The following is a 72,089-nucleotide window of genomic DNA, read 5'->3' on the forward strand; positions in this document are numbered from 1 at the left end:
TCTGACTGTATCTCTTTGGATGTTCCCTATACTAATTCCTTATAAGGATAAAGGAAACTTTCTTCTTAAAAGATTGGTTAAATTAAATTATGGTGGTGATTCAACATCGAAACCCGGCTGCTAGTATTTTTAATTCTAGCATTTATGTTTATTCACCTTTATTAATTTGATTAATATCCTACCTTTCTGTGTCTGTGGGTCGTCCTCCCAATGGTGTTCCTCTGGGAACTCATAAGGTCCCTAATTAATGGGTCACCATTGGCCATGGGATTGTCAATGCTCCAAAGACACTTGGCAGAATCCCAGTCTGAATGAGATAGGAAAGTTTAATATTTCTCTCTAATTCACTTAGTTTCCAAAATTAAGTCCCTGGGTGTCTACTTTTTTTTAAAAAAGGAGGAAAATCAAATCCAGGAGTAGCCATGAGAAGTAAAAAAAAAATCAAGACAGCATTGTATGACTCAAGTCCAACCACTTTTTTATATGCAATATAAAGGGATCAAGGCTTCAGCTGCCCAGTTGCAATTACCATCCTCATTTTTTTTTATTGAAAAGTTTTAAAATACATTTTTATATCCTCATTTTTTATATCCTATTCTCACTCCCCCAGCCAGATGATCTTGGGCACACCAGAAAAGAAAATTTCATGGATGTGACCTTGTAGTCATCAGAAGTCAGTTCACCTTTGGAATGTCTTTCTTTATCTTGTTTTATGAGGAAGAAAAGATGTAAACTTCTCCTAATCTGTGGCATACTTTATGTTCCCCCAAATAAAGGGACATTTGTAAAGCTTATACTATAAGTATTATGTTACTTATTAATATAAACCTTTTTCATGTATACTCTGAGCAGAAATGTGTGCAATGTTATGACAGGGTAAACAGACAAAGTTGAAGAAGTATCACCTAATTCTTAAAATATGAAAATATACTTGCCGAATGTATTGTAAGATGAGTTTAGTCTTAATAACTACAAATTTTTAATTTTGTTCATTACTTGTTTTGAAGCATACATGCATAGCACAAATTTGCCCTTGTTAACAATTTGGCCTTAGTTGGTGATGTAGCTAAGGATGAGTCTCTCCTCTGAAGATACTGTTTGCAAAGGCAGGCACAACCACACACCTCTGTGTATTAATGATTCTCCAGTGGAGGTGGTTAGCAGCATCAAGTTTCTGGGTATGCAGCTAACAAGTAGATTAGCTTGGTCTCTCAACAGTGAGACACTGGTGAAGCAGGAACAGCAGCACCTGCATTTTCTGTGTCGTATGAGAAAAGCACATCATCCTTCCCTTGTCCTTACCACTTTCTACAGAGGGATGATCAAGAGCAGGGGTGTCAAACTCGATTTCATTGAGGGCCACATCAGGGTTGTGGTTGACTTTGGGGGGCTGGGGTAGCTGTGGCCGAGATGGGCATAGTAAGGGTGGGCATGGCCAGCTCAGTGTTGTTCATGTCGGGGGGGGGGAACCTGTTGTGGTCTGGGAGGGGCTGGGGAAGATCCATTGTCTCCAGCTGAGGAAGGCAATACCAGGGTGAGCACTATACTCTTGTCCACCAGAGGAGCCTTGCTGTCCCTCTTAGGCCATGCAGAGGACCCCCAGTGATCCAGGCTGTGTGGAGCCCGGGGTAGTGGAGGGCAAGCAACAAGTCCAGTCTTTCCCAAGGGGGTGTCTGACTGTGCTTACCTCCTCCTCAAGGCTGCTGCTGATTGGCTTGCTCTCCCTGGCCAGGTTGTGTGGAAGGGCAAAATGTGTGGGTCAGAGGGAGGCCTACTCCCTCTCCCTGTGAGAAGACCCAGCTTTGTAGCCAAAGCATCCTAAGTGATAGGATGGGAGACCACCAGGAGAGGTCAGGAGGAGGGGACAAGGGGATGGCAAAAGGGCAGCAGGGCTGCTTATGGCCAACTGCTAAGGCAGGACTTCCCTCAGACCCTTTCTCCCTCTCATTATAATTTTCCTTTCTTCCTTTCTTCCCTCCCTCCCTCCTTCCTTCCTTCCTTTCCCTCTTTCTTCTTCTTTGCTTCTTCCTTCTTCTTTCCTTCTTCTTCCTTTCCCTCTTTCCTTCTTTTTGTTTGTCTTTCCTTTTTCCCTTTCTCCTTTCCTGTCCCTTCTTGGATGTTCAAATGCAAAAGGGAAAATATTTCTCGATGCCTCCCTGCCTTGTGATTAAATGCCACTTTTGCTAGTAGTCTGTAGCCACTTAAAAGACTGAGAACAAACCAGGTTCAATTTATCCCGTGCTTTCATTTAGTGGGGGAGTCCACAGACAACAATACAGCAAAACTGTCAAAATGGTGGCTTTGATAGTCGATCAGAGCTCCTCTGTTTTTTATGTGCGACAGCTTTAGCATTTAGGAACAGAGGTAAGTTAGTTGCTTTTCTATTCATACATAATCCTTAAAAGAGCTTTCCAGCAGGGACCCTGCCATGGTCTAATTCAGACTGGAAATATAGCAAAGGAAAATATTTCCCTCCACTCTGCTTTGTCCTGTTTTCCCCACTGGAAATGGCTGTTTGCAACACACAAGGAGGGGATACTTGCCTAAGAGTTCACAATTCAAGAATACCAATGTTAACTTGGATTAACAATAAAGCCCTGTCTGTGACAAAAAAAGAACACAACATTGCTTTCTTCTTTGAGCCCAAGTCTCAATGGATCCAGGATTGAAGCAGAACTGCATGAAGTGGGGCATCTCCAACCAAGTTGCTCCTTCCTTCCTTCCTTCCTTCCTTCCTTCCTTCCTTCCTTCCTTCCTTCCTTCCTTCCTTCCTTCCTCCCTCCCTCCCTCCCTCCCTCCTCCGTTCCTCCCTCCCTCCCTCCCTTTTTCCCTTATCTCACCTCACCTCACCTCATCCATCTTATCTTATCTTAATCTTGCCTTGCCTTATCTCTTGTTTTTGAAATAGGAAGCTGAAGACTTTGTAAGGGGTTTGCAGTGAAAGTAATGTTATTTATTCATGATACTTTATTGATATACATGATACATTTATTCATGACACTTCTAGCAGCACTTTTAATAATGCTGATTAGGATTACTTGATGTTCCCGTACTGTTTTTCTCTAATGATTGTGCACTCTTGCTTCCCCACATCTTGGAGAAGAATTTCAAGAAAAACAGTGTTCTGTTGATTAGTCTACTAAAAGTAGCATATTTTCATCTTTCATGTTGAAAAGTCCCCACATGAAAAAGCTTTTTTCTTCCAATAAACAGGTAAGAAAGAAAGATGAGGGAACATGCTGAACAGTCAAGATGGAAATCATCATAAAGTCCTGTGTCTTTTTGTTTGTGGTGGGTGGGACTGTGATTGCCTGGTTGCAGGCATCATTTTGATTTTTTGACTACCTTGTGGATATCCCTGTGAGACATAGGCTTCCTGAAGACCTGTCTACCCTTTTCAAATTCCCTGCTATGAACCTGAAAATATAATTGTAAAGTATATACATAGTTACTTGGTATGATGCCAAGTACAACACCTGCATTTAAGAACACACAAAAATAATTATCCAGTTGTTTTGGCTGAACATATGTCTGTTAGAAATTGTAAAGGCAAGGCTGCAACTGAAAGTGTTTCTCATCTCATTTGCTGACCCTCCTTAACGTGGCTCCCCAAAAAAACTCTAATATCCTTTGGTTATAAGAGAACATGGCAGACCATTTCAGATTTTCCCAAAAGGTCTTTCAAATTTCACCCAAACTGCAAGAAAGAAATTGGATGGAATATTTCTCCTATCAAAGGAGACCATCTCCAACAACTTGATAAAGGACAATGCCCTTAGCATTAACGGAAAATAAATCCCAGTGGGAGGAGTTCTTGTATTTATTTATTAGATTTACAACCTGCTGCCATTAAACAACTCTAAATAGTGTCTAGGTCACTGGCTTCACTTGGGGCTTAATTAAAAGCATATGAAGGCAAGGCAATCATGACCAGATAAGATATGGCTATATAATGAAAGACAAGAGATCCATATACAATTGTGACTTTATTATAAACAATATGGTTAAACAACAGACTGCATCAGATATGAAAATTTCTCTGAAGCTGAGGTTTCTAATGCTAATGCTCTTTTCATCCAACTGAATGAGAGGTGGTATAAACAATGACAGAGTACAAGCAAAAAGATTTCATGGATGCAAAAGGGCAAAATGGTATAGTAGTGAAGGTATTGAATTGGGAGCAAAGAGAATCTGATTTTAGTCCACCCTCAATCATAGAAGCTCACTGAGTGTTCTTGGGGCAATCCTTCTTTCCCTCAGCCCAACAGAACTCACAAGGTGATTGTTTTGCAAAAACATAGAAGGAAGGAAATCTAGTGAGTCCTGAGTGAAAAGTGGGATATAAATGTAATAAATAAAAAATGCCACCCTTTGCTAATGTCTTGCTTATGTTTCAGAAGTCAACTGGAAATGAAGATTCAACTGAGTTCCCAAAATTCTTACCAGTTTAGTATTTAGTCATATTTTTAGTTAAAATGATCCTATATCTAAAAGCAAAGCAAAACTTGTTCCTCTCCCCCATCTCCACTACAATATTACTGCAAGGTAATTTGGGCTGAGAGACAATCAATAGAACTTAGTCCAGAAGAAAAGTATTGATTATAAAATCTTTAAAAAAAAGATGATAGCTGATACCCAGCACGTATGTGTTTGTCTATGAGATGATAGAATTCTTAATTTGCCTGTTTAGTTTTTCTAATGTCATACACAACACAATGTTAAAAATCCCAGTTGCTGCTGAGTTTCTGTTCCATATACCACTTAGCCAATATAGCAGATGTGCCTTACTTATTTACTTATATCTCACTGGGGGAGGGGGGGAAGGATTTAAAAAAAGCTAATGATTTCTTCTGTAAATAAAAATAGATAACAAAATATGTTGAATCCAAATCTCTAGTTTACAAGGAAATCATATAAGATGGTCCTTGCATATTTTTTTTAGAAATAAGCTGAATGAATACTCTAGGTAAGTTTTTTTAAACTTTCCCTGAGGACATTTCTATGTATATAAATGCCCCATCATCTTTCTAGTTATGTGGGCATCATCCAGGAAAAACACTGGTCTGTTGTCACCTGTCATTTGCATGGTGGATTTGATATATTGCTTATGTTTTTTTAAAGATGATGAAACAAAATTAACAATACAATATAATGGAGATTTTAGTACTAAATAATCAGCTTAAGGCTGGAAACTTTACTGTACAATAAATTACTTGGTGCAAAGGGTAATGTTTTTTTACTGCTGTATTCAACCCTGGATTAAAAAAGGCAAATAATTTAACGCTCATTAATATAGACAACTTAAAGTACTTAATATTGATAAGTCATTCTTTTTAAAAATTCTTTATAAGTTATCTAAGGTGTTAACTTTATTTATTTATTAATCAAATTTATATAATTGCCTCATGAAAAGTAACTCTGGGCAATGTATAATACTCATCAAAGCAATGTATATATAACAACAGGCATTTAAAATTATAAAAATGAACATTAAAAGATTAATATAGCTACAACTAATTTATAATGAAACATAATGAAACATATACAAAATAAATATGTACATCCTGTACAATGATATTTGGGCATTATTCAATGAATACACACACACAAACACACACACACACTCATTCAATACTGCCCAAATATCATTGTATATAAACAATGTAATGTATTAATAAAGAAGAAAATTGAAAAGATGATGAGTGTTGTGATGTTGTAACACAAATTCCACTCCTTTTGGGAGAGCCTCTGTTATGAAGGCACAAAGCTCACTTCATCATCCCCTCTCCTTGCCCTGACCCATGGATGAGAAGAAGCAATTGAAACTTCTGTTAAAAGATAATGGTCCCCTTTTCTTGAAGCCTCTAAAAGTGAGAAATTATATCTCACCCTTACAATTCCCACCTGCTACAAATAATGTTACCATTTCAATATTTTTAAAGTAATGTGTCATTTTGTTTATATCCTTGACAGTGTACACATAGCTGATATGTCTTAATATAGTGTACCTTCATTGTTTCATGTATCATCTTTTATTTAGTTCTCAACATCCAAAGACATTTTTTTCATGTTTGAATAATTCATCTATAAAGAGATTAATGTCTCTGCGAGAAGAAATCTCAGTCTCTTTTAAAGCAGCATGCCACTGAACATATATTAACAGGTAAAGATCTATCCAGTATTCCCTCTTGCCAAAACTGTAAACATTGTGCTTGTCCTTTCTGAATTATATGTCAATCTGTGATATCTGTTTCAAAAAAGAAAAGTTGCTGTTAATAAGGTGACCACTTATAGGGCACTAAAGAGTAAACCCTTCTACCAAAAAAAAAAAGGAAGAAAGGGAACCATTTTTATACACAGTTCATGCACAAAGAAATGTTAATCACTATAATACAATTAAAAACAATACTTCTCAACTTTAACGAATGATTTTGACCAAATGACCAATGGGTTTTCTCAGACTCTTGATGTCCAAGGCAACTTCAAAATTTTTCCTTCAAGTATCTTTAAACTAGATTGGCCGCTTTTTCCCACTTGACAATGTCAAATTTTGGATTTTTCTTTGAAAAGGGAGTAGAAGTAAGTGATCCATATGGGCCAATAATGGTTTGTTTTAACTAGGATTGAGTTGTTGGAATGTTCTTGAAGGCAACATTTGTCTTTAATATAGGCAGATCTTCTGAAAGGTAACATCTGCCCTTAATCTGCCCTTATGTCATTAGTCAAATCACACAAAAGGTATTTAAATGCCCAGCTGAAAATCTAATCTAGTGGACATGAATGAAGACCCTTAAACCAATGTGGGCTCCTTTTCCCAACTTACTTGGATAAATGGAGAAACTTAAGGTTGCACATGATGGAAGATCTTAGTATAAGATCTGGATGGGTAATTGTGATGCCCTGAATACTTTTAGATATCTCCAATGCTTCTTGGTTTCTTGTACTCATATCTTATGTTTCAGGTAGCTCATAAAAGCTGGGCAATATTTATCAGACCTAGATTAAAACTGTCCTGTTTCAAGACTGGAACAATCAAATATCAAGTCCTCTGCCATTTCCTAGACTTGCAATGTGCAAAAAATATGTTGGTAGACGACATTGATTTGGCATTCTGGACTGCTAAAATATCCTTTAGCCACAATGCAATTTGCTTAATGAAACTTTAGGCAGATCCAGCACAAAGTAGCTAGGATAAAGTATTTTACTTGGAATAAGCAAGTTTACCAAGTAGTGTGAATGGTTTTGGTTTTGGCTGAGATTCTCTGGCTGCAGATAAACCAGAAACAATGAATATTAAGAAATATCTTTAACTGACACTCCACTCCTGGTGACTGCACCCGTCTATTTGTCTTCATGAAAATATAGCACTTGTCTTTTTCTTTCCAGAACAGCCTGGAATTTTCTGGTATTCACCTAAGTACTATCCAGGTGAAATCTTTGTTAGGTTTCTGATGCCAATTAGGATTGACAGGTGAACTTGTTTATTGTTTCATAATAAATTCCACTGACATTTGTGTTTGTAGGTTTCCCCTGCCTTCCCTCTTCAGGTCAACATCCTTTCAAGTTGACTTGAAAACCTGAAATACTAATACCTTAAAATCTTATATTCCATCCTTCCTATATTACATATGATTTTGCTTGTACCATGCTAGAATCTGAGTCTTAATAGCAACTGAGATGAAATAATGGCAGAGACTTTAAACATCTCCAATTCATTAATTTCTCCTATATGTTCTCTTTGATCACATTATCTGCTGTTTTCTTCAGTTGCTGTATGATATACATGATTTCAATCGTGATCCAGGATAGAGATGAGGAATAAAAGGAACTGGAAATTTCACAAACAGAAGAAGGCTGCTTCCAGTAATTTTTCTCAACAGGTTTCTAATAAAAGATTCTTTCTTATTTTTTTTAAAAAATATCCAAATTTCTCTTAACATTTGCAGAGCTTTGAAGAGAAGCGGATTAAAAAAAAAGGCTGCAAATTGACTTTTTATCACTCTAGGCCAGAATGTGCTATAAAGCTCTTAATTAATGCATCGGTTTGCTACAACAAATGTTTTTAATTTGTCCTCTAAAGCCAGCATTTATAGCTTAGCCTTTTGCTCTTGTTCTATTTTTGGTCTCTGTGATATAGATTATTGTGAAGATTGTCCTCTGTCCATATGTACACCAATTGTGCTTGACAAATGGCCATACACAAGGGGGGAAAAAAGGAAACCACAACAACACATGATCATTTTTTTTTATTTTGCATACAGACAGTGTCTCATTATCCTGGTGGCCTCTAACTGTACCTTCAGGCCAGTTTGGACCTGATCTTTGATCCAACTAAACTAGTTTTATTCATATTAAGAGAAGCAGCACCTGGCTGGGCTACAAATCATAGGCCACATGGGGAACTGGTGTTAATCCTCAGATCTGGAAAAAATGTGTTTCAAAACATTAATGCTGCATCTATTGCCATCTGAATTACTTTTGTAACAAGAGTAATATCGAACATCTTGTTCGAATTTATATCATTTCTTTTGCCAACTTCCTTAAGAACCCATTGTGGAAGATGCAATCCATTACAGTAAGTACTGATTTTGAGTCTAAAATGCATTGTAATTTTTATTTAGAATGGAGTCAAACAGCATCCTTTTCGTTCAGCATTTTGTTGTTTGTTTGTTAAATTATATGCCACCCATCTCACTATCAAGCAACTTTGCTACAGATTGCTGAGCATGATGACTGATGAAGAAACCTGGAAAATGTAATCACTATTTTCTAACAATCTGATAAATTCTAACAAAGTCTCTAATAAATTAACAAACCATGAATTTTTGAATATTTAATTTTGTCATGCTAATTCAACTGCATTCAGAAATTCAGGTAAATCTTAAGAGACCTACACTTCAATTCCCAGAATGTTTAGCCAGTAGGTTAACTGAATATTGATGACTTGACACTTTGGGAGATGTAATCCCAACAGACTTGGAAACTTCAAGTTTTATTGATGCCTTGGGGTATCTATGATGTAGACCTTCAGTAAAAGGTTGGAATAGTCCAAAATGGTTGAGATTATGAAGGGCAGTGGGGAAGGGTTTCATGTATTCATATGAAACCATAATGCAGATTGTGATTTAGTCAAGACGAGTGAGTAACATTTTTGTTGTCTTCTATTTTAAAAAACCTGTACCCTATCTCGGCTACAAAAATCAAGATGACTGCTAGATGGTAGCAAAGAGGCAGAGAAAATTGATGTAGCCTTACTGTAAAGTTCAGTCACAGTTCAGGAGTCTTACAGTTAAACATAGGTTTGATAGGCTTAGTTTGATAATAAAGGTAAAGGTTCCCCCGCACATGCGTGCTAGTCGTTTCCAACTCTAGGGGCTGGTGCTCATCTCCATTTCAAAGCCGAAGAGTCAGCGCTTGTCCGAGGACGTCTCCATGGTCATGTGGCCGGCATGACTAGACGCCAAAGGCACACAGAACACTGTTACCTTCCCACCATAGTGGTCCCTATTTTTCTACTTCCATTTTTACGTGCTTTCGAACTGCTAGGTTGGCACTAGCTGGGACGAGTAACAGGCACTCACTCTGTTACGCAGCACTTGGGATTCGACCCGTCAAACTGCCGACCTTCTGATCGACAGGCTCAGCGTCCTAACCCACTGAGCCACCGCGTCCCTTAGTTTGATAATACATAGGTCTTTTTCATGGCACACCATCCCCATTTTTTTGTAAGGTTTGGTTTATTCTTTTTAAAAAGAAAACAGATGAATTACTTTCCTAGTGGAGCCTTAGACCAGTTATACAGTAATTCTTTTGTGTTCTCCAGAAATATGTATGTATGTATGCATGCATGTATGTATTCCACTGACTTTTTATTGTGCAATATGAGTGGAAGGAGAGTTGCAGGGATTTGAAATAGGGCTACTCATCTTTGCAATAATGCACAAATAAAAAAAAACTCCAGCTAAGCATGCTGTACTTGAAGTTTTCATATTAGACATTATCTCAGCCTTGGAGATGCTGAAATATTCTGTAGATGCTGCTCAGGGGACAGCATATGCACAAATCGTATTTCCTTCTCATATATATTTCTGAGAAACTAAATGGTCCTTCAGACATCCTGGACTAGCATAGATAAATGGCAAAAAACATGTAAGTGGCTCCTGTTGAAGAAATCTGGTCAGCTGTTCTGTGCCAGTTGCATTTGGGGCTGTGGGATAGAATAAGGAAAACAAGACACATTTGGAAGAATTTTTCCATCCAGCTCTCACGCACATGCACACTTAAAAGTTTGTTTATTCATTCCAGAAACAGACTTCCTTTAGGGGGAAAAATAAACACACAGAAGGACTCAGGGCAAGAGGTACACTTTGTATATAGCTTTAGTGAAAACATGTTTTTCTTGTTAACACCTTGTTATAACCTAAAATCACAATACTGAAAACTGTGAAGAAGGCTGCATGGAAAGACATATCATATGAGGGAAAAAATATCAATGCTATTCTTTCCCATGAAGTTACAAATCATGTATCATTCATCTAATTGGTAAACCAAACAAGGCTTACCTTCTTTTTTTTAACCTTTTAATGTTGAACAAAGACATAAAACAGTAAATAAGTCAAGCTTGGAGAGACAGCAGTCCTCTGCAGGCTTTTTTTTTTAGAATAAAATCCCACATAACACATTTTGGCTTTATTTACTTATTTACTTATTTATTTATTTGTTAGATTTCTACCTACTGCAATCAATACATTCTGGACAATTAGCAAAACCAACAAACAATACTGTAAGGCTAAACCACAATGTATTTTGTATAAATCCAACCACTATGTTTTATAAAGCATAGGTTGTAAATTACTGAGTTATGTGAAACAAATCAAATGAAGCTTATTCAATAAACCTTACTTAAATGAACTATTGCTTAGTACAATGTATGGGTGTTCACATTGCTTCCACAACATGCATGATGTAAATGTTATGTATTGATTCTAAAAGCCAAATTTAAGCCAAACTATAAATCCTACAAGTAATCGATTTTGGGAAGGGAAAAAGTACTCCTCCTCAAAATGAAGCTATTTATTGATCAGAGGTGGCATGAATCTAATCAGGTTTTAGGAATAAGGTCTACAAATGTATAAGTGTACATTTTAAAGAAAAAATTAAATATGGATTTAATTTTCAAATTTATATTCTTTCCTCTTTTTTCCTGTTAAGTGATTTGTAATTGCATGCATTGTTTAAAAATGACATGAAGGCAAAGCTGGGGATCAAATCTGTAAGCAGGCTTGATGCCAGAGTCAGATGGTGGCACTCTTGATTGTGAAAGACACTTTTCATGATCAGGGACTCTGCTTCTAAGAGGGCAAAACTTGTCATCTTGCTAATGCAAGGGTGTCCTTCTACCTAGGGAGATCCCTCTCCAGATTTCTGGAATTAGTCTTCGGGCTGCTGGTGGAGAACTCCTACATTTAGTGCTGGGGGATTTGAAATTCCATACTCTGGGAACAGCTCCAATTAGGTCTAGGAATCTAATGGCATCCATGGGCTTATTTCAGGTAATCTCAGGTCCAATACATATAATAACAATAACAATAATAGAGTTGGAAGGAAAATTTGAGGTCTTCTAGTCCAATCCCTTGCTCAAATGGTTGTCCAGACTCTTCTTAAAAACTTTCAGTGTTGGAGCATTCACAACTTCTGTAGGCAGGTTGTTCCACTGATTAATTGTTCTGTCAGGAAATTTCTCCTTAATTCTAGGTTGCTTCTCTCCTTGATTAGTTTACATCCATTGCTTCTTGTCCTGCCTTCAGGTGCTTTGGAGAATAGCTTGACTACCTCTTCTTTGTGGCAACACCTGAGATATTTGAACACTACTATCATGTCACACCCTAGCCTTTCTCTTCATTAAACTAGACATACCCAATTCCAGCAACCATTCCTTATATGTTTTAGCCTTTGAACTGTGGTGCTGGAGAAGACTCCTGCAAGTCCCTTGGACTGCAAGGCGATCAAACCAGTCAGTCCTAGAGGAGATCAACCCTGACTGCTCTTTAGAAGGCCAGATCCTGAAGTTGAAACTCAAATACTTTGGCCACCTAATGAGAAGGAAGGACTCACTGGAGAAGAGCCTAATGCTGTGAAAGGTTGAGGGCAAGAGAAGACGGGGACGACAGAGAATGAAGTGGCTGGATGAAGTCACTGAAGCACATGGCATGAGCTTAAATGGACTCCAGAAGATGGTAGAGGACAGGAAGGCCTGAGGAACATTGTTCATGGGGTCGCAATCAGTCGTACATGACTTCACAACTAACAACAACAACCCCTGATTATCTTTGTTATTCTTCTCTGCACTCTTCATAGAGTCTCAACATTTTTTTACATCATGGTGACCAAAACTGGATGCAGTATTCCAAGTATAGCATTACCAAGGCATTGTAAAGTGGCATTAATACTTCATGTGATCTTGACTCTATCCCTCTGTTAATGCAGCCTAGCACTGTGTTGGCTTTTTTGGCAGCTGCAAGGTCTGAAGGTATGAACTTTAAGTCTCTGAGTGGATGTTGTGTGTTAAGGAGATGGAGGGATTTTGTAATGGTACGTTAGAAAGACCTGCAGGGATAAGGCAAAGAAATGCTGTCTAGGGAAGAGTCAGATAAGGAAGTGTTGGCCTCTCGTATCTGACCTTTTCCATGGTTCATCTGATCATTTCCATATGACCATTTCTTCTCACCATCTGTCAAGGTCTTTCTCACATGTCATTACAGATTTTCACCACCACACTGTTTTGGTCCAATCACACAATGATCAAGTTATGACTGAGAACCATTCATGAACTATTTTTTTGTAATGTGCCTAATAGATACTATTGGTTTCCAAAAAGTGTTCAGTGTTTCCAGCATTCTCATAGGTGGCGTGCTTCAGTTCCTGGTGAAGAGCTGGCAGTCTAATTGATAATCAATATTGCTCCCATTTTATGAGGGTTCATCCTGTTAGGTGCCTTGGTTTATTGAAACCAAACACCAGAAATAATTCTGAGACTGCCAATGAAGAAAGATTAAAAAATAAATTTAACCAAGTACAGGTGTTCAAACTACACTACGGCAGTAAAGGACATTAAGTAGGTTTATTCTTCCCTTATTGCATTGGCATGCTGTAGTCTAGCAGCCTTGTTCAGGGTGACTAAATCATTTTTAAGAAAGAATCATTATAGAGATTTCTGTCTAGGTTCTTAGACCAATTTGCATCACATTTTTCTGACGGTCACTCAGATTTACTAAAGTTTTGATCCTCAAGGCCAGAATTTTTCATGATAGAAGGGCACTATCTGGCCATATTACCTGTGACACCTTTTGGCCTCTGGACTCTGAGGAAACAAATAGGGTGCTATCGAGTTGTTCTCTGCCACACATAGATTGGACTCCTGCTTATCATGGCTGTTGTGAAGAATAAAGAAGTGACCACCTGGATTCATGAGATTGGTAGTACCTCCTTGCATAAGCCAGAGCTGCCTGAGTTCCTGAAGGCATCTGTGATGTACCTTTTCTGTAGAGGCCATCTCAGTGGTCTAGATAACATTCTTTTTTGGAAGGCTGTTGAGAGATACTAATTACTGTGGAAAATACAGAGGTTCTGGAATGTCTAAACATTCCTAGAGGCCCCAGGCCATAGTGCTCTTCAACATCTTCATCAATGATTTGGATGAGGGGTTAGATGGGGAACTCATCAAATTTTCAGGTGACACCAAGCTGGCAGGAATAGCCAACACTCCAGAAGATGGGCTTAAGATACAGAAGGATGTTGACAGACTTGAACACTGGGAGCTATCTAACAAAATGAAATTCAATGGTGAAAAAATAAGGTTCTACATTTAGACAAGAAAAACCAAATGTACAGGTATAATATAGGTGGTACCTTGCTCAATAGTAGTAACTGTGAGAGGGATCTCGGAGTCCTAGTGGACAATCACTTAAATGATGAGCCAGCAGTGTGCTGCAGCTTCCAGAAAAGCCAACACAGTGCTAAGCTGCATTAACAGAGGGATAGAATCAAGATCACATGAAGTGTTTAAAATTCCTTGGTAAGGCCACACTTGGAATACTGCATCCAGTTTTGGTCACCATGATATAAAAAAGATATTGAGACTCTAGAAAGAGTACAGAGAAGAGCAGCAAAGATGATTAGGGGACTGGAAGCTAACACATATAAGGAACAGTTGCTGGAATTTGGTATGTCTAGTTTAATGAAGAGAAGGACGAGGTGGGGGGGGCATGATAGCAAGTGTTCCAATATCTCAGGGGCTTCCACAAAGAAGAGGGAGTCAACCTATTCTCCAAAGCACCTGAAGGCAAGACAAGAAGCAACAGATGGAAACTAACCAGAGAGAGAAGCAACCTAAAACTAAGGAGAAACTTCCTGACAGTTAGAACAATTAACCAGTGGAACAACCTGCCTCCAGAAGCTGTGAATGCTCCAACACTGGAAGTTTTTAAGAAGAGACTGGACAGCCATTTGTCTGAAATGGTATAGAGTTTACTGCCTGAGCAAGTGGTTGGACTAGATGACCTCCAAGGTTCCTTCCAACATTATTGTTGTTGTTGTTGTTGTTGTTGTTGTTGTTGTTGTTGTTGTTGTTGTTACAGCTGAACATTTCTTCTGCTAGACTGTCACTGCAGTTACAAGAGCCCTGCATTTCATATAAGCAAAGTTGTAAGGATGTCGATTTTGGGTTCACATGAGAATGTGTGAGTTTGGATCTAAAAATTTCTTCCAGAGAAATGTGCTGCTGTTATGGTGTATTAGAATGTTCTAGAGGTGCTAAAATCTTCCTTTCTAGGACACCTGTTATACCTTTAGACAAAAGATGGCTGTTTTTAGACCCTTGTGGCGCTGGTGCAGTTTTTTAATACTTTTCTTTCCTCATACCAAATTATAGATTCTTACAGAGGTTAAACATTAGCAGTTTCATTGAAAATGTCTAAATATTTAGTTACACATACAGCTGGAATAAATTATCCAACTTTCTATCTGCTACTCTCCCACCTTCATACTTAACAGCATATATAAGCTGTTATCAACATTAGGAGACAATTCCAATATTAGAAAAGGAGGCTGGAAAGACAACACAGAAGATAATGGCTGGGTTCACCAAGTATGGGAAACTGAAATGTGGTTAGTCAGTTTGTGATTCAGTGTGTTGGGCAAACGAAGGAAATTGGATTAAATAAGTAAACTGTGGTTCATTTAATTCTGGCTTAATATATGATGCTAATCTCCAGTGATTGGGGATCCTTGTCCCTGGAGAAAGGCAAGGCAGAACAAAAAATGTAATCTATGTGTAATGTAGTGTGGTCTGGACTGTGAGGGAACAGCTGACAACGGAGACTCAGTAACTCAGTTTTATTTCAGTTCCGAACAAGACAAACCCGGAGCCCTTTTAGAGCCCCTTAAATACTCTAGCCGGTGCGCTCTTGACCAATCCCCATGTTGGAATATCCCGCTGAATGCTGGTCAGCCAATCCGAGCGCACACCGGTGCCACCTTGTCCAGTAACCTATGTAATGGCTCTGCAATAGTTGCCTTGTGGGGCAAAAATGAATGATAAAAGTTAAGCAGCCCTAGAAAAGCCTGCAGTTCTACCTTGTTTTTAGGAGTAGGAGCCATCTTAATTGCTTTTACCTTGGAGTCGGTGGGGTGGATGCCCTGAGCATCTACCCTGAATCCTAGGAACTCCGTGGAAGCCACTCCAATACTGCATTTTTCCTTCTTAAGTTTGAGGCCAGCAGCACGGAATCTACTTAATACAGCCTGCAGTCTATCTGCTAAAACTTCCTCTGACTCCCCAACAATTAAAACATCATCAAAATACAGACACACTCCAGGAATACCCTTCAGCGTCCTTTCCATTACCTCTTGGAATATCCCTGAAGCTACGGAGATCCCAAACTGTAAGCGGTTAACTCTGAAGGCTCCTCTGTGTGTCACTATAGTTTAAATGTCAGCTGTTTCATGGGCAACTGGAATTTGCTGGTACGCCTGCACCAAGTCAAGCTTTGCAAAGATGGTGCCTGAATGTATTGCCAAGAGGACGTGTTTCACCGATGGGACCGGGTAAGCATGCAGATTTAAGGCCCGGTTTACCATGGCCTTATAATCTGCACATATTCTTATTTCTCCATTTGGTTTAATAGGGGTGACAATGGGGGTTTCCCAGTCTCCCCTCTCCACAGGCTCCAAGATTCCCTGTTTCACTAGCTTTTCTAGTTTGTTCTCAATTTTGTGTTTGAGAGTGAACGGAACCCCCCTGGCCTTGATTCTTACCAGCAGGACATCGGGTCTTAATTTTAACTAAATGGGGGCCCCCATGTATTTTCCCAGTTTGCCATCGAACATGTTTGCAAAGTTTTTGCAGACAGATTTGAGGCTTCCAGACTGCATGGTATTAACTCCCCCAAGCCAAATGCCCAGGGCATCGAACCAGTCCAGCCCCACCAAATTGCCCTCCATTACTAATACATCTAAGTGACCCAGGAACCCCTTATAACCTACTAATACTGTGGCCTGTCCCTTCATTTTAATTGGGGCGCGTTGGAAATCCGCTAATTTAATTTGGGTTGGTTCCAAGGGAATCCACCGCCTGCTCTGGCCACAAATCAATAAATATGTCTCATAAGATATTATTGAGACAGATGAACCCGAATCCACTTCCATTTTGCAAGGAATTCCTTGCAAACGGATCTCAATTTTGATTTTTGGTTTAAGCAGCTGGTGGATTGTTGACTGGCACACCACTTCCATACTTTCTACAATTGTTTGTGACAGGCTCCCAGGGGGCTCAGTGCCGGGGAATGGCGGGTTATCTGTACCTGCTGGCGATGAGTCAAGTTCGTTCACGTTGTCGCGGTTGCGGTTGCGGCAAACAGCTTTTCTGTGCCCGGTTTTACCACAAAACTGGCACTTCGTGCTGCGGAACCGGCAGGACGCCCTTGGATGACTGCTGCTGCAGCTGGTACATCTTTAGTCATTGTCTCTGGAACTGTAGCTCGGGTATCTTAAGTTTTTGTTGGCTGTCCCTGGTTTCTTTTTGTTCACACCTTTGTCATGTCAGACTTTGAATTTCTCAATCCTTTGTAGTATGGCATCGATTTCTGCTTCATTTTTGGGTTCTTTGCCTCCTCCGTCCGCAGCACTCTCCTGGTGGACAGATCCACTGGAGTTTTTGCTGGGTCGGAGTGTATTCTTTCAGTTGATTGCCTCCTGGGCCATTATTTCATCAATGACTTCTGACAGGCTCAGAGTTGGCTTAGCAATTATCTTTTGCTGAAGCCGCTCATCACTCAATCTGAAGACAATTTGATCTCAAATCCAGTCTTCCAGATAGGGAAATTTACACATGCAAGTGGCTTGCCGTACCACTGCAACAAAGTCAGTCGATGATTCGCTGGGGAGCTGGTTCCTCTGGATGAACTGTAGCCGCCAGAAAAGTTCAGACCTCTTCAGCATGAAATGTTCGCTCAGTTTGTCGGCGAGGTCAGGGTATGATAAGGTTGTGACAAGATCAGGGTTATATATTGTAAATGGCTGGACCGCTGAGGCACAGCAAAGCTGCCGCCTTCATGCAGTCTTCTGTTATTTAGTTTACCAGGAGGTAGCCTTTGATCTTCCCTAAATGCGACTCCCAGTGATCAGGGTAGCAGATATCGAACTCGCAGATGTGCCTGAGTTGTGTCATGCTGTCCCGGTCCTGGATACTGCTTCAGCGAGAAGGAATTTTTTTCCCTGGAAAAGTTTTCTCTTTTCACCTTCCCAGTGACTCAGCTAGTGCTTCAGCTCAGCATGAAGCAGTATCCATCCCACCTTCGTCACCGCTGTAATGTAGTGTGGTCTGGACCATGAGGGAACAGCTGACAATGGAGACTCAGTAACTCAGCTTTATTTCAGTTCCGAACAAGACAAACCCGGAGCCCTTTTAGAGCCCCTTAAATACTCTAGCCGGGGCACTTTTGACCAATCCCCGCATTGGAATATCCTGCTGAATGCTGGTCAGACAATCGGAGCGCACACCGGCGTCACCTGCTGTTGCCGGTGGCCGAGCTGTCCAATTACCTCAACTATGTACACAACACTATGTGTATAAGGTTTTGCTTAAAATAGCACTAAGACTTATATATTGCTCACAGTGCTTTACAGCCCTCTCTAAGTGGTTTACAGAGTCATCATATGGCCCCCAACAATCTGGGTCTGCATTTTAGTGGCCTCAAAGGATGGAAAGGATGAGTCAACCTTGAGCTGATGAGACTAGAACTGCCAAACTGCTGGCAGTTGGCAATCAGCAGAATTAGCCTGCAATACTGCATTCTAACCACTGTGCCACCATGGCTCATAATAGGGATAGCAGAAGCAGTTCCTAGTTGTCCATTTCTACATGTCATTACAAGTCCAATTTGCCCAGAGTTATTATACATTTATTAATAAATGATTTGATCCTTTTTAAAATAATGTCATTTCAATAAAACCTCTTGGAAAATGAATTTATACACACATTCAAAACAATTTTTGAATGTACACTTCTCAAACTGTAAAAAATTATATATCTGTTACATAAATATACACATACCTTATTATTATGTCTCCTCCCTAGCCAGACAGGTGATTCTGTGGGTGTGGCTGGAGGCTGTAAGGATCTGGATGGGGAAGAACTGGTTTTGACTTCCAAGTTCCTTTTGGGTGCAATTGAAGGTGCTATTACCTTAAAGCCCTACATGACACTGGGCCAGATTATCTGCAGGACCACCTTTCCCTAAGGGGAATTACCATCCTACCAGATTAGTTTGGTGGGCACACGCCTACTAGTCCCTTCTCCTAAATGTTGTCATCTGATGGGACTAGGAAGCAAGCCTTTTTCCCTTAAAGTCCCTACCTTGTGGAACACTCTTCCCCTTGAAGTTTGGACTCGACCCTCCTAGCCTACTGAAAAGCACCGAAGCGCTGGGATAGGATGAAGTGACTGTATGTCCAAAGCTGAACAAAAAAATTGTGTTTTATGTTTATGGTTTTAATACGTTTTTTTTGTGCAATTGTAAGCCCCGATGTTGTTCATGAGTCCTTGCAATCCTTCATGTTGAAAGGTCAAAAGCTGCTTTAGAGTGTGCAGTGGCCGAACTTAACACGGGTCTTAAATCCTTTAAAACAGAATTGCCTGGCAAGGAAGTTACACAATATTAAAAATGCAGTTGCTTTAAGAAATTGCAGAAGGGGATACATTTGTGTCCTTGAATTCCACAAAATTCCTTCTTTGCCTTCCAAGTCAGCCCTACTGTATATCATTAGCCAACAGAACTGCAGTTGCAAATGGCAAAGACATCACCTTCATTAGCACTCTGTCTGATTCAAACTCTCTTGTTTGTTCAGACTTTTCTCTCACTCAGGTTTTGTTGCCCAGCTTGCCTGCTATCACACTGCATATTTTGTCTCTCTTTCTCTCCACCACTGCTTTCCTCCCCAACAGCCCTTCTCACTGATCTCTTAGCAAAATGGATGGTGTGTTTTTCAGCTGGTTGGGCAGGCTTTCCTGGACTGAATGCTTTCCTAACATATTTGATGCTCTGATGGTCCCCCAGGATGAGGCCTCCACGATTCATTGCCTCATGATGTGCTCCTGACCCAAGTGAGCCCTGGAGCCAGGAGATTTGCAGGCAACTGCTAGTCTAGCAAAAGCTGCCAGGTTTGCTGAGACTCCACAACAGATCCAGAACATCAGCAAAAAGTAGAGAAGCCTGGGGTGTGTGTGTGAAAAGCCCTTACAACAGGTCAGAAGAAGAAAACAGAATCCAGAGGGAAGGCAATAGAAAAACTGCAGCTCTGCCCTCATGTCTTACAGCTGCATCTATTGAGCTCCTGGATGCTTTCTCTTAATCTAGGCACAGCATTTTAGCATGCCTCGTGTTAGTTCCATCCAGGGAGTATGTTGGCCAGTGAAAATTTCTTCAGTTAAATAAAAACAGAATGTAAGCAACTAGGCAATCTGAGCTGTAGGCCAAGGAAAACTAAAATTTGTTTAAATCATGCACCGTAAAACCAATTTGCTTAATGCACTGTCTTCTGTGCTTAACCAATTGTGCATTTTCTTTTCTTTGTCTGGGTTTACCATTATAAAGAAAGGCTTGAGTTCCAGCCTGGTGCTGGCATTTTTACTTAGCCACCCTCCCGGGTTTTAATATTTTACCACTGCAAATTGTCCTCTTAACCTCCAGCAGGTGGAAGCCTGAGAATTAGATGAATTTTGTAACTGATTCTTTTTACTGTAGAATGGTACTATGCTACAACCACCACGAATTGTATCCTTCAGGAATGTTAGATTATTGATAACATTTGGTCCAGCCTTATGGTCACTCTACCAATCTCTTCTCTTTCATGGAGGATAGAGTGACCCCGTGTGAGAATATCTGATTCAAAGTCAGCAGTTGCATAAAGGGTGGTGAATGAGACTGAAGTCACAAAGATCCTCTCCTCCTTTCTCTCAGCTAAGCAAATGACAGCCTTGTGGGGAGGCCCCAAAGCCAAACTCTTCATCTAATATGTCAATCTGAGATCTGGGGAAGGCACTTCAAAGCATCAGAGTTTGGAAACAGGCCTTCTTTGAGACTTGACCCTGAAGATGCCTTCTTTGAGACTTGACCCTGAAGATGCTCTTGCTGAGGTTGTCCTTCAGTACTGAAGCCCAGAAAGTCAACCTGTTTGATGTCTATGGGATGTTATGAAAGAAAAATCTCACAAGGGTTCAAAAGCCCAATTGGTTGATCTCCTAGGCCAGAAATCTCCCATCTCTGATATAATATATGTAAGAATGCACCTTCATGGAGAAACTACCATAAAACCTCACTAATACTAAATTACAAGAAAAAAATTCTAACTGAATAGAGTTGCTATTGCTTTTGCTATATTTTGTTTGCTTTGTTACAGTAATGTTATCTTTAATGGTTGCACAAAGAAGGAACTTTCAAGGTTTTCCTAGTTTCAGCCAACGAATGTTAATCAGTGTTTTAACAATACTAGAATCACATAGAGAAAACTGAAAACATAATGCTCACTTTCCTTTAAACAAAATAATTCAGCATTGTAACTTCCTCATATTTGAAGTGATAGTATATTTAAGTTCCAAATACCACTTTATTGTCTTTCTAAAATTTTAATTTATTGTTTTCTTTTGAATTTGTTGGTTGACATTTTTTTTTCCTTTTTGCTTTTATATACTGCTCAGGGTCACATTCTGATTTATCTATTATATTGGTCAGCTGCCAAACTACAGTAGATTCACATTGCCTGAGTTGGGAGGAGGCACATAAATGAAACCAATCAATCGGTAAGTAAATTTAGGTGGAATATAATTTATACAGTAAGTATAATTTTGTGGAAGGAATTCGTATTTCACTGCAAACTTATTTAAATGGCACTTCTCAATTTCTATCCCAGCTCTGCACCAATTTTTTTTCCTTTCTGAATTTCATGTAGTTTGCAATTACATAACATTGAAAACAATGTTGCATATATTTATTATTTAATTAGATTTATGTCCCACTTTTTCTACAGGAGTTCAGGAAATCTTTATGATGAACTGCCCCCCCCATCTCAAACAATTCTATGACAGAGAATGGCTTAAAAATGGTTGGGCCAAAGTCCTCCTGTGCATTTCTATGGCTGAAAATGGACTTTAATCTGGCCTCTCTAGGGTTACTCCGACACCTTAACTTCTATATTGCAATGGTATAATGAATAAATTTCAGTAAAACAAGTATTGAAAAAATGTATTATAAGAGGTAAAACTGTATATATTAGAATGTGTATCAATTTCCAAAATGCATATATTAGAAAATTGAACAAAGTTTACTATTAAGAAAAATAAGTATATATTGTGTTTGTATTAATACTTGCATTTGTTTTTAAAGGAAATGTAGTGCTAGACTATAACTTGGACAAGTAAGAAGCAAAGTTAAATAGTATTTGACAGATTTATTCACCCCTGAGTATAACCTCCAAGCCAAGCTACATCTGATGATAATTTGCATGTCTTTTTCCCTCTAGGGTTTCTGGGGTGCTGCTTTTAAAAGGAATTTCTGCAATGAAAATATAAGTCATTCTTTAAGATAGATAGGGTAGAAATTTGAAAAAATATATGGTGGTGGGATAGCGAGCCAGTGGGATAACCATGAGTGGAGCATTTGGCCCCTTTCCTTATACATAGTGGGCACAAAAGCCACTGACCCTCCTTTTTACTACCCCTAAAGATGCCTTCAGCCTCATTGAAATATTCTTTTTATAAAATATTCCCAAACTCCTCAAAATCCCCTGCATACTGTCATATCTCCTGTAATTGTGGCATATGTGAGCAGAAGAAGTTCAAATTTATTAAAATGACAGATGGAGCATTACAATACTTTGCCTCCATTTTCTGAACATATATCTATATTATGAATATGTTGCAATCCACTATTTTACTGGTTCTGAGCCCTCCTCCCCATGGACAATGCTGCTTAGTTTCACCACCATATATTCTTCTCCAAATGTTACATGCTACCCCCAATCAATAAAAAATTGTCATTTTGGATTGAAAGATCCATCCTCACAAAGGGTGATCCATCCTTCCTTCCTTCCTTCCTTCCTTCCTTCCTTCCTTCCTTCCTTCCTTCCTTCCTTTATCATTTTACATGGGTGACAGGAAAAGAGAAAATAAAGCCAGAACCATTTGTGTGTGTTTGTATGTGTGTGTTGAATCTGTTGATATGCTGAACACACATACATGCACACACACATACCTTCAAGCCAGTTTTTGTCTCTTGGTAACTGCAATTTTTTGTCAAGGTGTTTCAGAAGTGAATTGTCATTGCCTCCTTCCTAGGGCTGAGTGAAAGTGACTAGTTCAAGATCACCCAGCTGGCTCTGCCCCCCCACCAAAGGGCTAGGACTCATGATCTCCTGGTTTCTACCCCAAAGCCATAACCACTTCATCAAACAGGCTGTCATCTTTTTAGATGTTATTAATTGCAGGCACCAAAACTTTTTTTCATTTAAAATCTCTGCAAGGAGGGTGCTTGGAACTAGAGACATTATGTTGTTGTTTTTTATATCCTACTGAAGAAATGGCTTTTGCATTTTTTTTTAATCCCATTTATATCCCGCCCTTCTCCGAAGACTCAGGGCGGCTTACAATTTAAGCACAAACCAATGTGCTTAGCAGTAGCCTTCATTCTATGTATATGCCTGCTTATTAGGGCTTTTACACACACCCCAAGCAGCATTATTACAAAGTCAGCTTATTGCCCCCAACAATCTGGGTCCTCATTTTACCTACCTCGGAAGGATGGAAGGCTGAGTCAACCTTGAGCCTGGTGGGATGTGAACCTGCACTAATTGCAGGCAGCTGGTGTTACTTAAGGAGGCATTAGCCCACTGCTCCACCAAGGCTCTAGTTTGCTGGTTTGAATATTACACTCCACCTTGTAAAGAAACAGGCTGTATTTTTTATCTTGAAGTCCAAGTTGAAGAGAGAGGTTCTTGAGTGTAAGCAGTGAAGGATTCATAAATATGAAGTCCTAATATATCATAATAGGTTGCTGCCCTTAGTGCTGATCTTTTTTTTTCTCCTTTCTGCTTTTGCAATGAATAGTACATTCAATGTCTACATGACATTGAAAGTCTATATTTGCATTGTGCACTACATTCAACTCAATAACTATTGTAGGCTTATGGAGGCTAAGCCTTTCCCTGATACAGCTTCCCTCTTCTATCAAGAGAATATACATCACATATACATGCCCACTGGTGATGTCAACCAAAGCCTTTCCCTAATGACAATAATAATTGCAATTTATTTATTGGAAAATGCACATCTTAACTGAGGAAATACCAATGTAACTGTCATAAAAAGCAATGAGGAATACAGAATCTCCATCACAATCAAGATCAGATGAAGACCTTATGCAAATTATATAAATTATGTAATTTGTATTTCCAATTATATAACTGGATCTCTCAGACTTTGTGACAACCACTCAAACGACCACATATAGATTACTAAAAGCTAAAGCAGCATCTAACATTAGAGTCTTGGTGAACAAATCTGAGGCCAGTTGTAAGAAAAAGAATCTCCAACAGAGAAATTCTTGAAATCTGAAATTGATGTTCTACATTTAGCATAATGTTGCTTACCCTAAAAGAAAATATAAAACAAGGCATACCATGCAAAGATCAATGTATGTATTAACTTGCCCATGACTAATTAAGGCCAGAGAGCAGACTAAGTGAGCATATGTCACTCCTGGTCACAATCCTGTCATTTATGATGAGTTCTTTTATTTAAATAAAAGCAGTCATAAACGGTTTTGCATCTATATATACAAATTAATGTATTCAAAATTGGTGCAATTTCCTACTTTTGGGGGAAATGGGTCTTCTTGTTTGATAATATATGCTTCCTCTTTTGGTTACCTTACTAGTTATCATTTTGGACTCCTGAGAAAAACCTGTCACTTACTACATATTACTTTTATTTTTATAAAAGAGATGCTCACCACTTCCTACATGACCTAATCTTGCCGTGCTGCATCAATTCATTTTCAACCCTTCATTTCCGATGAAAGCATTCCTGCCCCACTGAGCCTTTTCAGCTCCAATATTTAAAAGGTTAATGGTTGAACATTGCCTGTCCTTGTCTCTCAGTACCTTGTCCACTTCCATTTCTGCTAATAGTAAATCCCATCTGGTGCTGAAAAGTGTGGGGGTGGGGGGTTGGATTTGTGTAGTTGGGGTGCTGAAAACTGTGCTTAGCAGATGTATAAAGGGGGGGAGTTCGGTGCAGTGCACCTGTTGGATTTGTCACCATCTGCTAGCCAAAATGTTAAAAAGCCACACCCTTGGACAGCCAGCTGAAGAGAACTTAATCTGTTTCCCTGCAGGCTACAAAACCACATCTTACAATAAAGGGAAGTTACACACAAAGACTCACATGGACTGAACTGGGGGGGGGGAGGGGATCTGAACTGCCTATCATTGTGGGGTTTTATTTCAATTTTGAGCAATGGGAGAGAGGAAGCTTTAAACAAATCCTGGTAACCATTACCTGAAAGGAAAGCATGTTATTGATTGCCATTGAGAAAGTAAAACAAAAAAACAAAAAATGTGTGTGTGTGGGGGGGAGGAAATTGCACGAAGATAATATAAATTCTCGTAGCAAATCCACTGAATTGCAGTGCTCTTTTCCCTCAATGAATAATTTGGCTAATAGAGATGGTTCAGAATGAAAATACTGTATTTCCTTTCTGAAGGTTTAGCCCAGGGGTAGGCAACCTCGGCTCTTTTATGACTCATGGACTTCAACTCCCAGAATTCCTGAGCCAGTATGGCTCAGCTTGGAAATCTCTCCCTTTCCCCTCAGCATGGCTGGCTCAGGAATTCTGGGAGTTGAAGTCCATGAGTCATAAAAGAGCCGAGGTTGCCTACCCCTGGTTTAGTCCATCTTCCTGCCTGTGGGTTTTCTTGTAAACAATTATCTGATTTGTTAGCAAGGCTCAAAGAACCTTATTCTGTCTAAAATACAAGCATGTTCTTGTCACCCAAGAAGTTCTTTATTATGAAAAGGTAAACTTCTTAACATGCTTCAGGTAGGAATGTTGACTGTTTCTACAGAAGATTTTTTTTATACTGCATGTTTCATGGCTTAGAAGATTTGTCTGGTGCCTTGATTAATATGTTATCAGCTCCAAGTGGAATTTCCCTGATTTTAAAGATTTGAAACTTGAATGGTTTTTTGTTGTTTAACAAGACAATATTTATAAAACATTTATAAAATATATTTGTATATTTTATGTATTCTTTGAGCCACTAGTTTTATTTTGCATTGTTTTATTCTCTTATATCACATGTGCATCTTCCTTTGTTTTCTATGAGAGGGTTTAATATTCATCACTTAATTTAATGAGAAAAAATGGAACAGAAGAGACAGTAGGTTCACTCTCTGTGAAGTTATTACATTTATGCTAAAGTTCCCACATAAGCCTTTCCAAGACCGATAAGCCATAGGAATAAAAAGGCTTCCCCCTCCCCCCTATGAAGTCAATTCACAGTCAGCCAAAAAATTGAGGAACATGAACAATAAATTCCTTCATGAGTATTTCCTTAATTACAGAAGTTCAAATTCCACAACTAAGACAGCTACTAAGATTTTATTGTCCATTTATAGCATCCATAAGCAGCAGCCTGCTTCAAGTATCATATGCTATCCCAGGACTGAGTGGATGGTGTGTGCATTATTATACTGGCCACTTTGGTAATCCTGCTAGATGCTAAAAGGTAAAGGTAAAGGTTCCCCCGCACATGCGTGCTAGTCGTTTCCGACTCTAGGGGGCGGTGCTCATCTCCGTTTCCAAGCCGAAGAGCCAGCGCTTGTCCGAGGACGTCTCCGTGGTCATGTGGCCGGCATGACTAGATGCCAAAGACACACGGAACGCTGTTACCTTCCCACCGTAGTGGTCCCTATTTTTCTAATTGCATTTTTACGTGCTTTCGAACTGCTAGGTTGGCAGAAGCTGGGACGAGTAACAGGCACTCACTCTGCTACGCGGCACTCGGGATTCGACCCGCCAAACTGCCGACCTTCCAATCGACAAGTTCAGCGTCCTAACCCACTGAGCCACCGCGTCCCTGCTAGATGCTAGATCCAATCAATTAATATCCTCTAGTCATGGCACAGCTAGAAGATTTAGTCTGACCAAGTTCTTCATGGATTCCCCCTGCTCTCCTACTGGATGAACAGTATTGTCTGTTTATTGAAGCTTTCTCCTGTGGTCCTTTGTAAATAAATATTTTTTTTAACAAAATCTCAGATTCATGCTATTTTTAAGAATATATTTATGAATAAATATGGGAGATTATATATTTGTCAGAATTGAACAAAATGAAACTGTCACCTTCAGCAGTACTCAAATTCAGTACTTCCAGCAAAGTAGACATTCAGGTTTACCCCAACACTATATTTGGATCCAACCTGACTCACTGTTGTATCCAATTTCTACAAATGCTTTTAGTTAAAAAAATACATAGGAAATTGAAAGATGCAAAACAAAATACCGGCACCTATTTTTTTAAATCAATATTTTGGACTTACACAAAGATCTTATTGTTTAGTACATTCTATGGAGCTAGTCCACTTTCAGATAAATTGGTTCTTTATTATTGGACCTGTCCACTATGACAGCCATTTTATAACTTAGCAAGTCCTCCAGTGCAACCATTTGGTGATATTGTTCAACAGATGTCCAGATCATCAAGTCCAGATGTAAAATGTCCCTTACATCAGGTGTCCCAAACCTTGGCAACTTTAAGACCTGTGGACCTCAACTCCCAGAATTCCCCAGCCAGAAAGAATCATGAAAAGTGGAAATCACAACTGCAATATTGAAGCCTTGCCACTTTGTTGATACTAACACTACACAGACACACAGAGGCTCAGAGACAGGGAGAGAGAGAGAGAGAGAGAGAGAGAGAGAGAGAGAGAGAGAGAGAGAGAGAGAGAGAGAGAGAGAGAGAGAGAGAGAGAGAGAGAGAGAGAGAGAGATGGCCCTACAAGGAACTGTTAAAAACAAGACTCCAGGAAGGGAGGAAGGATGGATTGATGGACAGCCTTAATTTGTACAATAGTATAGAATGAGATTCTTCAAACTCATTCTTGCAAGAACTGAGAACTGAAATCTGTCCAGAATCTGGAACTTTTGGTTTGTCACATATTCAACATCTTCCTTAATCTATTTGAAGGTGTTATGTTCCTATCACTACAATGAACTAATCAGATTATTTTCACCCATCCTTAAAAGTATGTCATAAAAGTATGTAATGTTGAGCACTGAAAAAGTGCCAGAAATAAGAAAGCTGTGGCCAGCTTTAAGATTAAAACATTTATTTATTTGGTTTTTATGTGTGAAACAGATACTGTAGTTATTAAAAAAACATTGTTAAAACATTGTTAAAACATTGTTTATTATGACTGAGAAACTATTAATGTTTCTGTTTAGTTAATTAAAATATTTCCAATTTTCAACAAGCTCTAATTCAAAAGATTGTTGTTGTCTAAGAATTACATTTTTATATCAACCTCTGTTGCATCAACAATACCATAAACTGCACAATTCAAACAATATTTTGTATAATTGGACTGCATAAGAGAACTTTCTTCCTTCTCTTTTGTAAAAAAAGAAGGGGGGTTGGGGTGGAGAATTCTTTATTTACTCAAGAAGCTTAGTTAATTTAATCCTGAAGGGCAATACCTTGAAAATTAACAGCCTGAAATGACTTACCTTAGGAAAAAGGTGTACCTTGTCCATCTTCACTTTCACCAAGGCTGTTGTTGTTGTTAGTTGCGAAGTCGTGTCCGACCCATCGCGACCCTATGGACAATGTTCCTCCAGGCTTTCCTGTCCTCTACCATCTTCTGGAGTCCATTTAAGCTCACGCCTACTGCTTCAGTGACTCCATCCAGCCACCTCATTCTCTGTCGTCCCCTTCTTCTATTGCCCTCAATCTTTCCCAGCATTAGGCTCTTCTCCAGTGAGTCCTTCCTCCTCATTAGGTGGCCAAAGTATTTGAGTTTTAGCTTCAGGATCTGGCCTTCTAAAGAGCACTCAGGGTTGATCTCCTCTAGGACTGACCGGTTTGATCGCCTTGCAGTCCAAGGGACTCGCAGGAGTCTTCTCCAGCACCAGAGTTCAAAGGCCTCAATTCTTTTGCGCTCAGCCTTTCTTATGGTCCAACTTTCACTGCCATACATTGCAACTGGGAAGACCATAGCCTTGACTATACGCACTTTTGTTGACAGGGTGATGTCTCTGCTTTTTAGTGTGCTGTCTAGATTTGCCATGGCTTTCCTCCCGAGGAGCAAGCGTCTTTTAATTTCTTGACTACAGTCCCCATCTGCAGTGATCTTGGAGCCCAGGAAGATAAAGTCTGTCACTACCTCCACTTCTTCCCCATCTATTTGCCAGGAATTGAGAGGGCCGGATGCCATGATCTTGGTTTTCTTAATGTTTAGTTTCAACCCAACTTTTGCACTCTCCTTCTTCACTCGCAACAAGAGACTCTTCAGTTCCTCTTCACTTTCTGCCATTCTGCCATTCACCAAGGCTATCTGAAAGCAAACAGTGAAAAAAAGAAGCACATTAAAATACTGCAAATAAATCCAAATTTAATCAAAGTTTAAATATTAAACATATAAATTGCAACTTCACTGTCTAAATATGCACAGGATAATCCTGAACAAATGTTGTAACAAGCTCTTCTGCTAGATCATTTGTAACTGGAAAACTGCCCTATCTCATTGTCACTCATGTTTAAGTAACAAGAAAACTTTTATTAGTAATTCATAATATTCTCTGTGAGTTATTCCAAGAACAGTTAGGAAAGAAAATATGCCTGGTTACTGGATCATCATCTCTTTCTTCCTATGTGTTTGTGTGTGTGCTGCCTTGATGAGGTTGCACAGCACTGCACAAGGAACCTCTGACAGCTGGGGGGGTGGGGGGTTGTCCATTTTGTCAGATAGTCTTGCTACTGTCCTTTATGGGGTTTGCCATTCTCCCTATCTTTTTATTGTGTATTTGATAATTATATTTTCTAACTCCTCCTATAAATATGTTAAATAGCACAGAGTTGTGATATCCCATTTAACACTTCCACTTTTCTTTGAACCATTGGGTACAATTATGGGATACAATTGCTTAATCAGCTCTGTATTGATCTAAAAGAGTAATCCAGATCACATTTTGTGTTAGAATCACATATAGGTGTGCTGGAGAAGAAAGAATGCTCTCCAGTTCTACCCATAAATACGTCTAATGGTACTTTTAATGTAATAAGAATGAGCATTGTATTTGGGAGGATCAAACTAGTGAGGGAATGACAATGATTTCTAATGGAAACCTGGAAGAGAATTAGGATTTTCTTTTTTCTATCTACTCTGGGGCTTTGTCTTTAATGTGACAATTCTGCTTTCATTACAGCATCTCATAGGAAAGCCACAGTTGCTACTTCGTAATGTCTGCAGCAGTACACACTGCATGAATTTGTGAGTAGCAACACCAAGGGAATTGGATAGACTGGGTTTATGCAACACATACTAGATTATTCTCCAAGCATTGGGATAGGGTGAGGCTTAAGTCTAGGGGTGGGTTTTTTGGGGGGATGCATTAAAAAAGGATGCTGGGGGCACCAAGTTTTGGATTTATTGGTGTTTTTTTTTGTTTTCTTTGTCTCTGTCTCCCTCCCTCCCTCCCTTTGAATAAAGGAACACAGGAATTGACCTTAATTGGCTGTAGGGTTTAAATGTTGTGTGACACAATTTTGCACATCTTTCTTTTTCATCCAGTGTGTTAATTCCATAGTTGTCCTGAGCTAGTTTGTCACCATCTGGAAGAACCGTAGTAAGTCACTTTATATAGAGGTTCTATGGGACCAAGTGAGCTCACTTAGCTACTGTCAATGCAAATCCCTCACTGTAATGGATATCTTTATGCATCTTTATGACCCTGAACCCAGTCATATGTGGCATAATTAATAAAAATAAGGTCTAATGCTCATTTCCTAAATGTGATAAGAAATAATTAGTTGTGCACGATCATATTTACATAACCATACTTCATACATTGAGCTCATGAAAATGGCTGTGGTCCCAAAATCAATCTCTATATTAATCCTATTAATTTGTGATTTTCTCATGAATAATTTCAGTTTGTCCAGATGCTAATAACCTTTTATACTTGTATGCCAACTTTAAACATTTACAAGTTTTAGGGGAGCCCTTCTGTGTATTATCGTTCACACTGATGTGAGCAAGGACTATTCAACCAAACAGAGAAGCGCAAACTGGCAACTTCAGTGTATTTATTTTTGCAATAAACTAAAACTTTTTCTCCCTTTTTTAATAATAATGATTGGGTGATAACATTCAAATTCTTTGCTGCTCTCCTGTAAAGTCTGTTAAAAATGCACAGCTGGCTTGATGAGGAGTGACAAATCCAAAGTCAGAGTGAAACTTCCCAATCATCTGAGCTCTTGCTACCCGATTAATAGAAGAAAAACAGGGCAGATGGAGGCATACGCAGCAGTTCGGAGGGAACAGATGGCCACTGCGAACTTGATATATGAAATTAATAACACTTTCTCAAATACAATTAGTAGCAGGAAGACATTACCTGAATTTTCATAACTCTGAGGAAGCTGACATTAAATGAGGTTTTCAGATTAACAGTTAATATGGCATTGATATTTAGAGGGAAATAAAAGCAATATATGGGAAATAATGACCTCATCACTTTTTGTATTGTAAATGATTAGATCTGAATGTGGCATAAGGTGGATTTCCTATAGTGTAAAATTCTCGTTAACTTTCAATACAAGAGCTTCCTGCAACCTCTTTGCCATATTCCATTTGCCAGAGCAAAATGATGATGAGGTTAATTTTTGTCACTATGAACTATGTAGCACAAAATAAATGGAATTTCATATACTGTAAGTACTCTTAGTAACTTTTTCAATATAAGCACATTCTTGCTTGTCCATTATGGTCCACAGACACTAGGGCTTTCCATTCAATTCAATCTCTGAGTAGCTCCACCCATAATATGTATTTTTCGGGGTGCATTGAAATGGAGAGTTGATTGAAATCTACTGAAAACTGGGAAATTCATTTATGCAAGGTCTTTTTATATATGACCTGGAACTATGAGCCTTGACTTATGTCATTGGAAAGTGATTTAGTTATAGCCACAGAAATAAATCTGGGCACAGTATTTTCTTTGTAAGTATAGGAAACCCGAGTACATGCTAGCAATCTGGTCAGAATTATTTTTTTCTTTGTAAAATAATTAGTTCAATGCCCTATACATTTTTCTATATGTCTTCATTTAAACTGGTAAAAGAGAATTGGCCTTCACATTTTTTTCAAAGTATAGGTAAGAAGTATTTGCTCTTCTGTAGTCACCAGATGGCAAGAGCATGTCTGGGAAAGTCCTGTCTATCATCATATAATTTAAATTCTTGTTGCACAGCGGCATTGGGAACCATCTAAATGGCTAGTACCCAAGGAATTAATTAAAATAAATTAACCTGAATTTGATAGGGATATATAAGCAAGAGCATATGACCTCTTTAAGAAATTAAGACTTGGATGGTTGGGAATAAATAAAGTTATTCTAATATATGCATGTTTAATTGCTGCCTGGAGAAGGCTCTTGGAAGAATTTTTGGACTTGAGTGACCTCTTCATGATCTCTTCCTAATGGATGCTGAAGTAAAGTTGTGCTTCTTCTTATGACGATGGCTAATCTATTTCCATTGGGATATAACATACAGGTACCTTCATATAAATTCCCATTTACATTATACACACATAATCATAGATTCAGGTACAATGTTCTCTCAGGCTCAATTAGGAATAAGAGATGAATATGTTCTACAAAACTCCAATATGCAGAACAGTGTGCAGAACAGTTTTGTATCCTTCAACCTTCCACTGTAATTCTCCATGTTAAAAAATGAGTAGGAAGTAAGGAAGGGCATAACAATGAGGAAGAAAATATAATTAGATATTTTAAGAAAAAAGTTGAGAAATCATAGAGTTCCAGGGATCTATGTCAGGAGTCAGCAACTATATTTTACTCCTAGGAGCAATGGCCCAATCCCATTTAAAAAGAAATAATCATTAAATCTTACTAAATTATGAAATCCAACATGATTTCATTGAGCTTGCCTGTAATCTTACGAGATCTTCGGCAACAACAGAAAAATTTCTTTATAAAGTGATCCACGGCCTTCACATTAATTTTCTATAACACTCAAATCGAGCTTAAAAACACCCTTTAAGTAACAAGTTCAAATAATTTTTCCTTACCTTCTCTATAAGAGACAGGAAGAAAGAGAAAAGAGTTTTATTTTTATTTTATTTTTTAAAAAGTAAGTATCAGAGAGAAAATGAATGATCAAGCTCACTTTGATTCTGCTGTACTAATTGTTTTAATTTCCAACATATTATTTTCAAGATGGGCTATTTCAAGCAGAAGTGGGTGGAGATAATGTTTATGTATTTAACAATTTGGCCTTTTGTTGCCAGCAAATTGACTATGAATAATGTCATGTTCTAAGAAATTTTAAGTGTTGCTGTCTTCATGGACACATCCATGCAAATTTTGACAACACTTAGAGGTGGTTGCCATTGCTCTCTTCTAGAATGCCTTCATGACTTCCTCCATGACTAAATCACATGTAGTTCTCCCATCCAAGAACCAGCCCAGCTCAAAACTGCTTAGCTTCAACACACAGACAAGGACTAAGTCTATGAAACTTAATCACTAAATATTATGCTCAGATACTGCAGACCAATATTGAAAAAGGGTTGCACTATTGTCCACTGTTGGCAAGGAGACACTGATAAGCCTGTTTGCTATGAAAGACTAAACTGATAAAAACCTGGGCTCCTTCTAAATGCTCATTTGCCACTAGTCATTTAGATTCTAATTTTAGTTGCAGATAACTAAGCAGTGTTTTCTACTCAGATGTTGATGATAAACTAAGATCTTTTTTCCCTACCATTTGGGTTGGGAATTGCAAGGAGAAGACAACGTAACAGTTAATTTTTTTCTAATTACAAATTTGCATAAATTACAAATTGGACTGTTAGGATTTGGACAACTGGAATAACAACCATTATTTATTTAGACATCTTTTTTTTAACCATTCCTTTTATTAAGACAGTAATGGCCCCTTAACTTTCATCAAAGGAACATACAGACCTACATACAAAATATAAATATAAATTTTTATTTGCTCAACCAAGCATAATCCAGAACAGCCTTAAAACAGTTCCAGGCAGCAGAGACAAAAATTCCTTTCGTTCATCAGCAGATAAGGATTTTTGACAGCCTTCCCTGGGGAGCGAGAAGTGAATGGATGTGTGGTGGAGGAAGAGATTATAGTGTACAAAGGCAAAAAGTGCAAAAAGAAGCCAAAGAAGGACTCATAAAATGCTCCAGGGCTGCTTAGGCAGACAGGGAGACAGCTATCAGAATTAAATAAGACAGAAACCAGATTCCCCTTCCATTGCTCTACCTGTTTCTCTTCAGTGTCACTATTGGTGTATACAGTGATACAAAACATGTCCAACAAGTCTTCCAGTAACTCTTTGGGACCACCAGAGCAAAGTTGGAAAAAAGAAAAGAAAAGCCAAACCAGGCTTGACACTTAACCGAGGCAGCATGCCAAGCCTGTAACATCTGGAAAAGGGATCTGAGAAGCAAATCATCTTTTGAGTTTTATATATATATAACTAACCTGTTATATACTAACTTTAAAAAAATAAGAGGGAGGGGGAAGCATTTATTTATTTAAATCATGAATACCCCATGTCTCAGCAATACAAAAAGAACAATCTTTAAAAGTTAATAGGAAAACAATTGGCTGCTTGTATGACATCTTTATTTATTATATTTTTAACCTCTGCAATAAATGAATTTTCTAGATGGATTACAGCGTGACTGAAGTCACTGTTGGCTTCTCTCTCTCTCTCTCTCTCTCTCTCTCACACACACACACACACACACACACACACAGAGGGGGGAGGGAGGGGGAGGGAGTGTGTAGAAAAACTTTAGGCTTATTTCCAAACAAAGTCAAAAGTAACCTCTAGTTTTGCTTTCCTCTGTCTGACTCAACATACTAGGCACTTAGTATACATTTGATGACAGGATATTTAGGAGAGCAAAGAAGAAACCTTTCTCTCTTCTGGTACAAAGGCTGTAGTTCTTGGAGAAACTCTGTTTCTCAAGCTGCTTGAACTTTGGACTTTGTGGTCCAGCTTGCCAAGCTCCAGACAAAAGACCAATAGATCCATGCTCAGATCTTGTGGACTTTTAAAATTAAAAGCAACTGCACATGGATGTCTTGACTTGGTGCAGCATCACCAGAAAACTATATAAATTGGAGTTCTGTGTCTTTGCGTCCCAGCTGAATACTCAGTATTTGTTAGGAAAGGAGAATAACTAGGGATTAATATATGGGGAAGGCCATATTTCCCCAGAGATACTATCCTCCTATATTCCATTGTGTCCAAAAATAGAACTTAATAAGACTGGCAACCTTAATAAGAATTTTTTTTTTCAGTTTAGTGACCAAAACTTTTAAATATATAATGTACACACTCCTAGATTACCAGTCATATTTCTTTTCACTTTTCAGAATTACACTGAATATTCCCTAGGTATGTATATATGTATGTATGTATGTATGTATGTATGTATGTATGTATGTATGTATGTAGCTTCTATGCTGTCCATCTGGCTAACAGAACAATAGGGGGCTTACGGTCATTCAATCAAATATCACATACATTTAAAACAATAAAGAAATGCCCATAAATTTAAATTTCAGTTCACAGTCAATGAATACAAAATATCCAGGCTGAAAGGAAGCAAATCAACTTTCATGCTTTTCCAAATAAGTTTATTATCAAAGACAGAATTCACAATTACAGCACATAAAGAATCTAGAATGTTTTTCATATGTAGTGACAATTCAGCAACCTTGCAGGTAGATGCAGTCAAGTCTAGATCAGACATGCCTAAGCGTAGTTGAGTCGTTAGTCAGTCAGTCAGTCAAAATCAGAGAACACTGTATTTTTTGTTGTTCAAGCATTAGGATCATCTAAAGAATTAATTTAATCAGTTACGAATTTTGGCAGTTTTAGAATTTAACCATTCATTTCTAATGTGGACTGAATTGTTGTTGTTGTTGTTAGTTGCGAAGTCATGTCCGACCCATTGCGACCCCATGGACAATGTTCCTCCAGGCCTTCCTGTCCTCTACCATCTTCTGGAGTCCATTTAAGCTCATGCCTACTGCTTCAGTGACTCCATCCAGCCACCTCATTCTCTGTCGTTCCCTTCTTCTATTGCCCTCAATCTTTCCCAGCATTAGGCTCTTCTCCAGTGAGTCCTTCCTTCTCATTAGGTGGCCAAAGTATTTGAGTTTCAACTTCAGGATCTGGCCTTCTAAAGAGCAGTCAGGGTTGATCTCCTCTAGGACTGACCGTTTTGATCACCTTGCAGTCCAAGGGACTTGCAGGAGTCTTCTCCAGCACCATAGTTCAAAGTCTTCAATTTTTTTGGCGCTCAGTCTTTCTTATGGTCCAACTTTCACAGCCATACATTGCAACTGGGAAGACCATAGCCTTGACTATATGCACTTTTGTTGCAGGGTGATGTCTCTGCTTTTTAGTGTGCTGTCTAGATTTGCCATGGCTTTCCTCCCCAGGAGCAAGCATCTTTTAATTTCTTGGCTGCAGTCCCTGTCTGCGATGATCTTGGAGCCCAGGAAAATAAAATCTGTCACTACCTCCATTTCTTCCCCATCTATTTGCCAGGAATTGAGAGGGCTGGATGCCATGATCTTGGTTTTCTTAATACTTAGTTTCAACCCAACTTTTGCACTCTCCTTCTTCACTCGCAACAAGATTAGCATGGATAAAACAGTCACAAATAGAATTGGTATAATTTACTTATCAAAAATATTTATTAGCATTTGCTTTACCACACAAATGAATACTACCACTATGATCGATAAATTATAGATTATGATTTGTCATGATACATCAACCTAGCTAATTTTAGTTTATCAGACAGATTATGGTCCAACAAAACATTTCTTAGTATCTTGTCTGATTTGTAAAATGGTCCAGTGGAAAATTAACTGTGTGAAAACCACATCTTTCCTGTTTTGTTAAGTAAATAGATTGCTAATATATTTTAAATATATTTTTAATTTAAAAGGAAATAAAGGATTTTGGAAATAGAATATTTAAGAGAATGATCTGAAAGAGAATGTTTCATGAATACTAAATTTGTACAAATATATTAGGGGAAAATGAATATTTTTTTGAAGAAATTAAATAGTATATTGTCCAATTAGAAACTTTTCCTTGTTGTAAATAATTCCACTTAATATCATATCTAACCAAATTTTAACCTAAAATGTAACTTTCCAGCAAATAATTAAATGCAAATAATGCATCCTATTTCTGTGATTAAGAGAGATCAAAATTTTTGAAGACTGGACTCACAGATGCCGATACTATTTTTCATTTCAATATTGTTCCAAGCATTTATAAAATTAAACATAATGTACATGAAGTACACCAAATAATTTCTTCCTTCTTGCTTATAAAACAAGACTGAAAACAATAAAGAAAATTGATTGACAGATGAAAGGAAGCACTTCTTCTCAGTGCATAATGAAGTGATGGCCTTACATTATGGTGATGGCTTTTAAAAATTAGTAAAATAAATTAATGAAAGAAGGGAGGGGTTATGTGAGTAAATATTAAGGGATAATCCTCCATTTCACAGTATGTTCTGATTATTTCTGCAGCACCTGGTTCACTGCTGTGAAAATGAAGATGTTGAATTTTACTTTCCGATGCATTTCAGGACTTTATTTACTCCACAGCTATTCTATTTTTCCTCCATAATGAGTCTGTAGGTTTGGAAATCCCATGCTAGAGTCCATGATAGAAGAAAGAAATTAAGATTGCTTAACTTCAATGGGAAAGTTACAATCATTATTATTATATGCAGTCCTTTACAATGCCATTTAATTCAAGCCACAGACTGCTGTTTCATTTACAATGGAGAAGTGTAGTTGGAAAACATAATTGTAAAACCAAAATCCAGGCATCATTTGGAGGGAGGTAAAAGAACATAACTGTTTTCCAATCATTATTGCTTCTTCAATAAAAGTTTTTTATTTTATATGAAAATATAGGAAAAAAATTAGATGTGAATGAACCAGAGATGGCCAACCTGTGGACAGTGGATTTCTGACTCCTCTTCAGCACTTTGAAATTACACTGCTGAAAATCAACAGCAGAAAACAGTTATTTTTGTCTTGTTTTTCAAAAAGTAAAGAGTGATAACAAGAGCAGGAGGCTGTTGAAAGGATTTGAGAAGTGATTTGCAGTTCCACATCTTCTCTACCCTAGGTTAAACTGAGGAAAACCCTGCTTTTTTCTCAATTTTGTTTTTTGGGGGACTGGCTTTACTGGAGAATGATTTCCTAGTTATATAATTCAAATTGTTTAGTAAGAGTCAAGGAAGTGCTAGAAAAAGGAATATTAAGAGCTTCTTCCCTACTTTTATTCCTTCTGTGTGCTTGCTATCTGGCCCATATGCTGTCTTCCTATCTATGCCAGAAAGGGCAGCAGATGGGCAATAATCACACACACATACACACAATTGGCAACTGTGTGGAAGGTAAAAGCAGCACATCTTAACAAAACAAAGCTATCATGAGCCTTCAATTGTGCTTACACTACAGAGTCACCAGGTGTTAAAATGGGCATATGGCCCACTGAAAGAGGAAGAGTTAGGATGCATTTGTATTGCGTCATTTGTATCTATTAGCAAACATTGCCATTCATCAGAAGATACCTTTGACCTTTACAGGAGAAACATCTTCAGTTCTGACAACTGTCTCATTTAGTATATGCAGTTTATCAGGCACTGAATTCAAGATGCTTCTGTCTGTGCATCAGATTCAGAATCAATCCTCTTTCAACTTTTATGTGGTCTGTTGAACTTGGTTTCTGGCCTATTCAAGAGATGGTAACCTAGATATTTACAAGGTTATAAACAGTTTCTTGAAAAGCTCTTATCCTAATCATTCACAGAATTCTGTTGTTGTTGTTATGCTAAAAGAGGAAGTGGGAGAAGTAGAAAAGACTGAAGTCTGAATTGTACAGGACACAATTTAATATATTGTATTCAAACAATATGTACATTGAAACATGTACCATCCACACAAGAGAATGTGTTTAGCACATGGAGATTCTGAACTGTTTGTGTATATGGACCCATTACTAAATGTGAATCATGATGTACAAATAAATGTTTACTACAGTTCAAGGCCAGATCATAAAGGTTAAACAACCAAACACTATCTTAGATCATTTTGTATATATTTGATAATACTGCAGTTTCTGGTATTACCGTAGTTGAACTTGAGAGGATAAATTTCTATTTTAAAAAAATCACTAAAGTAGTATGGGATTCCTTAGCTATTTCTGGTGTTAACTTCTACTTTGATTGCAACCTTTTATTGGTGATGAAGAGTTTGGCCAATGATTCCAACAATTTACTGTCTTGACAACATCTCTTACTTCTAGCCATGGTTGCTGCTGCCATTGATTCATTTGCTCGTCCTTCTGGGGTCAGGTTTCAAGAAGAACATCCCCAAGAAAAAAAGTATATCATCTGTAATAGCTCTCTATCTCTCTCCTCTCATTGCTTGGTCCTCTGGTGACACAGGTAAACAAATATCAACATTATCAAGGCTTTAGAAATTTCAGACACTAACACATGTCCATTTATGCTAACGTCTGATAGTAGACTATGCAAATCTTCATGGTAATGGTTCTCTAAGTAATATTAGAAGAGAGATCGCTAATGTTTCCATTAAAAGTGAAGAGAACTGACCCAAAAGAAATGTCCTTCCCAAGGCCACCCAATGAGTGAATGATAGCACATTGGATTTTAGCCAAGGTCAGCGTATACTAGATGGTAATGCCTTTCATAAATGTTAATAATCAGGATGTAAAGGATTACAAGTAGCTCAAGAGCTTCAAAAACAAAAACCACCTACCACACACCTTCCTTGATTTCCATTTGTACACATTTGATTGTCTATGGAGATTCTCAGTCATTCAGGTCATGGGTGTCCCAAAGGTGCTTTTTCAAAAGGCAACTAAACTTTGTTTTTCCTTAACATTTCATTTCTTATCCATGAAGCTTCTTCAGTTCTTGGATGAGAAGCAAAAGGTCATGGAAAAACAATGTCCAATTGCACCTCTGGGACATACACATTTAATTACTCATGTTGCCTCATAACAAAGCCTTCAAAGATGCTAGGAAAAGGTGTTGGCATGTTGTAGAATGGTCATAAGGGTGACCTTGAAATGAGCCATGGTGGTACAATGTTTAGAATGCAGTACTGCAGGCTAACTCATTGCTCACTCCAGGAATTCAAGTCTTACTGGCTCAAGGTTGACTCAGCCTTCTATCCTTCTGAGGTCAGTAAAATGGGGACCCAGATTGTTGGGGGCAATATGCTGACTCTGTAAACTGCTTAGAGAGGGCTGTAAAGCACTGTGAAGTGGTATAAAAGTCTAAGTGCTATTGCTATTGCTACATAGAGAAAGCCTCATTCAGAGGATAAGGAGGCTGTCAATTATTTCCAGCAGAAGCTATATAATCTTATGGAGTCCATTTCTCACTCACTCATGCTATTTCTTTAGCCCCTGGTTGATACCAGAAACAGCTAAATAGAATAAACAAAATCCACAGAGCATGTTCTACAACTATTTCCTGCAAGAAACTGATACAGGTTATCTTCACCTTATGACCACAACTGAGCCCAAAGCAAGATGGTTTTAAAGTGAGTTTTTACCCATTTTACAACCAGAGTTGTTAAGTAATTCACTACAGTTAAGTTAGTAGCACAGTTGTTAACTTAATCTGGCTTTCTGACTTTGCTTTTCAGAAGCTGCATAAAGTGATCACATGACCTCAGGACACTGCAGCCATCATAAATACTTGCCAATTGCCAAGCATCCAAATTTTGATCACATGATCACAGGGATGTTGCAATGATCATAAGTGTGAAAAACAGTAATAAGTCACTTTTTTCAGTGTAAGTTCAAACAATCACTGAACAAATGGTTGTAATTTGAGGACTAACTGCATCAAGAAAGAGGTCTCCTAGGACTTCCGGTTTTGTGCCATAGCGCACGACCAAGGGATTGCAGAGCTCTGCACCCCACAGCTAGTTTCACTCTGCCAGGAAACCCTAAATGGGTCTAAAGTCACCCTGGACAGGCAATGAAGAAAGAGGAGTGCTCCAATAATTTTGGAACAATGGTGGTCATCCCGCTCAAACCAGAGGAAGCCCTCTAACCCAATAGGAGAAAGGCTGGCCACACCTCAGTGACCAGTCCAACCTATTTGCAGCCAAAGTCCAAAGGCACTAACCAGAACAACGGTGAACAGTGTGCTTGAAACTGGGTGAATAATTCGATCTTCTGTCTCCTATTTTGTATCTGATTTCCTGGAAAAGATTCCCAAGAAGCAAAAATTCTCCCAAAATGAGAAGGGAGGGGACTACATCCCCACTCTTCCATAGACGGAAGCAGTGAATTAAACTCTTGTGGGGAACAAAAATATATTGAAATGAGGTTAAAAATACTAAATAAATTTGAAAACTAAAAAAACTGTTAAAATTCCATACCCAAAAAAGTATTGATGAAATAATAATAATAATAATAATAATAATAATAATAATAATAATAATAATAATACCTCTTTGCTTTAAAAGCTAGAAATGAACAGTTACTGACACCTAGTGGAGGATTAGAGAAAACCATAGCTGCATTGATTTAAAATTTGGCAAGATTCCCAGAAATAGGAAAAAAAACAGCTGTGAACAAAGCATTGGGCTATCTACTACAGACTGAAATTTAGAAACTGCTGGCCTTCTGGGATTATAAACACACTGAGCTGCATTTTTAAGTTTAAGAACTATTTACAGAGAATGAAAAACCTTGGCCTTTGGAGAATTTACTGGAAAGCTTTCAGGTGGTTAAACACTTTGGACTGAAATAAGACCCCTGAAAAGAAGAACTGTTACAAATAATGTTTTCAGTGGTGCTTTGATAATTGGAAACATATTGGATTACAAAAACCATATGTAAAGATAAGAACTACACAAGATTTGGTTGTTTGGATTTTAAGATGGGATGGTTTGATAAAGCTAATTAAAGAGACTATGGTACCAGTGAAAAACTACTTAGAGCAGGGAGACAAAATGGATGTTGTATATTTATCTAAAAGTGACACAAAACCACACCTAACACTTCCTGCTGAAGCCCCCAGCATGGAACATCAGAGATCTGCAGGAATAATGACTCAAGACAAAGCAAATACATTCCAGGAGAAAATATATGCAATGCTGTGACAGATTCAAATGACAATTTTCTTAAATTATGATGAGATTAAAAACAACTTTAATAAAATAAATGAACATATATCTAACCTAAACTCAGAATTCAACAATGCTCAAAAATGATGATGAAGAATGAACAAATAAATCAGACAATAGAATATAAATCAGAGGAAAATGACTTAAATATGGAAGCTACAAATGAAGAGAACTACAACTTAGTACAAAAAAAAGAAAATCTGCAAAATTTTGCTACAACAAAGGAAATAAAAAAAATGTTTTACCTTCCAGGACTTGAGGACAAAGAAGAAGGTTCAATGAAATGGATTAAAAAGCTGTCAGGGAATCATTAAAGTGTGGGAGACAAAAAAAATGAATATTCTACTTAATTTGACTTTTTTATCCCCCAAAATATCTACAAAAATACAACCTAGCAAACTAAACCTACTGATTTGGAAAGCGACCTGGCAAAAGAAGAAGATTAGAATTAGATTTAAGAGATGTGATTCAGTTTACCAGATGGAATTCTATATGACTAAACACCTGTTTGAATATGGTTAAAAAATATAAAGTTTGGATATAAAGAGGTCCTATAGTAAGATTGCTAGATGGTGCACTGTATGATTAAATTCTTGTTTGAACATGGTTAAAAGAACAGACAAAGAACAGACAAAAGAACAAACAAAACAGACATAGAGGGGCCCTATAGTAAGAGGGATGATATGTAAGTAATATAATACTTTTATAATATATGAAATGTAAAAATATTGAGATGGTGTATTTGAATGAAAAGTTTGGATATTCAAAGGTAATGAATTTTGAAAAAACTATGACTAAAGAGTGGTTTCAATACTGGTGGGAAAATTAAGCTTAAAAAGAACTTTGAAAACAGGACATATAATGACTTAATAAGATGACTTCTATAAATACAATTGAAATATAATCTGATTAGAAAAGATATTATATGTTGATGTTATTGTTATATGTAAAAATACTAGAAAAATGTTTATACCCAACTCTATATGTATTGAAAAATATTAAGAATTATATTTGTTTAATGTAGATAAAAGGAGAATATTACCGGAAGAAGAGAGGATCAGGGAAATATATTATCAACTAACATATTGATCAATTATAAAAATTAATTATTATTGATTGCTTTAAAATATATAAACCCGGGCAACACATTGTTCACTAAGCACTAAAGATTGTTATTTTAAAAAATTAATAAAATGTATTTTTTTTTTAAAAAAAAAGAGAGAAAGAGGTCTCCTCATTTTGTAGAATTATACATATGGTTATACATACAGAAGAGTGCAGAACAGTTCCTAGCAGGAGGTATTTTAAAACTTTACTAACCCTGGACTTGTCTCACCATCCTAGATGCAAGGGAACATTTTGTACTTAATCCTTTATCCCTTAGCTTGCAGAGTTGCCCTAATCCCTTGTCATTGCTGTTCCAGCACTTATAAAGTTGATGTCTGTTATTTTCAGTACTCTGTTGTCTGCCAACAATTAGGGCATTTGACCATTATAGCAATATTGAGGTACACATTTCAGGTAGCTGCTGCTAAGAGACAGCTTTTGTAGCTTTTCGAACAAGGAGCTCAGTTGAATTAAAGAAGCAATAGTAAGTAATATTCCACAGTTCCCAGACAGATACACTCTGGGATATCTTAATATGCTGATAAAATATATGCTGATAATATGCTTAATATGCTGATAAAACTATACTTGAAAGGCAAATGGGAAAATAACAAACCTATACTGTTAAGGAAAGGGGCAGACACTGTGTGTTTAGTACAGTGAAAATGGTTGCACAATGGACTTGGTGCATTGCAGAACAAAAAAAAGTAAGAATCTAAATCTACACAATTACACAAACCTAAGATTTGATATCTAGAAAAGAACAGAAGAGGAAAGAAAATGCTAAACTGGGGAAAATATTTATTACACTAACCATACATACTTTGGTTCAGTAGCAGTAGGATATGGGGATTACCACTGAGCTTTTAAATCCATGTTGTTATTTTGCATGGGATTTACGCATTGAAGAGACAACAACAGCAACCACAGTAAAACTATATGATGGTTTGTTTTACTTCACTTCTTTTTTTCTTGCCTGGCAAACTTCAGATACAAGCCGTTTTCCTTGCAAGATGTTTTCCAAGAATAACAGCTTCAGATGTTTAGTTTGGCTGAAATGAGTTTAGTAATATTGGCCACCTGTAAGAGAGAAGATAAATCATCTAAGTAATGTCTTTAGCTGTAAGCTTTGGAAGCAAAACAAATGAACATGAGATAAAATATGTACTTAGATTCCATGGATTATTTTGCTAAAGTATGAATAAAGTTCCGTGAATACTGTATCTACGTATATTACCACAAATAACTGAAGATATTCTTGTGAACCATTTTTATACCACATTCTATTGAAACTAGGGGTACATGCATAAAAATATTACCCCTACCTCATCTATTTTATTTATTTGATTTTTGTTTTTGTTAGTATTACTAAGGTGGAAATTCAAAATATGAAATTTGATATAATATTTTTTTAAAAAAATCAGGCAGAAAAAAAGGTTGTGTCTATAAGAAAAAGCATTTAACTGTCCTTTTCTTTTCTTTTCTTTTCTTTTCTTTTCTTCCCTGGGAGACTCAACTGACATAAATGTGAGTCAATTGTCAAGTATACAAATATAAATCACATGACCATGAGGATGTTGCAACGGTCATAAGTGTGAAAAATGGTCATAAGTCACTTTTTAAAGTGCCGTTGTAACTTTGAACAGTGCTGTTGTAACTTTGAAATGAACTATTGTAAATCAAGGACTGTTTGTACTTCTAAAATGGGGGAATTCCATACTGGATGTGGCTGCTGGATTGATGGCTGTCTCCACCTCCCCTCCTTGCTTTCTGCTTTTCACCAAACCATTTTTTTTCCTTTTGGTTATCATACAGATGTAATCTCATTGCATTCCATTTCTTTGTTTATTTTATGGTTCTATTATTTTTCTTCTGTTGTGCTTAGGCTCCTTTCTCCCTTTTTATTATTGTAAGCCACCTAGAATAGCCCCATGGCAAGAGCCTTGGTGGAGCAGTGGGCTAATGCCTCCTTAAGTAACACCAGCTGCCTGCAATTAGTGCAGGTTTGCATCCCACCAGGCTCAAGGTTGACTCAGCCTTCCATCCTTCTGAGATAGGTAGAATGAGGACCCAGATTGTTGGGGGCAATTAAGCTGACTTTGTAATAATGCCGCTGGGGGGGGGCGCGAAAGCCCTAATAAGCAGGCATATACATAGAATGAAGGCTACTGCTAAGCTTGTAAGCCACCCTGAGTCTTTGGAGAAGGGCGGGATATAAATGGAATTAAAAAAAAAAGATAGGTGGCAAATACATTTAACAAACTAAAAAAAATAAATACAGCATATATTTAGCATGCTAGTCCTGGTCAAATCTTTTTTTGTGCAAAGGCAGGGAAGTGCACAAATATTGTATAAGAATTCCTATGGATTCTAGTTTCCCTATGCCAATTTTTCTTTTCTTTATTCAGAAGCAAAATATTGTTTTGTATAAGATTTGCAAACAGAATGTGACATGCAGTCTTTTCTGGTTGTTGTATGTTTTAGCAATGTGCATTATTTTGTAGCAGAGCTCGTTCATTCAGGTGCGAAGGTTATCATTTCAGCTCAGCGAGGTTATCTGCACAAACATGCTATAAATATGATTGCAATGTAAACATGAATTGGATATTGATCTCCAAATTATGTTTGGTCATATAGATTCATAGGTTGAATAGCAAATAACATTGCTTTTGCATCTCAGTGATGCTTTCTTATAGAAACTACCCCAAGGTGTATATATAAATAGTAAGACAAGATAAGATAATCTTTACTGTCATTTTTTACTGTGGGCACAATGGCACACATCAAAAATGAAATTTAGTTGCCCATCCATCTTGAATATATAACGGAAGGAGGAAGCTTGAGAGTTCACAAGTTTAATGCTGTATGGAATGAAGCTATGGCTGATTCTGGAGGTTCTGCTACGGATACCATGAAACCTCCTCCCAGAAGGTAACAAGGAAAACAGGTTGTGAAGAGGATGAGTAGTGTCCCAGATAATCTTACGGTCCCTTTTCAAATAACGCTTCTGTGCTATGTCCTGGATGGAAGGGAGAGAACTGCCAATGATCTTTTCGGCCATCCTCACCACTTTCTGCACCACCTTCCTGTCTTCACCGCCTTCCTGTTCACTTATTGTGAACATGTTTCATTCAAATTCCAACACTACCCTATAGCATTTTTTTCAGCAAAGGAAAACTGAGCACATTCTTAATTCTCACATTTATTTAGTGAAGCCCATGTCTTATCATCCAAATGAAATGTGTTACTTACCATAATAAGGTTATAATGTGATCTATCACTTCTCTAGTAAGAATAAAAACAATCAGATTGTGATGTACTTACTGTATTTTACAAGATATGTTTTGATAGGTTAGAGAACGATCTGCTTTGCAGATGTTTTAGTATACATTCTTATCATAAATGGGCCACTAGCTGGCTGGGGTCCATGGGAGCTAAAGTCCAAAATACCTGAAGTGTACAAGCTTGTCTTCATAGCAAGCTGTTTATATATTTAAATGAATAAAATAATTATTTTTGTATTGTTCATGTAGATATTTATCACAAAGTTTTCCTATTCCTAAACACCATTGTATTATATTTTTTTTTTTGCAGTTTGACACAGATTGCCAAACAAAGGGCCATTTGAAATCAAATCTGTACACCTTTTTTTCCCTTTTCTGCTCCTTAAAAAGATGTCTCATAAAAGTGAAACTCCTTCATGACTATTGCTGGCAGCATACAGCAGAGAAATACCTAAGAAATGGGCAATTCCCTGCATTCTCTTTGATGAATGTTGTCTGCATGGTGAAAACAGACATATTTCGATCATTACTTTCAGTACAAAACAGTACATCTCTGGATTGATCTAATAAAGCAGAAAAGCCTATTATTTGATAGAAAAGGAAGAGAAAATAAGTAAAGGGAATAAAAAGTTAAGAAATACTATTTTGCGAGATGTCATGTGTTTTCTGAACTTTTCGTAATGGATATAAGTCTCCAAAGAGCCCTTTTCTTCACTCCTCAAACAAAGGCATGTCCCAGTTTATTAAAAAATCATGCACAACAGTGCTGACTGCCAGATTTTATAGTCCTGAAGAAAATTTGGTCCAGAGCATTAAAAAAAAAAAACCTGGAATAATGCCTGAAATTTCCCTGTCGCAGATGTTTCAACAGAAGGTGGCTTGCATGCTATTCGTTAATACACCACCATACGGGACTCAGTATGACCACTGCAATAACCAGTAAGTAACACACGCAGTAGGCTCTTCCCTGAGCCAAATTTTCCGTCTGTTGTGTAAAGCTTGCATCCTGCGGATTGAGACATACCTTGATGAAACTCTATTGTCATTGAATGATAATATTTGTGGATCACTCTGATAGAAAACATCCCATCAAGAATGTGGGAGGTCTGTTTAAAGATTCTGTGCAACTCCTTGGCATTTCAGTAATTGGAAAGAAGGTGAGTGCTACCATTTCTTTGCCTGTTTCAAGATGCCAATAATGGATACGAGAGAAGCCTTAAGGATATAAGAACACTTTTGCTTTGAGAAATGCTATCAGGTTTTAATCGACACTACGATGCAGGTAAATGGCTACATGAAATATGGCAATTACAGAAGAAAAGAAAAAGTGAATGGGACAGACCCAAAGATGCTTTTTCAAGAGGCAACTGGACTTTTTTGTTTTTCTTTGAAGATGTTTTGCTTCTCATCCAAGAAGCTTCTTCAGCTCTGACCATCTGGTCATCCAGATCCGTGTTGTCCCAAAGGTGTTTTGACCATCTGACCATCCAGTCAGAGCTGAAGAAACTTTGGGACAACCATGACCTGGATGACTGAGAATCTCCATAGACGAATAGGACAGACAGATATAACATTCTTCTCCATTATCATTGTTATTGTTTGCTGTGCTTTAAGTTTAAACAGAAGAGGAAGATAAGAAATCACCTTGGAATTACTTTCTACAATGCTTTTTTCTCCAAATGGCTAAAAGATTTTAATGACTTTTTTTGTATTTCCAGGAAAAATGTGTTGCAATTCATAGATGTGTTTAAAAGCATATTTTATGGGGAAAAAGGTCTTTACCTCTGATTTACAGAATTTACAAGAGGAATGTTTCATTCATTTACTCACTAAGTCTACAGGTAGTCTTTGTCTTACAACAGTTTATTTAATGACCTTTCAAAGTTACAATGGCACAGGAAAAGGTGACTTATGACAATTGTTTACACTTATGACCACTGAAGCATCCCCATGGTCATCTGATCAAAATTCAGACATTGGGCAATTGACTCATATTTATGATGGCTGCAGTGTCATGAAATCATGTGATCCCCTTTTGAAATCTTCTGACAAGCTAAGTTAATGTGAAAGGAATATTCAATTAAGAACCGTGTTACTAACTTAACAACTGCAGTGATCCACTTAACAACTGTGACAAGAAAGGTCATGAAATGGGACAAAATTCACTTAAGAACTGTCTCACTTAGCAAAAGAAATTTGAACCGAAGAGTGGAGAGACACCACAAGAGACATTCAAGTTTTAGAATGTACCTATCAGTCAGTGAATCTTCTAACTTGCCTCCTCACCAAGCTTTCTATAAAAGCACAAATCCCCTATTTTCTTTGAATGATGCCTTGTTTCATTATTTAGAAAGTTTGACCCTACTTTTGTATTTAAAGGGCATTCTAACTGGAACCAGAACTTCACACAGCTTTGTGAATTGGGCTGGAAAGTACTGACCTATTAGTCTATTATTTAGTGAGCAAAACTTTGTCCTAAAGGATCTATCTCATCCGGAGATCAGGCTTTGCCAATAACCCCATTGTAATAGAAATGATAAAACCTATTTAAAAGTAAAATAGAATAAATATAATGATCATCCATAATTTATAGATCAAGCCAGCTTCCAGAAAGTCACACATTCTCTCTGTCAAAAAGAAAAATAACCAGTGCTGCTTTATGAATATTAATTTGGACCACCACTCTCTGGACTAAGAAGCCCTGGACTTTAACCTTGCAATACAGCAGTCCTAGTCCCATTATCTCTGGGTAATTTTCAAAAGCTTGGCAAGGATTTCTAATGTCTCCTTGTTGAACCATATCAGCAGCAAAATGATTCTCTCTGCTCTCCTTCCTAAATTATCTTGATGAAATAAAGAAAGCTTTGGATAATTGGGGGAAGATTTTGGTATGCAAATAAACTGTGAACTCTATTTAATTAAATGCATGCATAGCCCCAAAATCTATTGAAAACTTTGGCATCAGGTTTAGATTGGCAGACCTTCATGTAAGAAATAAAACAGATCTTATAACTCTCAACTATGTTCAGCCCTAATTTAAAATCCCTAATTTAAATGGAATAAGGCCTGGGATTCCTAGGGACTTTAAGGATTTTAAAAAAACATTCTTAATGCTTTCTTTTATTCTGAAGGAAAAATGAACCAGTTTGGTCTAGTGGTTAAGGCGTCAGCTAGAAACTGGGGGACCATGAGTTCTAATCTTGTCTTAAACTTGAAAGCCAGTTAGGTAATCTCTCTCTCTCTCTCTCTTTCTCAGCCCAACTCACATCACAAGGTTGTTGTTGTGGGTAAAATTGGAAGAGGAAGGAATAGAATAGAATAGAATAGAATAGAATAGAATAGAATAGAATAGAATAGAATAGAATAGAATAGAATAGAATAGAATAGAATAGAATAACAGAGTTGGAAAGGATCTTGGAAGTCTTCTAGTCCAACCCCCTGCTCAGGCAGGAAACCCTATACCATTTCAGATAAATGGTTGTCCAATCTCTTCTTAATATCTTCCAGTGTTGTAACATTCACAACTTCTGGAGGCAAATTGTTCCACTAATTAATTGTTTTAACTGTCAAGAAATTTCTTCTTAGTTCTAGGTTGCTTCTCTCCTTGATTAGTTTACATCTGTTGCTTCTTGTCCTGCCTTCAGGTGCTTTGGAGAATAACTTGACTTCCTCTTCTTTGTGGCAACCCCTGAGCTATTGAAACACTGCTATCATGTCACCCCTCACCCTTCTCTTCATTAAACTAGACATACCCAATTACAGCAACTGTTCTTTATGTTTTAGCTTCCATTCCCCTGATCATATTTGTTGCTCTTTTTTGCACTCTTTCTAGAGTCTCAACAGCTCTAGTATTAGATATGTTCATGGTCCTGAGATGCTTATAAAAATAATAAAGGTGGGACATAAACAATAAATACATAAAGCAGCTGCATAAAACCTATGGTACAGTTTCCTCCTCTGCTACAATCTGACCTTTACCTTGGCTGAACTTAAATGAAGCTAATAATTGGAGCTAGTTGGAGATTATCATGAAGTATTAGTACAATTGGACAGATCAGGAAGTTCAAACAAAGGAGGAGATGGTAGGAATAGCAATCTGTTTCCATGTGTTTGCCAAGAAAATAATATAGGTTAGTCTCTGTGATCCAGATTAACTTGAGAGAGAACAGAGATGTCTGCAAAGTATGATTAAAAACCATCAAGATGGCAGCCATGAAAGTACAATCTAAGTTCAGCTCTTTTTTTATTGCCATCTTGACTTTATTCCCCATACCTTCCAAATGACTCTTATTCTGCCTATTTTCAGGAAACACCATTTCCAAGAAACAAGCAGCCTTCTAATTTGGGAAGGCAAGAAAAAGTATATCTTTGCAGAAAGCCAAATGATCTTGGATCCAGGTTGAAGACTTCAGACTGATTTTATTAAAAACACTGACAAGTTCCCGTTATTTGTTATTTCTAAAGACTTCTTAGGGTATACAAGTTGGTTTCTCTTTAATGCCTATATCCCATCACTTTAGTCTTCCTTCCTCAAATTTTCCCTTTTCAGCAAGTTGGATAATGTGTTTCTATCATGTCATTGCTTTCTCCAAGAAACAATTGAGGTACAGGGAAATAATTTCCTCTTTGATTAGGAAAAATATGTTTCCATACTTTTAGCTTTCTCAGTTATCAATATGGGATTGAAGATATTTGATTTGATGTTGTGCTTTGAGTCAGAACTTATTCTGTTCCATTTAGTTCAATAGCTGTGAACTAGTGGCTGCTGAATTTTATCACATGAAATGTAATCATGCACATACATGCTGAGAGTTATCATTGGTGCAAATTTAACTCCCTCCCTCCTTCCCTTTAACTGAACACACCTTTCAGAAATGAGGGCTGGATAAGAAAGGAGAGGTGACCTGGTTAGTTTGATGAAGCAGACAGTGTATCAGGGAAGGGTAACCTATCAGCAGTATCTTGCATGGTCAAGGAGGCGCCTGTTATAAAAATATACAGTAAAATGCAGCTGGAGGACTGCTCTTTCTCAAGGGCTAACGTAATGCATTCCTTCTGTTTAAGCACATTTTCCAGCCTTTCACATTCTTTGTGAACAAGAGTTATAAAACAAGCCTCATGCAGGCCAATTATTTTTACTTTGAAGGCCATTTTTCAGTATTGACTAGGAAAATGAATACAGCTAAGCAAAATTCCGTAAGTGACTAGGGTGAATTAAAATAAAACCAGATGGGGATGGACAGAGATACAAAGCATTTTTTTTTAACACACGCATACAAACATGTGATTAATGTCTTTTACAAATTACAGCACTCTTATTTTCTTAGACTAAATCGAGCTGGGTCACAATATACAAGTGGCCTCATAAATGTCAAAAAAGGCCTTGTGCTCCTACATTAATTGCTGGAGCCTCACATAGCAATCTGACCCCATACTGTAGGTCTGGTTACAAGACATTTTAAAGGTAATTTACCTGTATGCCAATAGATAACTTGCTTAAATATGTGGAATAAGCATTAAAATCTTCAGGACTGTCCATTTTACAGATCTGGAGTAAGCAATGTTTTGACAAAACCTAATCAACTGAAATTCATGGTTAATATGACAGGGGAACATTTTTTTTCTAAGCTAAAGTTCCAGTTATGGAATTTTCTTGAAGGGAGGCTTGACTGGAATCCAAAGTAGCAGCACCTTGATGCCAAGTAAAAACCTTTTCCATAATCCCAGGCTTTTGAATTGATTTGTAATCATACTGATTTAATTTTAGAATGACTGCTGTGCCATTCTCCAGTTTATATGGTGTTTTTATTTTGTGTTTCATTTGGTTTTGTTATATATATTTTCACTTTATTATATTTTTTACAGTGTGTTATTATAAACTACTCAGAGGACTTCATTTATTGGGTGGTTAAAAGTGTGGTGTGTGTGTGTGTGTGTGTGTGTGTGTGTGTGAGAGAGAGAGAGAGAGAGAGAGAGAGAGAGAGAGAGAGAATGCAGTCCAGTTGGCCAAGTCTAGAACAGTTATCCTATTTTAAAAAGGGTCATGGCCCCATTGGAAAAACATGCTGTATAATAAGTTTTTGGTTTCATTTTTCAGGTAGCTTCTCTCATGTGAGTATGCAGAACTTCATTATATCAACCTCATGAACAGGAAGTATTCATATTTAAACATAATTATGCATTTCCATGATATTAGGCTTCCCAAGTAAAACAAACTTCAGTATGCAATACTTGTAAACTGGCAATGTGACGCTGATTGACACCTATGGTATCTACCAGACTTCTTGCCCCCCATCTGATTTATAGTAGACTATTTTAAGTAAAAAATACAACATAATAAATTGGAAACTATTGTGCTACAAAGCAAAGTTTTAGTCACCTCAATATCATCTTCATTTCCAAGAATGACTGTGGAGGATCTACTTAAGCTTCCCTGGGGGGGCAGAATCTTTGGTTAAAATTCAATGCACTTTTTTAGTAGCAGACTTGAAAGAAGACAGATACATGGATGGTAGGTAGCATCCTGAGAAGATTGTTCTGGTAAATGGTTTGGTGATTAACTGTTCCAAAAATGATTCCATCTGGCAAGCTGCTCTTCCAGAGCAGGCATTTTATGGAATTACCTTAAACATGTCCTCAAAACCATAGATTTAGAAATTACAAATTTATTCTGTTCCTCACCCTGGTCAAGAACCTTTATACTGAACAGACTAAAGGAAGCATCTGTGGCACGCAATTGTTACAAAATACTTTGCATTCCTGCATATTGGCTTAGTTTGTTAAACAAACTGGAAACCACACAGCTCTTTATTGGAAATAGACTTTCATTTTAATTTAGCAAAAAAAAAAAATTACAGTAAATCTTTCTGAAATCCCAGTTGAAAAAATGTAGAACAGTGTAGAGCAAGTTATTTCTCTCTTATCTTCAGAGTGTCAAAATGATTTAGTCTTAGAAAACATCTCGCTTTATTTCATAATTTTTGAAATCTCTAAAAATTTTGGAATCCAAAAGAAAAGAAGAACTAAAGGAGCAGCAGATCATGAATCAGATTTAGCCTCTCAAAGTTCCTCCTCAAAACAGCACCGACATTCTGAGAACGCTTCAGGGCAAGTTATTTAATGGAAAGATCACTTGAAATAATTCCTAAGAATATGAAGGTATTAAAGAAAACCCTGGCTATTTCCGTGGACTTGAAAATGGCACTTATCTTTATCTCAGTCAAGATTGCCCTCTAGTAAATCAGATATAGCTCTTGATTCTCCAAAGCATAGCTCAATAGTGCAAGTATTCAGAAATCCATGAATGCAGGTCCTCGTTTAAGCATGACAGTGGCCAGTTAGGGAAAAGTCTATCTCCGTTTTCAGCTGCTTTGGCAACAAGTCAGAATAAACTATATTTCAGGAAATGGGGGAGTTCAAGTGAGCAGCTGATATTTTGCTGTGTTTTGCATTCTTGTAGATTAAGCTTTTCCTTCCTAACCGCATCACGTGGAAATGTATGCCTTGTCTGCCAACAGTTCTGTGCACCTGCAGATTGTTATCATGTGGGTGACAAAAGAAACACCTGGGCTGGAAAGCTGAGAGAGTACCCAGAGTTCAGACAGGTGTTACCATCTGTGGAATGAGTGTCATCTGACTGCAGCCAGTGAAACCTGAAACCGCTGGAAAATACTGTAGACTGTCAAGCACAGTTTTAATGTGAGGATTATTTCATGACCTGTAAGATATACAGCTTCCCTTCCACAGTTATAGAACATGCAAAAGTCTCCTATTGGTTTAGAAGAAATTAAAAATAGGATTGTTTGAAGCTTACTTCGATCAAATTTACAGTAAAAACTATTGAAACCAATTGTATAAGTTAATCATTAACCAAATCCCACTGATGTTAATAGAAGCACATTGAGCATACCAGGGTGGGCATGGTGCATCTTGTTCCCAGCTTTTGCCACTGGATATTCAGATGAAGATTATGGCCAGAAATATATATTTTCTCTTATGCCAGGCATGCCAGTGACATCAGGTTTTGAAAACACCTAAATATTAAATGATAAAATCTAGAATAAATTGATAAAATCTCAGGAGCTAAGAATAAGGATCATATTATCAACAGTTGACAAGACTGACTTTGGCTTTTCTAGTTTGTTTCTTGATCAAGGCGAAGGAAAGTGAGCATGCCTTAATTAACCAAGTTCCAGTTTATCAGATATTTTCATCCTGTATTTTTCCTAAAAGGAGACCAAGTCCATGATTAGAAGATAATCCAGTTGGTTTAAGAACACTTGGTTTGATTTATGATCAAATCCTAGGCTTGAACTCGAAATTTGAAGTGAATGAAGGTAAAAAAATTGAAATTCTCTCACTGGCTGTCATTTTAATGATTAATGTTCTGTCTGATGTCCTTCAAATTTCTTATTGAGACTCTTCCCAGAACCACCACCTCTACCCCTTTACAATGTGGTTTATTTAGTTTTCATGTTGTAGCATGACAAAATGTTCTACCCATTCACCATCCTCTACTCTACTTCCTTTCTTGTCTGGATTTCTCTTTATTCTGCAATATGCCATTTAGAGCGATGGTAAAATAAATAACTCGATGCATAAGCCACCTTGTGAGTTTCTGGCTGAGATGAAATCGGAATTAAGAACATCCTAGTTCACAAATCATATTCTATCACCACTGTGCTCATAAATGATAAAACAAGACCACGTTGAGCTTCAGCCATGATGGAATGCTCACACACAATTACTAGAGCACAGAGGCAGGATATAGCTCCATATTGTAATATATAAATTCCAGCTGTTTGCTATTGGAAAATTAGCAGCTCACTAGCTGAAATGAAATATGCACTTCATTACAGAACGCAGAACAAAAGGGAGGGATAATTTAGCTAAGCATTTTATCTTAGCTTGCATGAAGACTACTATGAGAAGGCTTGGTTTTAAAGTATACTGCCTGTTGTGTAGTGAGTTCTTTGCTGGCAATAAGCGAGATGAGAGGTTGCAAACAGGAACATTGCTTTATTGAGGCAACAGGAACAACTGAAACAGAGGCTTATGTGCAGCTACTTATATGGTTGTCCACTAGGCGGCAGCCAATAGGTTTAAAGGAATTAGGAAAGGAAAACCCATTCCCACCCCAAATCATCCAATGATCTTCTTGGAGACAGCAAGTCTGGCTAGTCACTGACCGTTACACAGACACACCAATTGAGCAACCTTAAGCAGCATTCAAACAGAAAGGTGAAACAGTTTAAGTAAAATCCCAATACATTACAGAGGCAATAGATTTTTGTAGACAGCTGGGGGTGCACTTCTACATGAGCAGTTTGAAAAACATTATCACACCAATCAAATAATTTGGAAATAAGGCATATTTTTAAATGCTTTTTGGGGGTATTCACTTTAGTAAAAATTAAGAGTTTACTCAATGTTTCTAGAGTAGAGTATCTGCTACTGGACTAATATACTGATTGAGCTACATTAACTATATAATTATTATTACACAGTAGGGAGTCAGCTGGAATAGAATTCTCTATTTACTATGCTATAATTTCACAAGTTTTTTTAAAGCCTTTCAGTATCTTTGATATATATTTTCAGGAATCAGAGTGATTTGTTGGCAGAATCTCTCTGTCAAAATCGTAAGCTAGTTTTGTAGAGCGAGAATCGTAACTGACTATTAAAACAATAGTTATAAAAGCATTTGTCCAGGAAAAAAAAACCCTTCCCAATCTCGATGACAGAACATATCTTTTTTTGAACCATTTTAATTAGAAGAGCCCCTAATTGTAGCTTGTAACAATTTTGGTTCTCCAGAACATTAGGCAAAATGTTAGAAAAAAGAAAAGAAATAGGGAAGGAAAGAAAATTTAAAAAATAGTCTTGTTATTTTTAGTTTCAAATTAATCTTGATTTGGTGAATTGAATGCAGAGCAGTTAGATTGTGGCAGGATCTAATCACCTCCCAAGATGCTCAATATACTTATGTTTCTTGCCTTATGTCAGGAATTATCAACCTTTTAGTCATAAAGGATTATCACAAAATGGCACCCATGCATCTTAATAACAATATATTTTTTTCTACCAGAAGGCAAATGGATGATTTTATTTACACCATGCCTCCCAAGATAGTATCTGCCATATTGGCTTATCCTTGCCTTTTTCCTAGATAGGTAGACATACTTCCAAGCAAACATGAATAGGGCCACTCCACAGTTTTTATTTTTTATGAATGTTTGGAAATAAATATGACACTTGGGACTGATATTTTGCTTTCCAGCAAGCGACATTTTCATTTTAAAAATTCAAGAATCTACAAAGATTAAACATAAAAATCAAATGGGGCAGAGGGCATAGTATGTCCCAAAGGGAGATTTGCCAGGCATATTAGTTGCCTTATTTTGTCTGAGAATTTATGCCATAAAATTGCATATTCTCAGTAGATCCTTGCATATGGATTGAGTATCTAAGGGTACTAAGTCCAACCTTTGCTGAGTGCTGAATTTAATTTATGTGTGACAAAATATTCAATTTCTTCTTGAACATTTCTTAGTTAAAGGAAGCTTGGCATCTCTTCCACTAACTGATTCCAGACAAATTTCTCTTACCTTTACTATGTGTAAAGGTATGCATTTCAAAGCATTTCTCCAGTAACTCCATTTCCCAGTAATGAAGGAAGCTTCATTTTACTAACCGCACAGTGACACATGAAACAGAAAGTAACTTCCAAATAGTTCAGGACAGGGGTACCCAATCTCTGGGACTTGGGCCACTATTGTGCTGTGAACTGTTCTTAACCAGGCTGTGGAAGTGGCGGGTGAGTGTGTACGTGCATTCCCATTTGTGTGAGCAATGGGCAAGTGCATGTGTACTCCATTTGCACAAGTGTTCATGTGCCCTCCATTCCCCCCCCCCTCCAAGCTGGTTTGCAAAGCTGGAAAGGTTGGGGAACTATAGTCTTGGAACAAGGCAGTAATGAATCAAATTTCTGTAATCCTGGCAAATGACCTCTGGTACATTTCTTACATGGCTTACCTCATTAACCTGGATGCAACATTTTACCTTTGAGTTACAGATTCTAAATGAATGTTCATTTCCTTGACTTTTCAGCCTTTCCCAGTTTGATGCTCCGCAGATATCAAAAACTATTGGTGGAATTAATGGGAGCTAAAGTTGTAGTCATCTGCAGATTGGCCATTGTCATAAGCCCAATATTTTTCAAATACAATAAATTATATAATATCACAAGTATACTAGCAACACATTTTTTGTAGGCTGTCTGTGAACAAAAAATGGGGCCTATTTTTGTATCTAAGCATTTGTAGATATTTTATAGATACATGCTAAATATTCTCTGTATTCTTTCCTCCATCATAGCTTTTAAATTGAGGGATCCCACAGAACTTGCTCTCTGTTCTGAGGTCAGCCACCTAATTTATTTACTTTCAAGCCAGCAAAGATTAATTTCCTAACACAGAAAGGATTTGTAGCTCACTAAGTCAACCTGCTATTACCCTCTTGGTCAACAGAGACACCTGGAAAGGAAACCTAGAAAATGTAAGGCCACCAGAGAGGGTGAATTTAGTAGTTTATCAGTATTTCTATCTAGATGTTGTTTTTCACAAAGCTGTGTTTGACCTGATGAATGTCTTCATTCAAAGAGATTAGAACCAAAAGTTCAGAAATTAAGATTTTTCTTATAGTCTGCAACTATATATGCAGACAAATTTCTTGGTTTTTTGTGCTTTTAAAAGCATCAATAAATACATCCCTATATGTATGTCTAGTTTAATGAAGAGAAGCACTAGGGGGTACATGACAGCAGTGTTCCAATATCTCAGGGGCTGCCACAAAGACAAGGGAGTCAAGCTATTCTCCAAAGCGCGCAAAGGCAGGACAAGAAGCAATGGATGAAAACTAAGGAGTGAAGTAACCTAGAACTAAGGAGAAACTTCCTGACAGTTAGAACAATTAACCAATGGAACAACCTGCCTCCAGAAGCTGTGAATATCAGGACAGTTTTCTGAGTTTCTATCCCATATAATTGACAAGTACAAAACTTGCCTTATCAGAGCAGTTTTCATCAATATGAGTATTATTTATACCAGACATGTCAAACTCAAGGTCAAGCGGCCAGATGTGGCCTATAATATGTTTAGATCTGGCCTGTGGGGCAGCCTTGGAGATGGCAGGGCCGGCCTCCACTGCCTTGGACCTGGCCCACCCCAGCCCGGCCGGGTATTCCCCCTGGGTGCACACACAGGAGACAGCAAATACACAGAAGTTGGTGATGCCTGGCTGCAGCTCATTGGCCTCTCAGCCTCTCATTGGCTGGAAGCATCCAATAAGCTGCACTTGGCCCCAACTGACATGCACTGCACTTAGACACCTTGGAGCCCTGCAGTCAGGCCCCACCCCGTCACCTGCCTCGCCTTGCCTCATCTTGCCCCCGTGGTGGCGGCACCAGCAGCAGGAGAAGCAGCCCCATCCGGCAGTATCCCTGCTGCCCCTCCACTTTCATTCAGCCTGGGAAGCTTACAAGTCTGGAGGGGAAGCCACTGTCATGGCTCACCAGGCAAAGCAGCCATCTCAGAGCAGCACCTGCAAACCTCACCCCCACCACCCTCCCACACTGATCATAAGCAACCTGTCCAAGGAGAATGAACACAGCAGCAGCAGCCTTGAGGAGTAATAAGTAGTGGCCAGGCGCTCCCTTGGGAAAGCAGGGCTGGGTGGCTGCACATAACTGGCCACGCCTACCCAGCCACGTCTACCTAGTCATGATGACCCATCCATGCTCACCCAGACATGCCCATCTGGCCCTTTGAGGGCAACCGTAATGCTGATGCAGCCCTCAGTGAAGTTGAGTTTGATACCCCTGACCTATATTGACTTGGTAGTGGACAAACCAAGGATTTCACAGGATTGTTTCCTTTCATGGCAGTGAAATGTATTAAATTTGGGTCCTTTTCAATGAGAAAGATGCCCAATTAAGAAGCATTAGCTAATCAAACTTGGGTGATCTTGGAACTTAGGTGGAAGTTCAGATCTTCAATATTGAAAGACCTGACCTGGACCTGTATCTTGATGGAAGACTCTGAGAAATACTGGAGCTGTAGACTATACTGAGAGATTGAAAAAAGAATCCTGAAATGAGGCAATGCAGATATTAATTAAAGCAATTTATATTACTAACTGCCCATAAATCTTAGTCTTGGGGGGGGGGGGAAACCATATGTGCAATTACTAAGTATGTTTGCTGAATATTGATGTACTTCATGCACACAATCACAAATAAGTAAAGTGTTATGTCGCGGGTTCTTTGCGCAGGAAAGAAGACGAGGCAAGTGAGTTCAGCAAAGCTCATGGTTTATTGCTTGCAGTATCTGAATTGAGAATTGGGCTGCAGCTTGCAGCAATTTATAGTCAGGCCCCTAGGCGGCAGCCAGTGGGTTTAAAGCCACCATTGCTGCCTAGGGGCAGCCAATAGCAACACTGGAGACCTGGAGTCTGGGTTGCTGAAGAGCCATTAGCTGCTCCAGTTTACCACGTGATGCTGCAATTGAGCCCAATACATAACATAAAGAATACTGATTGCCAAAATATACTGCATTGTAAGATTTTTGGCTGCACTCAGGGTGGTATCTTTGTTCCTTTGTTAAAAAACAATTCCAGGCAAAAAACATACAGACTTTTACAGACCCACTCAAAATAACCCTAAGGAAACAGAGACAGTGGACATAAGCCAAACAAGGAATGAGAGTTATAATCTTTTATAGGAGCAAAAGATAAAATTAGTCCTGAGCAAGAAGAGCCATGATGAAGGGTTTAAGATGAACTAAAAAGCCAAACACAGAGCAAGATTACAAATCTGAATCAAATTGGCCTGCCATAGGGGCATCTGAAGTACAGTATGAATCTATGTTATCTCATAAGGAAAGGACAAAACCATAGGAGCTTGGTGGCTCACGTAGTTAGCATGCTGGGTTGCAAATCTGCATACAGTTTTGGTCACCACGATGTAAAAAAGATTTTGAGACTCTAGGAAGAGTACAGAGAAGAGCAACAAAGATGATTAGGGGCCTGGAGGCCAAAACATATAAGGAACAGTTGCTGGAATTGGGTATGTGTAGTTTAATGAAGAGAAGGATGTGAGGGGACATGGTAGCAGTGTTCCAATATCTCAGGGGCTGCCACAAAGAAGAGGGAGTCAAGCTATTCTCCAAAGCACCTGAAGGCAGGACAAGAAGCAACGGATGGAAACTAACCAAAGAGAGAAGCAACCTAGAACTAAGGAGAAACTTCCTGACAGTTAGAACAATTAACCAGTGGAACAACCTGCCTCCAGAAGCTGTGAATGCTCCAACACTGGAAGTTTTTAAGAAGAGACTGGACAGCCATTTATCTGAATTGGTATAGGGTTTCCTGCCTGAGCAGGGTGTTGGACTAGATGACCTCCAAGGTCCCTTCCAACTTGATGATGATGATGATGATGATGATGATGATGATGATGATGTGTTCGAAACCTAAGCATTCCTATGTGATGGGGTGAGCTCCTGTCATGTTTCCATCTCCATCTGACATTTCAAAAGCATGCAAATGTGAGTAGATAAATAAGTATCATTTAAATGGGCACATTAACAGGGACATGAAAGAAGCCCCCAACCAGGTGTCCCCTGGGAAACAGTGATCTCACCAGCTAATCCTTTTGACCTGGAAGTGCCTTGGCACTTCTGACACAAAGCAGCAATAGGACAAAATCAAGGCAAGCAAAGTTTCTCATTTCAGCAGCAATTTTTCTAAATAAAGTTCTTTAAATAAACAAATGGATTGCAATACAGTAGTTCTCATATTGCTACCAAAAAACTACATGGATGAGTCCATAAAGTTTATCAGGAACTGAGCTCTAGTTAAAAGAGACTTTACATGTTTGCATGTGCTTTACCACTAAGGAGCAGTCCCTCTTATTACTTCTTACCTAGTACTTTTAACCAGCAATACTAAAAGCCGAATCCCAGCACAGAAAGGAAAGATTGAAGGAAGGAAAGCCAAATCAAAAAGAAAAAGAAAGCTCTGATATACTTCAATTACTTCCTTGAAAAACAGAGAGAAAAGGCTCAGGTGGAGAAACTTGTTCTATTTAGTGGAAAATCAACTTTTATTGTTCTTCTTATTACAGAGAGTCTGAGTAATTTTCATGTCATGTCATTTAGCAGCATAGAGTAGGGGATGGTAGCTCTCTAATTGATATTGACCTTCCAGAATCCCTCGTTGTTGGCTCTACTCTTCGAGAATATTAGAAACTGAATCTCTGATTATTTAAACTAAAAAGACAGAGGGTGGGTGGAGGTGCTGCTATATGAATCAGGAAGTTTATGGCACTTCTTTTGTAAGGATAATTATAAGATGCTCTTAAACTTTCAAAATGCGCTCAACGCCAATCTTCTCCCTACTGAAAATGAAAATTGTAACAGGATGATGATTTTCTGAACATAGCCAGGCAATATGGAAAATATCAAAAGCAAATATTGTATTATGGCAAGAATGGATATAATCCTAATTCAAGAAGGTGAACTGGATATAAAATAAGATATGAGTATAGTTATATGTTTTCTATGCCACCAGAACGTAGACGTCTGCTGCTTATATAGGGAAAGTAGCATATACAGGAGAGATAACAGGGTATTCATCATCTATGAATATTTCTGTTTCCCATTTAATGCCATCCACTAGCTACAATAAATTCTCTGGCTTAATTGTATGCTACGTAATCGTCCTTTTATTTATCCTGACTATTTCACAAATCAGCCTCATTCTAGATTCTACTTTTATAAGACAAGAAAAGCAATGTTGTCCTCTCTGCTATATTTTTCATTATTTCAGTAGGAAAATTAAGAATTTGTCAACTTTGACAACAAAGTGGTCAACAACAAGCTTTGACTGGTATTTTTGTTCTTACAGAACCCAAACCAAATTTATTCTTTCTATAATAATATGGGGAAGAAATGGAGGTAGTGACAGATTTTATTTTCCTGGGCTCCAAGATCACTGCAGATGGGGACTGTAGCTCCTCGGGAGGAAAGCCATGACAAATATAGACAGCACACTAAAAAGCAGAGACATCACCCTGTCAACAAAAGTGCGTATAGTCAAGGCTATGGTCTTCCCAGTTGCAATGTATGGTAGTGAAAGTTGGACCATAAAAAAGGCTGAGCGTCAAAGAATTGACGCCTTTGAACTATGGTGCTGAAGAAGACTCCTGCGAGTCCCTTGGACTGCAAGGCGATCAAATCGGTCAGTCCTAGAGGAGATCAACCCTGACTGCTCTTTAGAAGGCCAGATCCTGACACTGAAACTCAAATTCTTTGGCCACCTAATGAGAAGGAAGGACTCACTGGAGAAGAGCCTAATGCTGGGAAAGATTGAGGGCAAGAGAAGAAGGGGACGACAGAGAATGAGGTGGCTGGATGGAGTCACTGAAGCAGTAGGCATGAGCTTAAATGGACTCCAGAAGATGGTAGAGGACAGGAAGGCCTGGAGGAATGTTGTCCATAGGGTTGCAATGGGTCGGACACGACTTCGCAGCTAACAACAACATAATAATAATATAAGGAACATTTTAAATGCAAACTTGATATATCAAACCAACTATTTTTTCCTCATTCAGCTGCATGTTAATTTCTGCTTCTTGGGGATGGAAGAACTACAATCTTGAAACTGTTCAATAGCTTTAAAGGAGCAAGTTTTATTTTAGGAAGGTTAATAATGCTGCTGCTGATTTTACTATGATATGTCCTTTTAGCATTGTTCTAGATTCTTTTTCTTAAACTCTCTATGATCCACAGGAATTTCAATGTCCTTCTGTGACCGTGAACAAAAGATCTCTTGAATCTTTGTGAAAAGGGTCATTTAGGCACCTCATTTATTCCAAATTCCTGGAAGGAAAAACAAAGAACAAGATGTTGGCTTTTGTAAAGAGGGGAAAAAGGTTTATAGTATCTGCATTTAATCAAAACATACAAAACAATCTCCAGATACTGTCTGGTAACAAATTTAGGATTTACAGACCTGAAATGTTCATTTGTTTGGCTATAAATATTACAGTGATGAAAGACAGCCCTAATTCTGTCTTCCCATCCCTTCATGGTTGATAGGGAAGCTAGGTTTTATGCATTTGCTCAGGAACCCATTAGATTTAACCTTTCCAGTAGGATTGCAAAGAAGTAATAAATTGTCATATATTGGTTTGGGAGGCGAACTGTTAGGGCTCCTGGCATTTAATTCCTGGTCTGGAAAAGATTTAGGTGCATTTAATTAAAGACTACAATTTGCCAGAGATCATTTATGCCCCACTTTTTTCCTCTTCCCCTTTCCTTGGATCTTCTACTGCATCATTCTGTTACTTGGCACTCTATACATGTAGAAAATATAAAGTCATAATATCTTCAAAAAGCCTACTATATGTTCTTTAATTACTAGCTATATTATTGTAGGCAACTTCTTGTGGAATTGACTGAACTCATACTATAAATAATATATTTGAGTGGGGAGAGGGAAGGTAAGCAAGTGATGAAAAGAAAATGTTTTGGAGGGAGGAAAACTAGTCCAGAAAAAATAAAACCTGCTTACAAAAAGACTCTTCCAAAAAGAGGTATACAATCAAGCTGGCAGTTAGAAATTAGTAAGCATTAAGGTAGTACCTACTAAGTAAGCAGAGGGAAAAATTTGAACATTGAGAGGTTAAATTTAGGTAAGAGCTAAAGATCCCTTGATCCACCTACTAAAACCATGGTTGCCAGAGGGCATTGATTCAATGAAAATCTAAGTGAATACCTCCTTCCCCTAGAAATGTGTAAATGGATCAGTGGTTAAAAATGAATGTATCAAGCATTAATAATTTCTAGTGAACACTGTCCTATCTGGACTGCTGATATCTGAGTTTATTTGCCACAATTTCATCATAAGAAAACCACGCCGGCTCTTGCCAGACAATACATTATTTTCTAAATGTCCACAAACTGACTACATAGTAATATGTTTCAAAATGTTGTTTGGTGTTGACATTAAACCCAACTAATCCATGGTTACTTTGGTCCACTATGTCTATCCTCCATGACCTCTCAAAGATTAGAGAAATAATATCTGCAAGCTCCTTCAAGACACTCAGATCTAATTGGATTAATTGGATTAATCTTGAACTCATAAGCTAATTCAAGGTAGCCAGGCAGCCCTTAACTATTTACATAGAATTGTTGTTTTCTACTTTTGTCAGATGCTTTGCTTAAATACAGTTGAACAGTCTTTTGGGAAAAAGACTGAAGCAAGGTAAGGGTTCATGAGTTCTGCGTCTTCACTACCACCTTGTAACAATCCTACATTTTTTTTCCTTTCTTTCTGCAAATGTTGTTTACCTTTTGGAGTTCTGTTTAGTCTAAATTACTTATACATCCATAATGATTTAAGAAACAATCCCATCCTCTTTTTCTCTCCCATTGCAATGATGGCAATTGTGTTTCAAATATTTTATTTTTGAGAATTTGCAACCTGAACTTCCTTTGATCTAAGTATTTTTGTCTATGAGAGTATCACCTAGTACTTTTCTATATCTGGAAAATTGGTTGTCATAAATTATAGTGTGCATGTATCACTACAGTATGAACCTATTTCTCTTTCTGTAGTATTTTCAACGCCATGCGATATGGTTACTTCTTCCCAAAGTTTCTACTGCTTGAATCTTTTCAGCCAGCTTTTCCTTACTGATTAAAATCAGGTCTACAAAACATAATCCCCTTGACTCTTCTTGAACATTCTGGCAAATGAAACTGAAATCATTGTGCTATTTCGTATTTGGGGGACTCTGGAGTCTTACCTGAATGGTTTTCCAACAAATGGATGGATGGATGGATGAAGTAAAAATTGAATTCAAAATCTTTGTTTCATGCTCATGCTCTAGATTACAGAATCAATCTGAACAGCAATGACAATTTAACTATATATGTTGTGTATCCCTCTCTTTTACTATCCACAGTGTCTTAATTTCTGGGATACATTAGTTCAGTTTTCAAGCTCAAAGAAAACATTTGGTTTCTTTCTGAACAGATTGACACTATAATCATGTAAGTCATTTTTCTCAAGTCTGGCATCATCCAGATGCATTAGGATTACAGCTTTCAGGAATTCCAACAGAGGACAATAGCTGGAAGAAAAGTAATCTATACACTGACTGTGAATATGTTGCATTGAATTTAGTTCTGCATAAAGTTTGCTACAAAAATCTTTAAACCACAGGGTTTGAGCCAAATCCAAGATATGAAACAGCTTGGTATAAAGCTCACATCAAATAACTAATGCAAAATGATAACACAAATGGTAGGAGTGCTTCAAATAAAACTTAATTTGCATTTGGAAAAGCCACCTTTAATATTCCTAGAGACAATTCAGTTCTCCAGTCTTGAATAAAGAGTAAATGTAAGTTTTCTACATGATCTAGGGTCTGCAGGAACACTGCATATAAACTAAGGTAATCTTCAGTGGCTTTCCAAAATGGATCTAGACAACTTGCCACAGCCAATTCACCATAGCCAACTTGCTACAGCCAACTTGCTTCAGCCAATTCACCATAGCCAACTTGACTCAGGACAATTTGCCATGGCCAACTCAGTATGGCCAATTTGCCATGGCCAACTTCCCACAAGACAAAATTTACATAATATCAAAGAAATGGTGGAATAGAATCATTAAAGTAAGGATGCAAAAGGAGAGACAAAATGAAATGTGAATGACAAAAATTAAATTATTTTTTAAATTATTTTAAACAATTAAATAAAATTGTTGAATTATCCCACAGCGAGTTGTCCCATGGCAAGTTGGCAGTGGTGAGCTGGCTGCAGTGAATTTACCATGGTGTGTTGGCAGTAAGTTGTCCACTGCAAGTTGGCCAGGGTGAGTTGTCCCACTCTGTGCAAAATGTAAGTGGATGATGAACAGAGATCTCTGATTCTGGTGATTTTCTTTTTCTTGAATTCCTTCTCCAAATTAAATGTCAGGCAAAAATTATTTTTCTATGTTTTTAATACATTTTAACACATTGTGCCTTGGAATCTATTATTTGTGTGTTGATATTTTAATTATTTTAAAACTGCCCCAAAAACTCTTCTGTACAGTGAGTTACAATTTTGTATTACAGATTGTCTTTGACTTATGACTGTAATTTAGCCTGGAATTATGGTCTATGAAATACTAGTCATTAAGCAGATTGTGAATGCACACACTTTTATGACCTTTATTGTAGCGATTGTTAAGCAACCCCCTTCCCCCTCCAGTCATTAAGCAACTGCATTGTTCACATTGGGCATCATTTCCTGGAAACTAGAAATATATGCCGGGTTCTGACAAAAAATATATCATAAATCACAGTCATGTGACTGTGGGATGCTGCAAATAGCTGCACATGCAGTCAGGTTGCTGAGTGACCAAAATGCAAACATGTGAGTGTAGGATAGGCAGTCATCAGAACTTGAAATCAGGTCATAAGTACCCCCATGAAGGTCTATCAAAACTTCAAACAGTCACTAAGTGACTGGTCATAATTTGAGGACTACCTGTGAAGCAAATTAATTTTCCTCCTCCAATTTATACTGCATTGTAGTATCAACTTTATCTACCATCACAGGTTACACAGTTGTCATGAAACATTGGTAATTATATCAATGAGTATTTATACTATGCAATGTCTACATCACTTCTGCAAAAATCATTAGAAAAGCCATTTAAACAAATATTAATGTCTCAAACATAGTTTGCATGAAAATAAGGAATCACTAATAGGGAAAAAGCAACCAGACAGAAATCATTGGTCATGGTATTTTGAGATCATGACTTCAAAATCACTTCAGACAAAAAGATTTGAGGGGAGAAAATTAAGGAAAGATCTATTTCAGACATGTCAAACACAAGGCCCGGGGGCCGGATCCGGCCCGCGAAGTGGTTTCATGCGGCCCGCGAAGCCATCCTGGAAACAGCGAGGGAACGGCCCCCACTGCCTTGGCCCTGGCCCAGAGACCCTCCACCTGCCAGAGACCCTCAGATCTGTCCCACTCCTGCCCAGGCCCCCATAGGCACCCTTGATGCGAACGATGTAGAGCTGGCCACGCCCACCCAGTAGGCCATATGCACTCTAGCCACGCCCACCCAATAGGCCACGCCCACCCTGGCCATACCCACCTGGCCCCCTGAGGGCAACCACAATATTGATGTGGCCCTCAATGAAATTGAGTTTGACACCCCTGATCTATTTGTTCATAGAATAGCTTTTGTAGAATGAGTAAGCTTCAACAAACACATTTTATTTAGAGATCACATATTCTACTTGGGTAATCATACACACTGAAATGTTTCTGAATGAAAAGAGAAGCAGGGGAAGGATCTGATTTCCTAGCTGCAAGTTCCCTCCTCAGTTGCAGGCTAATTAGTCCTTCACTTTCACCTCTGCTTTTTAGCTGTCAACACCACAGAAATGCATTCTGAACAATAACAGTTTTAAGGGATGTAAAGAGATGGATTCATAACAAGCTAAGCCCAGACATCAAAGATTACCTGTGAACAAATGACAGAGAGAGAGAGAGAGAGAGAGAGAGAGAGAGAGAGAGAGAGAGAGATGGCCCAACAAGGAGAGAGAGAGAGAACTGGAAGGGGCACCCAAGGAGTAAGGGAGCAATTTAGGAATAATTCAAAAAGAATGGTACGGCTTTACTCCTGTAGGTTCACTATCACTTGAGTAATGATGGGTCGAGTCATGTTTTCATCTCTCTTCTCCCCTCTCCTCCCCCCTAGTTTTTGCCATCTGCCAGCTGAACTATGTCAGGCTACACCAAGTGCAAATGAAGACTGTAGGGCTTTCAAAAAGAAGGTTGTTTTATGAACAATATACAAAAGCCGCTCCTCCAACAGCTGGGCAATTTTAGACTGCCAGAAATGTAAGTTATTGTTAGCATACAGTGTTGTATTTGAACTGCCCAAGAGTGCTTAAATTAGCATATTAAAAAAAACCCCAAGGCTTCAATGCAGAATAATATCAGATGTAAAGTTGAACCTACAAATATAATGCTTTGAGATTCCTGTGTGTTTGCCCGGTCCAGTTAAAGATCTTTTACATTCTACTAAGGTAGGTTTCTAATAATTCCTCACATATTATACCCATTTAATATCAACGTGATCCAGATAGCAGGCTAGTGTGTTCCCACAATGAACAAAGGTCAATTACATTCTTTGCACTACCCTTATATCTTATTTTCAAATACTGCAACATCAAACAACCACATCCCATCCTGAAAACTGAGGTATAATACATTATGTTTTTCTCATTTGTTTTCTGAGTTTAAAGTCTGTTACTGCTTTCCAAAAACAAAGGGCTGTGTCCATGTATCTTGGCATCCCAAGTAGATATTTTTTAATTTATCATTGGAGTGCATAGCCTTCTCCCCTCCCTGCTTTTCATTTTTCTGCAATAGACATGGAATCTCTCCCAAGATCCATAAATAAAACTTTATTATCCTGGGTCAGGTTTGGTTAATTTGTTTTGTTAAGGAAGACAATATTTTTCACATGATTCACTCACACTGTGGATGCTGTAATAATCTCAGAAACTTTTCTTGCACTAAAGGCAGTATGACTATTGTGTGTTAGAAAATAGATTCCCATAATCCAATAATTTCAAACTAATTTTGTCAAATGTTCTTTCATACCCATTTAGTAAAGTATAGAGCATCAAGTATGCCATAACCTGACTCAACTTCATTATCCTTCATCCCAGGTTCTGATGAGTTACATTGGAGGGAAATCAGTGAGGAGTAATGTATGAATTGCAGTTAGAGGCTTATACATGTAATTAGTTGCCTAAGGATATATATGGAGCCTAAGGGTATACAGGAAGGCACCTGCATTGGCATAGCTGTTGTTGATGTGCTGTAGATATTCTGTTCAAATCATGAGCCAGGCACATGGAGACATGTCACCAGCAGTGATTGGTGGTCAATTTATCTCAGAAAAGGACAATGTACAGAGGGGCAGTCTGGCCTCCCTCAGTGAGGTATTTCTAATAATAAGGAGAAGAGAAATGATTGTTTTATAACATATTCTTCACAAGTGCAATTGAGACGTGAGGATATGCCTCATTTGGCTGCAGAAAAATCTTGCAAAGGCCATATCAGAGAAAAATAGATCAAGGTCCAGGACAAAGAAAGCAAAAGCCAATCATATTCCTAGAGATAGGATTAAATGGCAGACTCTACTGAACAGTGCAAAGAAATGTGGACATGGCAAGTTAACAGGGAAATAAAATAAGAATACAGGTAGTCCTCGACTTATAACAGATCATTCAAAGTTAAAATGGCACTGAAATTTTTTCCAACCCTTATGACTGTTGCAGCATCCTATGGTCATGTAATTTACATTCGGATGCTTGACATATTTATGAGGGTTGCAATGTCCTGGGGTCATGTGACCATCTTTTGTGACCTTTTAACAACCAAAGTCAGTGAGTAAAGCCAGGTTCACTTAACAACTGTGTTACTAATTTAACAACTGCAGTGATTCACTTAACAAATGTGTCCAGAAAAGTCATAAAATGGAGCAAAACCCACTTAGCAACATAAATTGCTCAATTGTGGTCATAAGTCGAGGACCATCGGTAGAGCACATTTTAAGAGATAAGAATATGGAATGCAGTAGTCACATTTTATTGCCTGCTGCTTCTTCCACTTTCTACAGCCAATGTTGTCCCCCAAAGTTAATTGCGGCCTTCTGCATTCCAAGTGAGTAAAGCAGCTTTTGTGGGGACGGGTCTAACATCAGGAAAGCTATACATTTCTGAAAGGAGGAATGGACTGAGCCTATTTTCAACACATCATAGAATTCCAAAGGTGCTTTTTCAAAAGGCAACTGGACTTTGTTTTTCCTTGAAAACGTTTCACTTCTCACCCAAGAAGCTTCTTCAGTTCTGGATGAGAAGCTTTTTGGATGAGAACCAAAACATCCTCAAGGAAAAGCAAAGGCTTATTACCTTTTGAAAAAGCACCTTTGGGACAATCATGACATGGATCACTGAGAATCTCCATAGACATATATTATAGAATGGCATTCATATGATTAATGGTTGTTTTACAAGCTGCTCTCTAAGTTTTGGTGATACCTAAAGTAATAAGAATAATAAACTGTGGTGAGAAATGCATTGTTGTTTTGAATGTTTACAGCTATATTAGACAACACAGCAGGAAAAAAAAGTGCCTGCCTTGGCCAATGACACAGAAATACAAATGATCTAATTACATTCACTAATTTCCTATCTCTGTAAAGCACTTTTAGACCTCCTGATAGAATGGGCTGCAAGCTGCTCTGGAGTATTATTCATCCGCACTGTTTAATAGTTACAAAGCCATTTCAGCATTGTGCAAACTCACAAAATAGAAATGGTTTATGCAGTCTTTCAGATTAAAGGATAAGACTTCTCTGCCTTTCCTAAAACATTTGAATGATTAATTTAGTATTTGGTATTGTGACAGCAAAGCAGAATGCATTAATTGCCGTGCTTATCATGACTGAATCTTACGTATTTTAATATGATTAAATATTGAAGAAATATTTTCATAGTCATTGTATATAATGAAACAAAGTAATTCAATCACATTTTAAAATCTATTCGTAGAGCTAAAGATCCAGATGGAGAAGGATTGTGAACTTCAGTGTTAATAGAACATTCAAAGATTTAGAGGATAAGTCCATGGCATGCTGTAATTAACTACCATTTTATGAGTGTTAACAACAGATATGTCAATAGAAAAATAACCAGGCCAAATAACCATTGACTAGAATTTGGAGACAATGAAAACTAGACACAGAATATATTTTGCATGCACCTTGCTAACAACTTTCTCTAATAAACAGAGTTTCATGCCATGTTTTGTATAATGTTCTGTTTTTACTGCAGCTGCTATATATTCATGTGGGTGTTGAATAGTTTTTCCTGTAGAAATTTTTTAGCATGTGAACCCTGCATATGTACTTTGCATGGCCATCATCCACACTGCAAAAGTCTACATTGGTAGATCATGGCTCTTTGTTTTGAAAGAAATTCAGACTGATTTGTTTTTGGATTGTTTGTTTGTTTGTTTGCATCTCAGGTAAGCAAAATGAAATGCTTCCAAATATAGAACTGTTTTGTGAGTGCTTTCTGCAGTCCTAATGAAATGAGAAAGGGAGGCTATTGAACAGAAATGTGCAAATCCTTTCAAAGAGGCATTTCACATATGCACAGGTAAAAAATAATAAAAACTAATATCGAGTACAAAAGAGTAAGAAAGAAAAAATGAATAAAAGAGAGATAGAGAAGTGCAAAAGAGAAAGAAAAAAAGTAAAAGTTTTTTTTTCCTTCAAAAGACATTTCTCAATATTTTGGGAGCAGGTATCAAACACTTTTCTTTGAGACATCTTTTTACTGTTGCTTTAAGAGAGGCATTTGCCTGTCTCATCATAGCTAAACATGGATCACTCTTTTTTTCCTGTTTCTCAGAAGATTTGCTCAGCTTTATGCCAATA

Source organism: Vipera ursinii (genome assembly GCF_947247035.1).
Source record: "Vipera ursinii genome assembly, chromosome: 3".
Lineage (NCBI taxonomy): Eukaryota > Metazoa > Chordata > Lepidosauria > Squamata > Viperidae > Vipera > Vipera ursinii.